The following is a 72,089-nucleotide window of genomic DNA, read 5'->3' as shown; positions in this document are numbered from 1 at the left end:
TCCTTATCCATCGCTCGTGCTCTTCTCTACGTTGCGAATATATTAAAATATCATCAATGAATGTTATGACAAATTTGTCAAAATAAAGTTACAGACTCGGTTCATGAGTTCCATGAATGCTGCCGGAGCATTTGTTAGCCCGAAAGGCATAACTAAGAATTCATAGTGGCCGTAGCGAGTCCGAAACACTGTTGTTGCAACGTCTTCCTCTTGGATCTCTCATTTGGTGATAACTATATCTAAGATCAATTTTCTAAAGATAAATCGCCCTTTGCAGTAGGTTAAACAGATCATCTACTTCGAAGAAGTGAATACCTATTCTTGATCGTCAATTTATTCAATTCACCCTAATCACACATATCCTAACACTTCCGTCCTTCATTTCCCAATTAAAACTGGTGCACCCCATGGTGACTAACTAGGTCGTATAAAACCTTATCCAATAATTTCTGCATTTCAGTTGGTGCAAGTCGATAAGATGCTTTAGCAACAGGGCCAGCTTGAGACATTAAATCGATTCTGAATTCGACCTGTCGGGTTGGCGGTAATCCAGGAAGTTCTTCTAGGAAAAACTTGTGGAAATTCGCGTACCATAGGGATATCTTCTATATGTTTTCTTTTAATTACTTTGGCAATCGCGTTTGTTAACTACACCACGTCTTCTTGTCGTAAATATTATAACATCTCAAGATGAGATTAGAGTGGTAACATAATACCGTACACTTTTCTCCGTATCAAATCGCTTCATCGTCCGAAGGAGATCTTCTAATCATCTTCTTTTCATATTTGATTTCAGCTTCATGTTGAATTAGCCAATCCATGCTAACTATTACGTCAACACTTCTTTACTTTACTGGTCGTAGGTCAATAAGGAAGGGTTAATCGTTCAGAATAATAGGACAATTCCGAACAATTTAGTTAATCATTAGGGATTTACCGTTAGCGATTCTACAGTATAGGGTTCTATAGTTTCACTAATCGTATCTTTCCAAAGGGTAGGAGGTTAGCAGGAACTAACTTCTATCGACGACCGTAAAAATTATCACTGAAGTCTATTGATTTAAAACCACCACCTACTTAACACCACCTTTGGATCATGACGTGCTTTATTCAAATTACTCACAAAAGCACGGCTCCTTGCTTGATCAGAGGTTCGTCTTCCAACTACACCTTGGTTCAACTTTGGGCAATTTCTCTTGAATCGTTCTGTACTGCCACATTCATAGCAAATACAACTGTTTGGCATAATTTGATTTCTTTGGGTGGATTGTTATTGAAGTTGTTGGGTTCGGAGTGGTCGTACAGGAATGGGTTGGGGGTTGCCGGTTCACAAGGTTTCAATTGGTTCTACAATTGGGGCATTATGCCCATCTTTACTACACCTGTGGCCCACTATCACTCGACATTCTTCTTCCTGTCGATAACCATATATTTTCCACATTCAGGGAAGGACCCTTCATGCGGTTCATGGTTTCACACCAGAACTATTCTTAGTATAATTCTGGGTTGTAGGACATACCTACTTATTCAAAGGCCTATCTCGCACTATGCCTTTATCACTTCTCTTCTGTAACACACAACGTCTCACCTAACGTCCTTCCAGTCCATTTCTCATAGAGTCAAATATATCAATGCTGGCTTGTGACACAATCCTCCCAAAGGTTGTATATTTTACAGGATTGACCATACTCCTTATCGATGGAGTTAGTCCCCAATATTGCGCTTACTTCATTTAGCTCCAGGAGTAATTAGCCATGTTACCAGACATGACAATTCCTTTAAACGTTTAGCGCGTTCTAAGTGATCAGCACACAACATTTCTATCTTTCATAGTTCAGTTTCAAATCTCTGAACTCAATTACTCGAATAAAAGTGCTCTAGCACAAGAATTTTAAATTTTGACCATATTATCTGAAAAAAAAATTTCTAACTATAATTTTGTACCATCGTGTTCCATCACGATACAACATAATCTCCCAACATATCTGTAGCATATTTCACTACACAATGTTCTAGACTTTTACCAATATCCTTAACCATTTCGATCTTTTCTATCCACTCGCTAATCTATTCCATCCTTTACCATCAGTCAACTATTAATAATCCCTTTAACACAACCAACAAACATATCCTTCATACCGGATCTAATTCATTACGACTACTATTCATGTTTAGTTTATAACTAACACTTGTAGTCATATTATTATTCGGTGGAACATTATCACTCTTAGCAATAACACTAAGAATTTAAATATTCATATTCATGTGATTGCTTGATCTATAATTCCGCGATCACATTTGCATCAACACTAGCAGTGATCTGTGATACGACATCCGGTATCATCATCTGCTATCTTTGAGCAATCATCTGAATCAAATCAATCTCCATCATTGGAGTTACTCTTTTTATGTCATTCTGCCGTACTCATCCCGTACGCAGTAATCTATACTAATCTCACCATATAACTCGTTACCAGCTCAATCATAACAACAGGTACACATACACACCAAATATTATCACATATATTACACATACCGGCATCTAGTATATATGTCCCACAAATATAATAACATATGGACTTAACCTGACATCGGTTAACGTTTAAATATGTTTCATAACCCTTGACACCAACTGACATATAGACCTTTCTCAACAAAGATCAACGTTTAATATGCTTGATTTCAATATCCTTTTGCATGTCAGCAGAACCGATACATGCTCACCGTGAGCACCAAACGATTACGTACCACGGAGTTATAATATCCGTGTCTATTCGTATATCCGGCATACACAGTATACCTCCTACGAACAAACAACCAACTATGCTATAATGATACCAACACTCCTTTGTGTATAGGTAATCATTCTATTCAAGCATACATGGGTGTAAACATCTAACGGATGTAAGGATAACATAGGGAGTTGCAAGGTTCAAAGTAATTGCGCAACATGGGTTGCCTTCAAATATTATTAATTACTATTACGGGAAACTCTACACTCGCTCAGTCAATGTCCTCAGGCGTTCTAGGTTTGCTAAAATCGGTAATTCTCGATCTGCAGCTGGTCCGTCTCATATGTTTGAGAGTGAGCAATACATATATATATATATTTCAATATATTATTTTATTTTATTTTATTTATTTACTCCTTTACTTTAATGAAATAAGAATGGGGTCAGGTACGGGTCCATCCGTACGTGAGGGTCGGCGGTGTAGGTGAACACAGGGGGTTGTTAGGATATACGGTACCGGTGTTGGTAGGGTAAGGGATCTACTAATTTTTGGCTGGGAGTGATGGTTACTCAATATTTCTGATTAATGTCAAACGGGAGATTTGACTTGGTACCATCATAACTATAACCCGATAAGTCCGACTTATCACCAACCGATGCTCTAGAAATTTCAGCATCCTCGGTACTTTTATTATCACATCCCCCGGTTCCTTATCCGGGTCTTATTTCCCAATACTTGAACCCACAAGATATGCACACGTATATATATATATACACACACTAGCACATATAAATAATATTATATACTGTACACGTATGTTGCCATTTTTACCTATTAATGTACCCCATGACATTCCCCTGAATTCCCTCGTGCGGACAAGTCTGTTATTATGTTCCGGACCATAATAACTCACTTGTCCATCCAAGTTCATCCAGACCTCGTCACTATAAATTATTAGTTGATATTCAGATCCTATAACACTTGAGCTACTGGTTATATTTTAGGTATCTTTTAAAGACATCCTAATTCTTTATAACCTGGCTCTGATACCAAGTTCTGTAACACCCCGTAACCGCAGCGGAAACGTACACGGGATGCAACAGACGCCTTTGATATCAACCACATTGTTTATAAAGAAAACCGAATGCATTAATATACTTCAAAATTACATTATCTCATCTTTCATTACCGTCTAGGTGATACACACATCATACAATACGGTTCACAATTCTATCTGCTATAATGTATCCTAACGTCCAGCACGCAAACCTTACACACATCAAGCACTTAGCACGTAATCAATCACTTTATCTTAGTTGTACCTGAAAAGCATGTGAGAAAACGGGTCAACTACGAATAGTTGGTGAGTTTCACAATTCGAGTAAACCATGATAAATCATTATCATAAAATAATATTATTATCGATGTAATTATGCTGAGCCTACAAGTGAAAACTCTGTTAACCCCAAAACATATCGATTAACCTCCGGGAACTCTGTTACCCCAGAATACTTCCAATAACCTCTGGGAACTCTGTTACCCCAGAAACACATTTAATAACCTCTGGGAACTCTGTTACCCCAGAAACACATTTAATAACCTCTGGGAACTCTGTTACCCCAGAAACACATTTAATAACCTCTGGGAACTCTGTTACCCCAAAACACTGTTTCGGGCCTTACACTGTTAGCAACTCAGACAATTACCATCTTAATTCATTACCGTACGGTTCCCGTACAATAAACATTATATAAATACGTTCATTTCCATGCGATCAGCATGTACTTAAACACTTTGATAAAAACATGCTTTCCGCCCTGGGAAAATATTTAAAACAGTTCAGTAAAAGGGGCTCGTGAAAACTCACCTTAGCACATGCAAGTAGGTAACAACAATCAATATCAGTTAACTCGTCCAATCTGTAATATGATCCCTACGATCATTATTATACAATTTATGTTTATATAATCTTTAATCTTATCAATCAGTACACCTGGGGACACTGTCAACCCAGCACTGTACCCGTTCTGGGGGCAAGGTTAACCCAGAAGCACTTCTCCGGACTCAGATTGTGATGTCGTTTAGAGTTCCAAGGTCACAACTACTATTAGTCGTTTTTCTCGTTTTGCGTGCCTAGCACTGTTATCCGTTTTTTTTTATGTTTCAAAAATGAGTTTGGTCACACACGACCCGAAAATAGTGGTTGTCTGATAATTTGATTTAAAATGTGTAATCACAGCTCGGTTTAGACGTCCCGATTGGCCGCGGGACTAGTTTCCGTCTTTGGCGTACCGGAAACCGTTAAATCGGTTAAAAATACCCAAATCATCCGACTTATTTTCGGATGATTCATTTTTACTTGTTTAGCTCAATTATATGAAATTAGTCCATTTTTAAGGTTTTTATACACCAGTCAGCTCGCTTATGCGAACTTTACCGGTTTACGCGTTTTAACTTTAAAAGTTTGATAATTAACACGATTAATTATCCGTTTAATCTCGGATCTTGAAATTTTTCCCAAATCACTTTTTAACAGTGGGTAATTTTATAAAAATATTTCCAGAATTAATTCTTATATTTAAAATTTATTTATCTATTTTTAAACACCATTTAAACACTAAATATGTCGTAAATACCAAACGATCTTAGAAAAATCCCAAATTTTTCCTGGATGTCCCCTGCCATCCACATAGTCCCCTGTAATTTTCCAGAACCAAAATCTTCTTTTACATCCCCTTTTTACCAAAACCGAGCTAGAAATCCCTAGAACTCGTTTAACCGAAATGCCTACTTAGACTTCTCTAATGGACCTCAAATTTTGTGTGTGACTTATACATGATATAAAAAGCTTATCTTAAATTTTCCAGAATTTTTCATGATGTTTAGCTATTTTTCACCATTTTTGGCCAAAACCGAGCATTAAATTCACCAAATATTCATCCTTTATCCAAAAATTACCAAAACTTCACAGAACTCTTATTTTCATGTGTAGAACATCCCTGTAAAATTTCATGACCCAACTCTAAACCATCAACAATCTGTCCCAAAAACTCATAACCGAACATAACCGAATATACCCTTCGTTTTCCGCCACTACAAACTACAAACTCATCTTTCCGCCTTGTCTACCACTAAATACAGAATCGACAAACAACATACCACAATACCAAGCAAGTTACACTCACGATCAAGCCATTTCTTTCATGGTTACGGTTATGATACTAAAAACAAAGATTTAACCGTAAAAATTCGTTGTTGACTCGTTTAACTCATTTCTTGGACCAAGATCCCTTGTATAACTTGTATACATCACTTGATCATGCAAGAATCGGTTTCATCTCGGGTTTCCACCCATTTTTCATTTGAAACCTCATTTTCTTGAAAGAAAACTCAAGAAAGAACTATGAAAATGATTATATCTCGATCTTTACCTTGGTTTCTTGATTAAAGACTTGGGTTTTTGTATGAAGGTTTGAAAGGTTGAGAGGATTTGGACTTGGTTGAATGAGAAAAAAAGAAAATGAATTGGTTTGTGAGTGTGTGTGTTCCGATCGGAACTTTTGGATGGGTGGGGTGGGACCCACTTGTTCAATCTAGTCCACTCATTTGGATTTCCATGATCTGGATAATGTTTTGGATAATCTCGTTCAGTTCGTTTCTCGGTTAAACGTTTAATTCGGCTTAAAACGAGGCCAAAACGGTTGTTTTTCGGCTAAAAAAATAAAATTTATATAAAACCGATTTAAAAACTTAAACCATGACATTTATTAACTTAAAACGTCATATTATTAGTTATTACGCATCTTTTTCGGCTTGATCGATCGTCTCTTGCTCGGTTTGGTATTAAAGGTTTCGTTTAACGTACCGACGTACTATTAAATCGAAATCCTTTTTCTGTGCTATAATCCACTTATCCCGAAGCTTTAATACTTCGTAACATCACTAAATATCATATATCTCGTCTATAATTGAACCCTCGATTCATTCGGGTTTCAATAACTATCGATCGTTTGATCGCATAATCAATACGGTGAATTATATATTCACGTACAATCAATACAATGAACCATGTATTCTCATATAATTACCATGGTAACCCGTGTACCCGACATTGTATATGACGTAACTAACGTCTACCGGTTAGGGTATACCTGGTTTCGTCGGAATCGTTACAAGCACGAACGACGTTTAAGGAAAATTGTGGAAGTGTTAAAGCAAGAGGAGTTGTACGCGAAGTTTTCGAAATGTGATCTTGAATACAGAAAGTATAATCCCTTGGTCATGTTGTAAAGCAACAAGGATTTCACATAGATCCAAACAAGATAGAAACCATTAAAATTGGCAGTCACCCAAGGCGCCAAAGGAAATGCGCCAATTTTTAGGACTAGCCGGAGACTATCAGCGGTTTATTGAAGAATTTGTAGCATTACCCAACTCATAATCCTTTGTACGTCGCAAATGTACAAATTTTATAGATGATAAGAGACCGCAGTCTCATATTCAATGAAGATGGGTCGAGTTGTTAAGCGATTATGACTGTGACATCCGTTAAGGCTAACGTTGTAGCCGATGCCTTGAGTAAGAAAGATCGGGTTAAGCCATTGCGAGTGAGAGCGCTAGGGATGATAGTCCAGTCGAACCTTTCGGACCCGATTCGAGTCGCTCAACGTGAGGCGTTGGAAGAGGAACAATTGGAAAAGGAGGGACTTTACGGCAATGAGAAGAATTTCGAACAGCGCGTGGACGAAATTCTCTATTTCAAAAATCGGGTTTGGATCCCGACCCTCCATGGCCTTCGTGAATTAATCATGGACGAAGCGCATAGATCGAAATATTCCATACATCCGGGATCGGATTAGACTATTGATGATACGAATATCTGAAAGGATTTTATTAATAGCCGAGTTTGGAGAAAGATATGGTTACGTATGTTGGTGAATATTTAAGTTATGCAAGAGATAAGGCTGCACACCGAAAACCCTAGGGAACGCCACAACGACAGAAAATTCGCCAATGATAGTGGGAATAGATTACAATGGATTTCGGGACGCAAATTCCCAAGGTATATCAAAGGCATGATGTAAATTGGGTAATCGCAGATCGATTAACCAATCCTCACATTTTATCCCAATCCATGACGATTACCACAATGAATTCTCGCCCAAATTCATGATGATGAAATGGTATCTCGTCGTGGAGTACCATTTTCAATTATCTCAGATTGAAATAGTCATCCTACTTCCATTATTGGAAGGCGGGGAAGGAAGCATCGAGAGCTTGAAGCTTTCTATGGGTGAAGTAATTATCACCAATTTGTTGAATTGAAAATGGGCGTCAATCAAGCCAAAAGATTTGAATTGATTCGAGAAACAACCAATCGGATTTATAATATTTAAGATAAGTTGAAAGCAGTGCGAGATTGGCAAAGGATTTATGCCAACATTCAAAGGAAACCATTGTCACCGGAAAGAGGTGACAAGGCATTTTTAAGGCATCACCTTCGAGAGGTGATATAAGGTTTGGCAAAACCGAAAATAGCTCCTTAATATATTGGACCTTATGAGACTATCTCTATGATTGGTCATTTAGTTTATCGATTAAAGTACTCCAGGGGCTAAGTACTATACATGACGTTTTGCCATGTATACGGATTGAAAAGTACCTAAGCGATGAGGAAACGAAAGTACCAGTAATGGAGGTACTCATAGAAGATATGCTTGATATGATAAATAATTCCGTAGAGATAGTAGACGGGAAAACTAAACAGTTTGGACATACCAAGCTTTATTGATTAAGATTAAGTGGAATTCACAGCGAGGACCAGATTATACCTGGTAACGCGAGGGTGAATTCTGAAGGAAAAAAAAACCCCACCTTTCTCTCGGAAGGGGATAGTGGGCGTGTAAAATTTCGAGGACGAAATTTCTTAACGGGGGGAGAATGTAACGATTCCGACGAAACCAGGTATACCCTAACCGGTAGACAATAGTTACGTTATACTTAATGTCGGGTACATGAATTACCATAGTAATTATACGAGAATACATGGTTCACTGTATTGATTGTACGTGAATATATAATTCATCGTATTGAATATGCGATTAATCGATCAATAGTTATTGAAACCCGAACGAATCGAGGGTTCAATTATAGACGATACATATGATATTTAGTGATGTTTACGAAGTATTAAAGCTTCGGGATAAGTGAATTAAAGCTCAGAAAAAGAATTTTCGATTTAATGGTACGTCGGTACGCTAAACGAAACCTTCAATACCAAACCGAGCAAGAGACGATCGATCAAGCCGAAAAGGATGCGCAATAATTAATAATATGATGTTTTAAGTTAATAAATGTCATGATTTAAGTTTTTAAAGTTTTTAAATCGGTTTTATATAAATTTCATTTTTAAGCCGAAAACGACCGTTTTAGCCTCGTTTTAAGCCGAATTAAACATTTAACCAAAAAACGAACTGAACCAGATTATCCAAAACATTATCCGGATTTCAGAAATCCAATTGTGTGGCTAGAATTGGAGAGGTGGGTCCCACCCCACCTCCCTATCTATTCCGATCGGCACCCCTTGCTTCTTTTTTATTTTTTTTTCTTTATTACACAAGCATCCCATCTCCATCTTCAATCCTCTCCATTTTATGATCCAAAAATCCAGAGTTTTAGCAAGAAAAGTAAGGTAAAAACCGAGTTATTTACGTGTTCATCTTCGTTTCTTGAGTTTATTTGCAAGAAAATGAGGTTTCAAGTGAAAAAGGGTGAAAAACCGAGATGAAAACCGATTCTTGCATGATCAAGTGATGTATAACCCTGATGTATACGGGTTATACAAGGGATCTTGGTCCAAGAAAGGAGTTAAACGAACCAAAAACGAATTTTTACGGTTTAAACTTTAGTTTTGAAACAATAACCGAAACTATAGTGTAAGAGGCTTGATGGTGAGTGTAACTTGCTTGGTATTGTGGTATGTTGGTTGTAGGTTCTGTATTTAGTGGTAGCTAAGGCGGAAAGACGAGTTTGTAGCTTGTAGTGGCGGAAAACGAAAGGTATATTCGGTTTATGTTCGGTTATGAGTTTTTGGACATATTGTTGACGGTTTAGAGTTAGGTCATGAAACTTTACAGAGGTGTTAAATACATGAAAATATGAGTTCTGTGAATTTTTGGTAATTTTTGGAAAAAGGATGAATATTTGGTGAATTTAATGCTCGGTTTTGGCCAAAAATGGTGAAAAATAGTTAAATATCATGACAAATTCTGGAAAATTCCAGATAAGCTTTTTATAACATTTATAAGTCACACACAAAATTTTATGTCAGTTGCAGAAGTCTAAGTAGGCTTTTCGGTTAAACGAGTTCTAGGGTTTTCTAGCTCGGTTTTAGTGAAAATGGCATGTAAAAAAACGATTTTGATTCTGGAAAAATTACAGGGGACTATGGGGATGGCAGGGGTCATCCAGGAAAAATTTGGGATTTTTCTAAGGTCGTTTGGTATTTACGACATATTTAGTGTTTAAATGGTGTTTAAAAATAGATAAATAAATTTTAAATATAAAACTTAATTCTGGAAATATTTTTATAAAATTCCCCACTGTCAAAAAGTGATTTGTGCAAAATTTCAAGATCCGGGATTAAATGGATAATTATTTGTGCAAAAACAAACTTTTAAAGTTTAAAACTGGTAAACCGGTTAAGTTCGCCTAAACGAGCTGATCGGTGTATAAAAACCCTAAAAATGAACTATTTTCATATAACTGAGTTAAATGTAAATCATCCGAAAATAATTCGGATGATTTGAGTAATTTATCCGATTTAACAGTTTCCGGTGCACTAAAGACGGAAACGGGTCCCGCAGCAAATCGGGGCGTCTATACCGAGCTCTAATTTCACAACATTAATTAAATTATCAGTCAACAACTATTTTCGGGTCGTGTGTGACCAAACTCATTGTTGAAACGTAAAAACGGATAACCGTGCTAGGCACGCAAAACGGGGAAACGAACTAATATTAATTTTGACTATTGAACTCTAAACGAAATCACAATCTGAGTCCGGAGAAGTGTTCTGGGTTAACATTGCCCCCGGAACGGGTACAGTTCCTGGGTTAACATTGCACCCGGAATGGGTACAGTACTGGGTTAACAGTGTCCCAGTTGTACTGGTTAACACGGTTAAAGATTATATAAACAATAATTGTATAATAACGATCGTAGGGATCATATTACAGATTGGACGTGTTAACTAATAATGACTGTTGTTACCTGCTAGCATGTGCTAAGGTGAGTTTCACGAGCCCCTTTTTCTGAATTGTTTTTAAATATTTTCTCGGGGCGGAAGCATGTTACTACTGAAATGTTTAAGTACATACTGAACGCATGGATTTGCGTGTATTTATATATATTTTATTGTACGGTAATCGTACGGAAATGTACTAAGATGGTAATTGTCTGAGTTGCTAACATTGTAAGGCCCCGCAACACGAGTGATTAGCTGAAAGCCGGTAGAGTGTGGATAGTACTATTGGTCTGACAAACCTAACTGGTCCGGCATGGATTTGCTGATGTTTCCCAGCCAGTTGCACATGTCTATTTTGTTGTTATATATTTTTGCTATGTAATGTTAGACATAGCGGTTTGGGGCAGGTCCGTGGGCGGAGTATGCCACGGGGGTTGTGTGTGGATAGTCAGAGGTTTCACTTGTGGGCTCAGCATAATTACATCGATAATATTATATTTTGATATTGATTTATCATGATTTACTCGAATTGTGAAACTCACCAACTATTCGTAGTTGACCCGTTTGCTCACATGCTTTTCAGGTACAATTAAGATGAAGTGATTGCTTACGTGCTAAGTGCTTGATGTGTGTAAGATTTGCGTGTGGGATGTCATGATACATGATATTACATAGAATTATGTATCGTATTGTATGATGTGTGTATCACCTAGACGGTAATGAATTATGAGATAATGTAATTTGAAGTATATTAATGTATTCAGTTTTCTTTATAAACAATGTGGTTGATATCAGAGGTGTCTGTCGCATCCCGTTTACGTTTCCGCTGCGGTTACGGAGTGTTACAGCCGCCGTGCATGATGAGTATGGTTCCTTATTGCACAACAACACTTGGGAGCTAGTCCGTGGAAAATAAGTAATGAAAGGTCAGGCCATACTCAAGCCTCAATTTTTGGTATGAATGTTATAAATATTATGAATTTTAAAATTTGAATACGTTATCATTTGATGCTTGGGTTGGTTTAACGTTAGAGTATGCCAAGTAGACAGTGATATAAATCTTAAACTGTCTAGCTTTAGTGTTTTACATTTCATTGGCGTATGGTTTTATAACCTTAAACCTTATATTGATGGGATGTCTCGGGTCCGAAGACTATGGGTCTGTATGCGGTTTATCATCTGGGTACTCACAATTTCTAAGTGGATTTGTGAATATTAAAAAGTTAAAAAGAGAAAACCTGAAGTTATCTGCCAAACATAAGTCATTAAACTTGATTATTACGTACTTAAAGTAAAAATACACTACTGACTTGATCATCCACGCTGTTAGCCACGTGGGGTCCCCTTGCTCGCGTCTCATTACCATTAAGAAACGGACCACAAGGGACACGCCACATGTAAACCCTACAGATGAATTCGTGCATACTCACCTATGGTGATGAGTTCGTGGTATTGCCTGATAACGAGGGTATGTCATGTTGTGGGGAACACTAGCTAAGTAATTAATTATACCTTAATCATATCTAAAGGTTGCTTTGGTAGACTTTGATGCTTAAGCTTAGGTGGATATACAATACCCTTGATCGTCTTAACTATTCATGAAAAAAAGAGACCAACAAAAATTTTAAATCTGATATTTTTGAGGTTTAAGTCAAGTTGGGGTGGTCTAGTCCGGTAAAATTTGAAAATAAGCGGGTCTTAATTGTGTAAACCACTGAGTAATATAAATTGTTGGGTCTTATTTGTCCCGGTAAAGATAAAGACATGGGTTTAAGTGGAAAACAATATCGGTGATTGTGGTTTTTGCGTTCTTCTAAAAACTTTAAATTAATCTATATGTTTTTAAGACTATATATCCGATTCTGATTCCATTGCATTAGACTTTTTCAGGGACGAAAAAAGAGTAGGTGTGGGGATATTTGATATAATTTTAAATATATATATTTCTCGTGTGTATTTTATATAATATTTTATTAGCTGTTGTTCGTTTTTAGTTAAGATTTGTATACTACTAACATAATTGTGTTTTGTAGGTTCCAGAAGTTGATCGTGGTCTAAAAGGGCGAAAAACTTGCCAAAATAGCCAAAACAAGAAGCCGGAATGCATCAAGAAAGGAACCGAATAGAGAACCGGTCGGACCAGAATGGTCAGACCGGCCCCATGTAAAAGCACGCAGCGCTGCGCGGTCAGGCTTCCACCCCTGGTCGCGTGGTGCTTAGAAACAAATATTCCAGAAAGTTTGCATTTTTGGTCAGGTTTTGGGCCCAGTTTCATTATATAAAGACCCCTAACCTTAACCTAAACAATAACCTACAACCACCAGACGAATTTGGAGATTATTGGAGTTATTATTAGAGATTTTTGGTGGTTTTGAAGGCAAGGAAGCATTCGGTGAAGAGCTATACGTTCAAGATCGAAGATTATGGGTTTTATCACATTTGATTCTCCGTTCTTCATTATTTTCATCATGTTTTCTTATATTATATTGTTTATAAACTATTACATGATTCTAGGCTAAACTTATTAAACTACCTAGGTCATGATGAACCTTTGCTTGGTTAAACTTTGATTGGAATTCTTTTCATTATGGATTTTATGTTTAAGTAAATTGTTGATTTTGATTTAATTGATGCATATGATTACTTGGTTTTATTTGCTTAGGTTTAATTGTTTCATAGGATAGGGTTTTGTTAGGTCATTTATTGTGTGTTGTTGACTAGTTTGTGATTGAATTCGAATAAGATCATAGAAACAATAAAACTAATCAAATATATAAAAGTGAACTGCTAACCTAGAATGTTGTATGGTGATAGTTTATTGATAGATCTTTGTTGATTAGGATTTCTAGATTTAGTTCTTCGTAAGGTGTTCATCTAGGTTTGAATTGTCAACTTAGTCTATTAAGTCAATTTAGTTTTCTTAGCTACCTTTGATTTCCGCGCTGTAAGGTAGGATTTCACTATAAAGGTACATAAACATAAATAATTAAATAACGGTAAGGGAGTTTAATATATTAAACTCGTGTGTCTTAAAACTTGTTAGAAACTCATAGGTGTCTTCTTGAGAAGGGTCAGAGGTCATGTTTGGGTTTTCTTTCAAGGATCTATCTTACGATCAAAGTTCCATAACTTAATTTTTCCAATTAATTGATAGCCATAACTTTCTAGCCTAGGTGGTTTTCCATCATCATCCGAATCAGTCAAACTTATTTGTCTTGTGTTTTATTTCTTGTATTTACTTAATTAGTTATTTTTATTAGTTATTTTTATTAGTTTAATATTAATTAATTTAAAACCCCCTTTAATAATAATATATAAATAATTGTTTCGGTTAGTTGAGTATAATTAGTTAATATACGTAATTTAAAGAGTGTCGTGGTTTCGATATCCGGACTTACTTATCTATACTAGAGTTGATCGGTTCACTTGTCGATCAGTAGTTTAGTTGAGTTTTAAGGAGTCTAGAGTATTACTTAGTGTCTAGTTTAGCGTAATTTAGTTAATAATTATCTTACTACCTTTAACACATCAAGTTTTTGGCGCCGTTGTCGGGGACTCTTGGCGATTGCGTTATTAGCTTCTATTAGACTTACTTACTACATACATGCTAATTGCTATTTGCTTTATTTTCGTTTGATTCATAGGAATCTAATTAAATTTTAGTTTATTTTTGTTTTAATTTTTAATTTTACTCTACTTACTTGGTCGTTTGCGTTTTTTCAGGTATATGTCACATTTTCGTTCGCAAGGACCACCACTAGATAATCTTGGATTTTCTCCATTGAAGTATGAGGCTAGTTCATCATCATCATATAAAGTTTATCACCGTCAAGTCCAAAAAGTTTACCAGAAGTTCAAATGGCTGATAACAGAATGGTTGCTACGCAAGCTTTCGATGGTTTCACCAGAAACCATTCATCCATCATTATTCCGGAGATCGAAAACCCGAATTCATGGCATATTCCATCATACGTCATGAATTCTCTCACCCAGGCTAACCAATTTCATGGAGGTGATGACGAAGATGCACCGGCACACATTAACCGGCTCAGCCGTGTTCTTAAGACTTTTAATTTACTAGGTGCTACTGAAGATGTTATATTCTTACATATTTTTACCTTTTCACTTGCAAGACGGGCGGCTCTTTGGCTCGACACGCAACCAGTAGGAACGTTCACTACTTGGGAGGTGCTTCGTCCATTATTCATCAAGAAATACTTCCCATCTGCTAAAGCATCTCATCTTCGTGTTCAGATCCACTCCTTTCACATGGAGCCGGATGAACCTTATTATCAAGCTTGGGAGCGTTTTCAGAATCCTTTATCTCGTTGTTCACAAAACGTGTTCACACCATGGGCTCTTGTTGAGAAGTTCTACAATGGGCTGAATTATGAAACTCAAACCCGTTTCGACACTGCTGCGGGGGGGAATCTGATGGATAGGAAGAATGTCGTGTAATGAGATGTTTGAAAGTTTTGCTCAATCAGAATACGCCAAATGGCCACGTCACGGGAATTCCATTATCGTCACTAGTACACCCTAATCTACTCAAGGCATGCACTGGGTTAATATGGACACTAGTATGGCTGCTGCTTTGGAATCATTGGCTAGAGAGGTGAAGGAACTCAAGACCAAAGTTGATAAGTGTGAGTTTTGCAGGGGGTAGACAGGGTACTTTGGAGTGCCCGTTGATGAATCAAGAGGTGGATTTTGTTGCTGGTCAGAATAGGTTTTCCAACACTTATAACAACAACAATAAGAATTGGAACACCTACAAGAACCCGAATCAGAATAATTCCAATTAGGGTCCGACTGGTGCACCACCTGGTTTTCAAAATGTTTACACTCAAGTACAAAGTCAGTATTTTCATAATAATGAAAATACTAACAAGACTCGAGTGGTGGAATGGGACGATTATAAGATATGATGAAGCAAATCTTGGAGAGAGACCAAGCTACACAGAAGAAGTTCGCCGAGCACGATATACTTTTTAAGAATTAACAATCATCATTACTTGACCTTCAGAGGTCCGTTGGTGATATTGCTCGGTGTCTGGAGAAAGGCCTCAAAGACAGTTTTCAGGTACTACTCAGCCGAATCTGGCTGCTCAATTGAAAGCAATTACTACTCGTAACGGAAGGATTTTAGGTCCCGAGGTAGTTAGAGAAATAGTTGAAGTAGAAGATGAGGAAGTGGTTGACGAAGAGATCTATATGGAGGTTCCGGCTAAGACACAGGGTAGCGCACCAATTATTGAGCCACAAGTCGAGAAGAAGCCAGTTGAAGTCCGGCCATCACACATCATTGATCATGCTCACATCCCATATCTTGTTCGTCTTAAGCATCAAAAGTATACGAGGGAGTACATGCCTTTTCTTGATATGTTCTGACATTTGAAGATCAATCTTCCATTTATTGAAGCTATCCAACACAAGCCGAAGTATGAGAAATTTTTGAAAGATTTTCTAAAAAGATCATTTGGGAGAGGTTTCATCTATTCCTCTTAACATAGATTGTTCGGAGGTGGTTTTGAATCGGGTCCCGGAAAAGTTGCCGGACCCGTGTGTGTTTACTATTCCATGTATGTTTGGTAGTGATATGATGACTTAAGTGTTAGCGAATTTGGATGCTGGTATCAATCTTATGTCGTATTCGTCGTACGATAAATTAGAGTTGGGCTAGCTTACACCAACTCGCATGTTGTTGTCATTGGCGGATCGTTCGGTTAAGCATCCGCGTGGTATTATTGAGAATTTACTAGTGAAAGTGGATAAGTTTGTGATCCCGGTGGATTTTGTGGTACTTGATATGGAGGCCGACGAAAGGGTTCTCATTATTCTTGGTCGTCCGTTTTTGCGAACTACGAAGGCTCTTATTGATGTGTAGGATGGGAGGATCACACTTTGGGTTAGTGATGAGAATGTTATTTATGATGTTGCTAGGTTGATGAAGCACCCGAGTGACTATGATGATTTCAGTGATCCATGTCATTCTGGTTATTTTCTTAAAACTTTTATTCCATGTTTTGATACATGTCTTGATTACATTTGTGGAGCCGATTTTGTTGGGATTTGTATGGATGTAGAGTTGAAGGAAGAGGTAGTGGATGACGTTTCTTGCTTGGCGGAGATAATGGAGGTTAGTGAGGTTATTTGTAAGAAGGATGTAGATAAACCCGCTCTGTTGGAATTAAAAGTTCTTCCGTCACATTTGGAGTATGCTTACCATGAAGAGGGTTCAGATTTGTCCGTTATTGTGTCTTCCAAGTTGACGGAGGAAGAAAAGATGAAGTTGATGGAGGTGTTGAAGTTGCACAAAGGGGTGAATGCATGGAAGATTTCGGATATTCAAAGTATTAGCCCCGCTTATTGTACCCAACGAATTTTGATGGAAGATGAGAATAAACCGGTGGTTCAACCCCAAAGGCGTCTTAACCCAAACATGCAAGAAGTTGCTGTCACATCCCGAAAATCTTAATCAAGGTCACAGAAGACTTTAACTATGTCCTTCGGGTCGTGACAGATGTCGATAGCCAATCAATATAAAGTAAAGTATTCAATAATAAAAGTTTAACTTTGATTTAATTAAAATATTTATTACATGATCAGATTTTTACACGTGCTACTGCACGGTTTATTAAAATTTTAGTTTCTACATTATTCAAACACACATCCAACACTCTATTTTCCTTGTCTCTTCGAAGCCATTAGTTACCTAAAAAGCATATTAAAAGCGTACGTCAACACGAATGTTGGTGAGTTCTATTTATTGAAATTAATATACACACACACACACACATATATACTTACATATATATTACAATGAAAGTAAGGCAATCGAAATTTCCATTCAAGTCATCATAATAAACAATATTATATCAATTTATCGAGAAATATAATAAACGAGTACATATAAATTCTCACCGTACAATGGTTCAACGACCATTCTTTTTATCCTCTATTACCATAAACAAGAGTAGTAAACTTTCCCTACCGTTCTTTTAACATGGTAATTAATTCTTTCAAATTCATAAAACATAGCATTTTATCTTTTAACAAATCGTACGGTTGTAGACTAGCAAGGAATACAACAAGTGTATGACTATCAAAATTGATAACTCGATACTTACCATACTCAAAATATTCTCACTTTAACCCAACGCGATTGGAAGTGGGGGGCGTTACCCTAATAGATCTACCAATATTTCTGTGCCCTTATTAGTTTGGTTAACAGTTATTTAACTAATTGTTGACTCATCCCACTTTTTTAAACAGATTGTAAAATAAAATGCTTTATGTAACATCCCGGATTTTCAAAAAAAAATAATATTTAAATATATAATTAATTTATGGCATAGTAGTTACTCGGATTAATAGAGAAAGAATAAAAGAATAAAATAATAAGATAAAAGAAAGTCAATGAAATTATAAACGAGTGTTAATAGTTAATTAATATTAAATATAGAGAGAATGTAATTAAAATGGATCAAGATGGGGGGATGGGCTTTAGGTCCATGGACTTTGAGATGTATAAATACCCTTTTAAACCATCCTAAAACCCTAACTCCCATTCCATCCTTTCTATAATCTCTACACACACTCCAAACACACACACCTTCCTTACTATACATAAACGGCCAAGAGAGAAGGAAAGAGATCCGAGACCGAATCAAGCTAACTTTTATTAGATATTTCTATATATAAGATAGATCCAAGGATTTAAGTTCATAACCAAGCCAAACGACAACAAACGAACACTAAAAGGTATGTTCTTGATCCTTAAAGATTATGTTTTCATTAATGTTTGGCCTTGAAACTTAACACGAGAGTAGATCGGGTATAAACGAGCATTAAAGTTGAAAACTTGATGTTAAAATGGGACTTAACGAACTCATACACATGTACGGTTTCTTTAAATGAACCCTAGATCTAGTCTTGGACGCTTTCATATTAAGACCCAAACTTTATAAATTCTCGGGTTAAGTCTTAGCCGAGATGGGGTCGTGAGGGCGTGTATGGGATAAAAAAAATATTATAGAAAAATGTTTGCATAATAATAATAATAATAATAATAATAATAATAATAATAATAATAATAATACACGAGCAGTGGGTTGAAACCCAACCCGTGACCCTCGTGTTGTCCAAGACCCATCTGCCCAGATCCAATTAAACCAGGATTCCAACTTCATCCCTGTCGCATTGATCCAATCGCATACACTCACACTAAAACCCAGATACTTTAGAGCTGCTGTCAATCGATTACAAGGAATACTCGATTACTTGGTCTATCGAATACATAAGACCCGGTTACATCAATTCGAATACATGAAACTCGCTTACAATATATAAACCTATAGACTCGCTTACATCTTAGTTCACATACAAGCCAGACTCGCTTACTTGCAAACTCGGTTACAATGAACTTCGCTTACAATGATACTCGCTCACAAACTGTTAATTCGATCACAAATAACCCGATTACATTGAAGATCGCTCACAATAAACTCGATCACAGATCTGATTACAACCGAGCTCGATTACAATCGAGCCTTTCATAAACCCGATTACAATATGTATATATACATAATCGCATACATAAACTCGATTACACTGCGATTCAATCACAAGCTGAGTTCGATTTCAATATGGAACTCGCTTACTAACCCGATTACCCTTAGAGCTGCTATTAGGGGTTTGCATACAAGGGAGGCTCGATTACCAGGAATCTGTCCTCATAATCAATTGATTCGTCAACATCGATTACAATGTAATCGATTCAGGGGGAGTTCGAATGGCTTGGAGCGGCAGTGGAAAGAGAAGGACGTGATCTGATGATTATATGTGGAGAGGTTGGGTTTTGCTTATTAACACCCGGCCCAGTTTGAAGACTCTTAAGCCCATATCGGCCTTTGGGTCTGGCCCAAGCTTAGCCAAGCCCGATTACAATCCAAGTCCTATTCCGTTCCTTACACCCTATCAATTATTGTTCGATTACTAGGCGCAACTACCCAAGTACATTACGAAGTTAGTTGATTTCTTTGTAACTGATCTCGTTGAGAACCCGAGGACACGTATATGTAAAAAGAACTACTCGCTTAAGTATACACCTAAGATTTCACTTGGAGATTTAAAAGTATAGGATAACCCGAGCGTCCTATACATACACATACGTCTAAACGTGAATAAACTTATAAATACATGACGGGAACTCGATAAAGAAAAGAATATCAAAATAATTGAGTCTTAAGATAATAATAAAATATTTTAGGAAATAGAAAATAATAATACAATAATTATTAACCTTACATTAGGGTTGTACGACAATATAATAAGTAAACGTAATCTAAACAAGGCCAACGGTTTACACCAGACTTCGCTATTTTGTCTGCAATACAAATAGAATAAGTATTAATACTTGTAACCAATATACAGTTAGCAGAGCTCAGCTAAAGAAGGGAATCACAATTAGCGGAGAAAGAAACAGGATCCAGGTGAGTTTCTAGCCCAATTTCCTTGTTATGTTTTCGGGGCTGTGTGCATACTCGATGTGACAGTTAATACACTTACCTTAAATGGTAAGTGTATGCCATATATGATATATGTGATAGATAAGATTGATTTCTTGCCGGTACGTGAACGATCTTCGGATATTGCACGTATTGCCAAGAGAAGAGATTAGTTCCTTACATGGATATTAAATAATAGCTTATATACAGTGTTCCTTCTATGGATTAATATTTAGAGTTCCTTTTATGGATAATGTATAATGTTCCTTCTATGGATAGCATAGTGTTCCTTTTATGGATAGTATAGTGTTCCTTTTATGGATAATATAGTGTTCCTTCTATGAACTGAATAGTGTTCCTTTTATGGATAATATAGTGTTCCTTCTATGGAAAGTATATAGGGTATTCCTTTTATGGATAATATATATATATAGAGTGTTCCTTCTATGGATAATATATGAGTAGAGTGTTCCCTCTATGGAGAATATATAGCATGGGCAATAGTAATAGTTCTTTTAATAGATATTATGTGACGTTCCTCTTATAGATATTTATACAAAGATAAAGTATTAATACGTGTCTTCGGATACGTTAATAAATATATGAGAAAAAATTATATGTTGCCTGATTAACTAGAACTCACTCAGCGTAGCTGACTTTTAGTATGCACGCAGGTGAGTAGGATGACACAGCTCGTTTGAGGGGAACACGTGGCATTGAATAGAGGCTGGCATCAGAAGACTCGAGACGTTATCAGTTTATGTTTAATTACTTAGTTTTTGAAAGACAAAGAGGTTGTTTAAGACAAGTTATGTAATGTTTTATGAAAATTTTTATATTCCGCAAAGTTTAATAAACTCTGATTTGTAGAACTGTGTTTATGAGTAAATCCAACGTCCAAATGTGAGGCACCGATAACGGGGCCTTACACTTTATAAAAGCTTCAATAAAAATAGATAAAAGAATATGCTTTTCCCCCAAAACATAATAAAAACATTTCAAAAACGAGGGGTCAATAGAGAAACTCAATGTTGAAGCTGTTCATTTCAAAAATTGTGTGTCCTATATTAGTGCACATTTTGTTAATAAAAATCGGTTTGAGTTTTAGTTTGTAAAAAGTCTTTTATTTGTTAATCCTAGTCTAATGTCCACACAAGCACATAAGCATGTAAATTCCTATCAAGTGAACGAGTACGTATAGTTCGGGTTTCGATAACTGTTGTCCTAATAACTAAATTAATTAATAAATAAAGCATAAAAAATATAATAAAATATTAAAGTTTCAGTTGCTGGAAAGTTTTAAGAAAATATTAATTTATTATTTTTAATGAATTTTGTCAGTTTAATAGGTTTCACGTCTAAAAACGAACCGTTTGACTTTTTCGTATAAAATTAAACTTTTAAGTTTTGGAAAACACTTGTTACATATATATTAGTTAAGTTTTAGGTGTTACTTTACAAAAATATGTTATTTTCCATTTTGTTAATATTTTCTTAAAATAGCAACTTATAACATTTTCGTGTCGGTTTCCGCGACACGAATCATTTAGGACTAAGTTTTGTTATCTTATCCTCTTCTAATGTGTTAAATTATGTTATATATGAGTATTTTACAATTTTAGGGGCTGCTCTAAAACAGTCCCTAACCGTTGTGTCGGTTTACGTTTAAAAGCCGATTTTTCGACCGTTCAAGTCACCAACAAGTAAAATAATCTAGTAAGTCCACACCAATTATCCTATGAACTAAGTATACACATTATTACATATAATTCACCCTTATTTCCATATTTGATCACATAATTTCATATAACACATTTAAATCAATTTAAGCTCCTAATTCATAATTTATGTTTATTAATAATGGCAATAATCAAGCTTATCATTTCATACATGAACAAAAATCATTATAAAACTAAAAATCCAGATTTCAAACCATCATCATGATTCTTACAACAAGCCAAATTAATACTTTTCAACTATATTTTGTATTCCTATTTAGAATGTTCTAACATGTGTGTTTAATCATGTATATTCCTTTTTAACAATCAATCCAACAATCATCAAATCATCAATTCACGTCATCATCTATGCACAAGTTCAAGAATCTCATTATTAACTAATCAATCTTTTGAATTTTCTAAGTGTTTAATCAACAAAGTTTCCTATTACAGTAACTTGTAATCTTTGATAATTCTATCTAATTCAATCTTTCAATCATGATTAAGTATGAATATTTGTTTATCTCATTCAACTATTTTGACATAGTTTCATGCATCCTATTGTTCTATTAGATTTTGATTCTTCCAATCTTCAAGTTTTCAAAGGTTCTATTTTTAGCAAGTAAGTGACAATTGATCCATATGCTAATCCAATGTAAACTTTAACAATGCCTTCTATCCTATTTCAAGTAAGAAATTCATTATCTATCAAATACATATATGCTAAGTATTATTATCATAATCAAATATTCAACTTTTCATTCAGCAAAGTTTCCTTATTTGGCAATCTAACAATTTCAACAATCTTCAAGTATTATCTTTCAAACTATTAGTTTCATGAATCCACTAGCATGTACCCTATTCAATATCACTTTATATTAATCCATATCACTTTCAAATTTCATTAATTCACCAAAATCATCAATTAATCCAAGAAATTAAAAAAATCCCCAAATAGCAAAAAATGAACAAGTTCTTGCTATATTCAACTTTAATACTAGTAATTCAATAATTCATGTTCATATCATTGATCCTATTGATCATTAACTAACCAAAATTCATCCTAACATCAAACTCAAACATCAAATTCATCTATGATTTCACCTATATATCAAATATTTTAACAAGACTTGTAATCAATCTTATCAATCAAATATGAACTTCAAGATGAATGTATGCATGTATAAGTGGGTTCAATACTTCCCCTTACACACACACACACCAACATTCATAATTTCCAATCTTGATGTTCAATCTCAACTCAAGAACACCAAATCTATTCTATTTAATCATAAAAGTTAACTCATAATCATAAATTACTTGTGTTCTTGAAGATCTTAGGATGAAGATGAAAATGTGATGGTTGTAAGTGTGATGTTCCTTCCTCTTGATCCTCTCCTAGATGCTAATCACCATTTGATCTTGATCTAATCTTGAATATGAGTGTGTGTTGATAATTTGAAATTTGAATATGGATGATGGTGATGTGTGTGTGTGTACCATAATATAGAGAGAAAGAGGGTGGGAGTAGGATGGGTGAGTAAGATAATAGGGATTATGTGCGTGATCTAGTTTACTTACAACTCAACTAATCTAGTTTAGGAAGGTAATGATTGAGTGGATTTGTTAGTGTGTTGGGAATAGAAGGAAAAGAGGTGGAGAAGGTGATGTGGCATGGGGTGGCCGACCAAGGGGGATGAAATGGTTGGGTTATTTCATAACCAGTTTGGTTAATAGATCTAACGTATTGCGAGTTTTAGATAATCAATCAGATCCCGTTTTTAATAATTTTTGTCAAAATTTGAAAGAAATCAAATTCCTGACAATATGGACTATAAAAACTATTTTACTGAAAATAGTTTGTGTCGTGTCCTTTCCGGATCCTGTACTGCCCTTCGTTTACTTATTTCTTTTTTTGCGATTCGAGACTTTAAAATTATGTTTATACATTATCTCTAATGTTTTAACATATATTTTTAAATCTTTGCGGCCATTTAATCATATTAATGATTTATTTATTTTCTGGCCCGCTGCCCGAGGTTATTTCACGTTATGCTCGTTACGTGTCAAAATTTGGACTTTTTGTTGACTTTGCAAGATTTTGAATCTTAATAAAGGAAGATTTTATTCATAAAATGATATTATCTTGCTAATAACGATTACATTAGCGATAAATTTTGCCGAGTGTTACATTTTCCCTTCCTTTAAGAAATTTCATCCCGAAATTTAAGAAGTGTCACTGGCTTCAGACTCTATAGGAAACAGATGAGGATATTTTCGTTTCATCTGATCTTGTCGTTCCTAGGTGAACTCAGTACCTAGCCTTGAATTCCTACGAACTTTGACTAGCTTGATTCGATTTCGTCTAAGCTTTTGTATTTTCCAGTCCATGACTCTACAGGCTCTTCAACGAATCGAAGCTTATCGTAAACTCAAAGATCCTCAACAGGAACGATCCGTGATTATCAGATAAGCATTTCTTCAAATTAGATATGTGGAACACATCGTGTATTCCATTCATATTTGAAGGCAATTCGAGTCGATATGCTACCGGACCAACTCGATCGGTGATTTTGAATGGTCCAACATATCGGGGACTCAAATTTCCTCTTTTTCTGAATTTGATCACTACTTTCCAGGGTGAGAATTTTAACAGTACGTGGTCTCCTACTTGGAATTCCAATGGTCTCCTGCGATTGTCGGCATAACTCTTCTGTCGATTTGCTGCTGCCTTTAACCTGTTTTTGCTCTGGAAGACCCTGTCGGTGGTCTCCTGAACAATTTCAGGTCCTGTAAGTTGTTTTTCTCCAATTTCGGCCCAACAAAGATGGGATAGTTATTTCCTCCCGTATAAAGCTTCAAACGGTGCAGCCTTAATATTGGAGTGGTAGTTGGTATTATAGGAAAATTCAGCTAACGGTAAATGGGTATCCCAACTTTTGCCGAAATCAAGAACACAGGCTCGCAACATATCTTCCAACTTTTGGATGGTTCTTTCGCTTTTACCATCGGTTGGGGGTGATAAGCGGTGATCATGCCCAATCGTGTGCCTAAGGATTCATGCAGGGATTGCCAAAATCGAGAAATGAAACGACCGTCTCTGTCATAGATACTTGAAAAGGGTACACCATGTTTGACTACAATCTCTTTCAAAAAAAGTCGGGTTAATTTATCTAAGCTATCCTTCTCACAGATGGGAATGAAATGAGAGGATTTTGTTAATCGATCCACAATAAGCCAAATGGAATCGTGGTTATTGGGGGTAGTTGGTAGTTTAGTCACAAAATTCATGGTAATATTTTCCCATTTCCATTGTGGAATCTCAGGCTACTGTAGCAGTCCAGATGGTTTATGGTGTTCAGCTTTCACTTTTGAACATGTCAAACACTTGCTGACATAAACCGATATATCTCCTTTCATATTTGGCCACCACTAATATTCCAGGAGATCTTTGTACATTTTGGTTGATCCTGGGTGAATCTAGTATTTGGATTTATGTGCTTCATCCAATACTAGGATTCGAAAATTCCCATATCGTGGTACCCAAACTCGGTCGATCAAGTATAGTGTACCATCAGACTTTGCTATGAATTCACACTCAAGATCTCGCAAATTCTCGACTTTTATGTTTCGAGGCTTTAAAGCTTCTCGTTGTGCATCGCAGATTCGATTGGCAAGGCTCGTCTGAATTGTCAATCCCAATGCACGGACAAGAAGTGGTTTTTTTCTTTTTTTTCTACTCAAGGCATCAGCTACAACATTTCTTTTTTTTTTCTATTTTTATGTTTTTATTTTTTAGGTTCAGTTTTTACTTTTATAATTTTTAGGTTTTTTGTTTTTAATTTTATTGAGTCGTGTTTCCGTGCCTGCATTGGGGACAATGCAAAATTTAAGTGTGGGGATGTGACACAAGTTTTTAACTAGACGTTTGAGCAGAGTTCAGAGGAAGAAAAAAAGAAGAGGAGAAAGAAGAAGACGATGATGGAGTGTGGGGACAACACATCAGCATCGGGAGGTTGTATCTTTTATTTGTTTGTTTTTCTTTTTATGATGTTTTTATTTTAATTTGGATTGTACTAATACTGTTCTAAACTAGTTGGTTGGGTAGGAGTGTTGGATCTTAGTGACTATTGAGACTTATAAGTAATTTTTATTTTCTAGATATTGTGTTTGATGTCACTTAGGTATGTCGAGAGGACTGGATGTGTTCGTTCATAAAGAGAGAATGAGTTATTAAAAACTTGGTGAGCGGTCGGTAAGGAGAGCACTCATGGAAATAGACTGGCACATTGACAGTCTCGCATATTACCAGCTACGTTTTTTCCATTGTACTTTTTTTCTATTTTTATGTTTTTAATTTTTAGGTTCTGTTTTTTACTTTTATAATTTTTAGGTTTTTTGTTTTTTAATTTTATTGAGTCGTGTTTCCGTGCCTGCATTGGGGACAATGCAAAATTTAAAATTTAAGTGTGGGGATGTGACACAAGTTTTTAACTAACTTTTGTTTGAGTTTTGCCTTAAGTAATAAAAAAAAGTTCTAAAAATGTCCCTTGATTTTAGTTTTCTGCGTGAAAGGGAGATGATGATACTTATCGGAAATTGGTTTTTCAAACTACTAATAATTTGAGTTAATATAAAAATCACGCACTTAACTTGGGATGTGTCAGTAGGCTCAGCCTTGAGAATGAAATGGCAATTTATAAATTGAAATCTCTTGTGGATAAAGCGTTTTGTCCGTGGAAAATAATTAATGAAAGGTCTGGTCATACTTAAGCCTCAATTTTTGGTATGAATGTTATAAATATTATGAATTTTAAAATTGATTACGTTATCATATGATGCTTGGGTAGGTTTAAAGTTAGAGTATGCCAAGTAGCCGGTGATATAAATCTTAGCCTGTCTAGCTTTAGTGTTTTATATTTCATTGGCGTATGAATTTATAACCTTAAATCTTGTATCGATGGGATGTCTCGGGTCCGGAGACTATGGGTCTATATGCGGTTTATCATTTGGGTATTCACAATTCCTAAGTGGATTTGTGAATAATAAAAAGCTAAAAAGAGCAAACCCGCAGTTATCTGCCAAAAATAAGTTATTAAACTTGATCATTACGTACTTAAAGTATAAATACACTACTGACTTGATCATCCACGTTGTTAGCCATGTGTGGTCCCCTTGCTCGCGTCTCATTACCATTAAGAAACGGACGACAAGGAACAAGCCCATGTAAACCTACAGATGAATTCGTGCATACTCACCTATGGTGATGGGTTTGGGGTATTGCTTGATATTGGGGGTATGTCATGTTGTGGGGAACACTACTAATTAATTAAGTATGCCTCAATCATATCTAACGGCTGCTTTGGCGCCTAGATACAAATATTCCAGAAATTTTGTGTTTTTGGTCAGGTTTTGGGCCCTGTTTCACTATATAAACACCCATAACCCTAACCTTAACCTAAACAATAACATACAGCCACCAGTAGAATTTGAAGATTATTGGAGCTATTATTCTAGATTCTTAACGGTTTTGAAGGCAAGGAAGCATTCGGTGAAGATCTATACATTCAAGATCGAAGATTACGAGCTTTATCACCTATGATAGGGTTTTGTTAGGTCATTTACTATGTGTTCTTGATTTGTTTGTGATTGAATTAGGATAAGATCATAGAAACAATAAAACTAATCAAATAAATACAAGTGAGTTGCTAACCTAGAAAGCGGTAAGGTGATAGGGTATTGATAGATCTTTGTTGATTAGGATTCTAGATTTAGTTCTTCGTAAGAAGTTCGTCTAGGTTTGAATTGTCAACTTAGTCTATTAAGTCAATTGAGTGTGCTTAGCTACCTTTGATTTTCGTGCTATAAGGTAGGATTTCACTATAAAGGTACTTAAACATAAATAATTAAATAACCGTAAGGGAGTTTAATATATAAACCTGGCGTGTCTGAATACTTGTTAAAACTCATAGTTGTCTTCTTGAGAAGGGTCAGGGGTTTTGTTCGGGTTTTCTTTCAAGGATCTATCTTACGATCCCAGTTCCATAACCTAATTTTTCCAATTAATTGATAGCCAAAACTTTGGGGATTCTAGCCTAGGTGATTTTCCATCATCATCTGAATCAGTCAAACTTATTTTTCTTGTGTTTTATTTCTTGTCTTTAATTAATTAGTTATTTTTATTAGTTTAATATTAATTAATTTAAACCCCCCTTTAATAATAATATATAAATAGTTGTTTCGGCCATTGAGTCTAATTAGTTAATATACGTAATTTAAAGAGCCTCGTGGGTTCGATATCCGGACTTACCTAGCTATACTTGAGTCGATCGGTTCACTTGTCGGTCAGTAGTTCAGTTGAGTTTTAAGGAGTCTAGAGTATTACTTAGTGTCTAGTTTAGCGTAATTTAGTTAATGATTATTTAACTACTTTTAGACATCAGGCGTCCCACCCTACTTTGCTAGTAAGTATTAGTAACTCCCTCTCCAAGGAGTTTGCCATGTCAGATCTCGGTAAACTTCATCATTTTTTGGGTATCTCTGTTAAACATGAGAAAGGTGGTTTATTTCTCTCTCAAGAGTTGTACGCGGAAGATATTTTGGCACGAGCCAATATGACCACATGTAAACGGCCACTACCCCAATTGACACGTCTTCCAAATTGAGTGGAAACATGGGACCCCTTGTTTCTGACCCGACCCTCTATCGAAGCCTTGCGTGCGCACGACAATATCTTACTTTAACCCGATCGGATATTACGTATGCGGTACAACAAATATGCTTATTCATGCATGAGCCTCGAGAACCCCACTTTCATTTTCTTAAACGGGTTTTACACTACCTTCGTGGTATTATATCACACGGGTTACACATTACTGCCTCTAGTTCCACGTCTTTCACCGCCTACTCTGATGCGGACTAGGGGGTTCCCTAGACACGAGAAGATCTACATCCGGATATTGCATTTTTTTGGGTACTAATTTGGTTTCCTGGCCGTCGAAATGCCAAACCACCATTTCGAGATTCAGTGCCTAGGCTAAATACTGTGGCATTGCTAACACGGTTGCCGAAACGAGCTGGTTATGCAACCTTCTTCTCAAGTTATTCGTTCCCACTCGTTAGGCTACTATCGTTTATTGTGACAGCCTCTCGGCCATATACCTCTCGGAGAATTGCGTCCAACATCAACGAATCAAACACGTTGAAATTGATATTCATTTTGTTAGCGATAAGGTTCGAGTTGGTGATATCCGTGTTATTCATGCTCCTGCTGATTATCAATATGCCGACATATTCACCAAGGGGTTACCGCGCCCACTTTTCTAGAGGTTCAAGTCCATCCTTTGTGTCTGTGCTTCTATCATGAAGACTGAGGGGGTGTCTTAGTCAACACAACTATATGTAAAATATTGTTGTAATTATTGTGATGGATTGTTTCCATAGTAATAGGAAGTGTCGGTTATGACTTTGTCTATATGTACTCAACTAGATTAGCATCCTGTGTGATACACGGGTTGGATAGATATATTTTGATTTTAATAAACGAACATAAAGATTTATAAAGTCGAATAAATTACAAATTACAAAATAGAAAAAGAATCATGATAAAGTTATCAAAAGTCTTTAAAAAATTTGTTTATATGATTGTGCATGCCTAGATGGTAACACCTTAATTAATTATATAAGAAAATAACATCATTAATCAAATATTTTGATTCATACATAATATAACATGCTTTCCATATAAAGTTTTTCAGGATACATCACAACCCTAAAAACTTGGTCTTATTGAAAAAGTTTGTAGAGGTGTATCTGCTTATGTTAGTAACATTAAATTATATATGTTTGATTTACAAACAAAATATGAGAAACTACCAAAAAGATGATCGATCATATGATTATGATAAATGGACAACCCAATATAACCTTAACAAAAAAGTTACTCATGCTAAACTATGAAATACATATGATTATCCATAAATGAATACATATATTTATTTACTTATATACTTTTTACAATAAATAATGTACGTTAACTTTGCAAATAAGTTAGTTACACAAATAATTAGTAATACATAGATCTGTAACACTGTTTCGTTTATGATATAAAAAAAAGACAAATTATTACACAGTTCATCAGTAAAATCAACAAAGTAGACATGTTCTACAAATGCATCAATATCGGTTCTCAAAATTAGTCATAAGTGTAACATTTTAAGTTTGTAAAGTCTCATCAACTTTTTTCAAAATTTGAAAATTACATGGGAATCTTATGAGTTCAAAGATCTATTGATATGAGCAGATATAACATAATCATCAATAAAAACACATATATAGTGATAGAAATTAGAAAATACTATTTAACAAATTCAATAGTATTGTAAAAAATTTAATACGTTAACCTAGATTATCATAAATTCAACCAAAATCAAACTTGTAAACAAATCATAAACCTTAGATGTTTATTATCGAGTTTTGGAGAAATCATGAAAGTCTTTACAAATAAATCGACATAACTGAGATTTAATAAATTGAATAGCTTGATATTATGAGACTGATTTTTGATTCTCCCGATAAGATTTCAAATTGTAATTTTTTTGTGTGTATATCATTTAGGGAGAAAGTTAATTACATAAGAATGATTTGGGAGGCACGAAAAGTCAGCATGTGTGTTATAAGTTATACGGAAATTAATATAATTTGTTTTTATAACGAAGGGTTAGTTTCGGGATACCCATATACCAATTTTGATTTTTTTTAAAGAAAAGAGTTTTAATTATTGAAAATAAAAGCTTGCAAAATGGCACAAATATAGACATATATACTCTCTTTCTCTACATCTGATTATATTTTTAATGTATATTGTATAAGTGTTTATGTGATTCTCACAATTTTTTTACTTCAAATTAATTTTGAACAGGGTACTTGTATATATAATTGATTAATTATTAAGATTATTGTAATATTGAAATGATAAAAACCGACCATTGATTTTTTAAGCTAAGTACTCTAATCTTGTTTTTTTAAATAATAATGATGATGATCCATGAAAGAATAATATGCCCTCATGTGAGTCATGTCCGATGGAGATACATTCTTGGAGGCTCAAAAATTACGATTATAATAATATTATCTTATAATGCTACACCCTTATTATTGGTTACTATTATTAATTACTAAATAATTAATTCATAATAGGAAGAACATGTTTAAAGAAAGAGTTGGTTATGAAGCCATTTACCAATTTTATTTATCCTTTTATTTAGATAAATAAAAAATGTTTTAATTATTGAACAAAAATTTGCCAAGTGGCACAAATATAGTACAATTAGATGCCAAGTGACACAAATATGTTTTTATTTATTATAATAGTAGATATTGTGAATAAGAAAGTTCAAAGAATTATTTCCTCCTTCAATATGTTGTTTGGTAAATCATGATATTATGACTTATTAATTTTTGATAAAATGTTTTTTTGTTGTTAAATAAGGAAGGAATCCCAAACGCCTCCTAAAGCAGGGCTATTTAGGCCTGTAAACGAACCGAACGCTCGGGGTGAACTGTTCTTGAACCGTTCGATGGAAAGTTCATTTATTTAATAAACGAACGAACATGAACAAAAAATTTGTATGAACACATGTTCCGTTCATTCATTTATGTTCATCAACGTTCGTTTATCTTTGTTTATTTATGTTTGTTTAATTATTATAGAAAATAATTAAATATTATCTAGATAAATAGTCTACTTAATTATTTTATATTTGTTAATTTGTGTTCATTTATGTTCTTTATCTTTGTTCATTTATATTCGTTTAGATTTTAAACTGACGAACATAAACGATGTAAATGTTCATTTTTAAAATAAATGAACAGGAACATAAATATTTGTTTGATTGAGTCTTCATTTTGTTTAAAGTTAAATGAACGAACACGAATATACACTTGTTCGTGTTCATTTTATTCATTTACAGGCTTTCATTATTCACATTGAATAATACATCGGTCTCAATCTATAGGCTCTGCCGATTTTTTTTTGTGTCTGTTTGTGTTCGTGAACCATTCGTGAACACATTTATTTCCTTAATGAACGAACACGAACATAAAATCTCAATCGATTAGCGTTCGTGAGCACATTATTTTCTTAACAATCGAACATGAACAATGAATTGTTCATGTTCGTTCGGTTCGTTTACAACCCTAAAGCTATTTATGAGAACCACTAAATAAAACCGGGGTCATGAGAGTAAAAATGAAATGGGCCCCTAAAAACGTAACAAAATTTTATCACTACTACGATGTGAAGTCAAAACCTTGTTTTTATAAAACACTCTTTCCATTACATCCAAAAGCTACTTTGTACGCTTTTGTTTTAAAATAAATTTCTATATATACATGTATATTTTTTTTTGTTTTAAAGAATTATGGCCACCCGTGGAAAGTGGCCCTAGAGTAGCCACCCATCTCACCCCTCCTCCAAGTCGGCCATGGATTTAAAAGTTAATAGTGGCGGGTATGTGAGTTAGTCGAATGAGTGAATGTGCACCTATTCTCCATCGTATTATTCATTTAAAGTGCGCACATGACATTTAGAATTGGTGGTTTCCTAGTAAACGAGTACTTTGCCTTGTTAGGTAACTGGTAAACAAGTGTTTAGTCCTTGCAAAGGACTTGTAAACACCATATGGATGTATAGTCACAAAAATCTATCGATTGTAAACGGATGTATAGTCATAAAAACCAATCGAATCAACATGGAAGTTGATTAGTAAAGATGGCATGTGTATATAGTCTTGCCCTGTTGAAATTATTTGTGTTTGTAACTAATTTAAAGAATGTTTATGATTAGGATAAAATATAAAGTTGATGAGAGGGAGAAAATGTTAAATGAAATGCATAGTCTTCTTCATCCACCTATGTACGATACTAATCTATGCTTCTTTGCCACGATATTTGTACCAAACATGTAAACTAAAGGTTAGGTGTATTTATCCCAAACATGAACACTGAATGTTTTTTTTATTTTCAAACCTCTGACTATTGACTACTAGTTATGTGAATATCTTCAAAGAAAACTAAACTTTTCAGCAGTCCGTCTCCGAAAATTTAAATACCTCGGCTGAGCCAAAATAAAAGGGCCCGTATGCCTTAATGTAAATTTTTTATTCGGTAATGTACATGGATAAAACTTTTATCGACCGATATATATAAGCAGAAATCATTCTGAGCATTTAACTATCTCATAAACCATTGCAAATAACCTTATTTTTAACACCCAAAAACATATATGTGTAATATGTATAAAAAAGTTTGTACCCCCAAAACTTATGTACCCTGGTGCAGCTCACACACCCTCTTAGCCTCCCCTGATTTTCAGATTAAAAACACACACACAAAAGAGGTTCTTTAGATTTAACACACAGCTTTTCCTTTATTATGTTACTTTAAAAATAGAGAATATAAGTATAAAGGCAGGGCCGGCTCAACCATTCTAGAGGCCTAAATCGAAATAATATTCCAAGGCCTTTTTCCAAATTTTATTTTTATAATCATGACAAAAGGAACGAGCCCATGCCATGTCACGCCTTTTATGAAAAAGGGCTAGTTTTGTTGTATTTGGGCATTCAACCATAATAATGCACAAACAATACAAGCAAAATAAAATTCCTAAACCATAAACAAGAACATCTGCATATTATAAGAATATATAACATTATATTGTTTAAAAATTTGTCCAACCAACTTCAAAAAGTTCCCACTTGAGAATGTTCATTGAACTGTTTAAAGAATTTCCCAATTTTCAAAGCTTTTTGGAATGATAACTTAATTATATAATTAGTCAGTGGCTTATGAAAATTGTCAAATAAGCTATTGTATTGTTTACATGAAAGAAGATAAATTGCAGGAATTAGCTAAACTGTCGGCAAAGTAGAGCCAGATGTATATCTATGAATAAGAGATTTTAGAAAATGGAGGCCCAAGGATTGTGGAGGCCCAAAGCAAGAGCCTGAGTTGGCTGACCCTAGAGCCGGGCCTGTATAAAGGTGTATTTGGTTCACAAAATTCAACATAATTAGAAGATGGATTCAGTTCTCTGTGCATTTGGTTAGGATAATATGTTGGAACTATAATACGAAACAATTCTTAGTGTGTTCAATTAACAAATAAATTGTAGTTGGAATTGTAGTTAATTACTCAATTTCTTTTATGAGAAATTATTCTTAATCGTGAAGCAATTCTATCAAAGGGGTTGGAATCTTGGACCACTCACAGCCGTTCATTCGTCACCCCCGTTGCTCCACCTCACCATGGTCCTTGTACACCCTCGCCATTGCCATCTATGCCATCCACTGCCTCCCCACCGCCATTACCATTACCGCTGCCACCACCATATTAGGTAGCGACGATATATTTCAAATTCTGTATGATTATTTTTTCTACAAATTCGAATCCGTTCATAGATTTCATTTCCTTTATATTCCAAATTATTTTGTAAAACTTTAATTATAAATCAAGGTCTTTAAATCAAATCATCATCATCATCGTACTCAATATATCCCACCAATAGCAAAGCTATAGTATGGTCTGAGGAGGGTAAGATGTAGACAACCTTACCTCTACCACATAGGGATAGAGAGGCTGCTTCCGATGAGACCCCCGGCTCGATAGTAGTTTTGCATCAAGCCTTGGACATAAGGCACATAGCACTCAATCATCGGGACACCGGCTGATTGGTGCATGTACCATTGTCTTTCGGCTATCAACACTACCACATGATGCCTGATTAACCTTCCGCCACTTTTAACGTTATTTTCACGAGATTAGTAAAATAACGTTAAAATAAATCAAAAAATTCTGTAAACCACTTTCACCTAACTTGTTAAATATCAGCATTGGTTACCTTATCAAACTTCAGCTATTTTTATAATTACTTTGATACCGGTATATTTTTGCTAGTTTTTCTTTGTTTGTTCTACCTATTATTCCTATTTCAAACCATTTCTACCTACTTAACATTACATCATCCATCTTATGTCAATGTACAAAGTTATCTAAAAGAAACATATCAAATTGGTTATATACTATAAAAGTTATGTAGCTTATATTCAAATGTTTACAATTTCATACATCCTTTTATTAAAAATCATACAGATTTTATTATCACACTTTACACATTAAAATACAAACTGAAAAAAAAAATCGTCAGAATTTTGGACTCGCACACGTTGCACTGTCTTGACCTAATGCCATTTTAATTCGTTACCTAACTGCCATTTCTGTCACACCTAAACGATACGTATGATGTACACTTAACATGCATAGTAAATGCAGTTTCTACCAATCACATTGGTTATACTTATACATCTACAACACCATGAAAACAAAACTAAACTTACCCATAAACATCACTTGCAATCCCGGCCTCATGTATGAGCTTTTGAGTGAAATCAGAAAGTCGCGCCACTTCGGTTTTCAGTTCATCAAAACACCCGTTTTTGGCAACCTGAACCTCGGGAACCTCGTTTTTGGGAATCTTTTCTGTTGAAACATCGAGATCATAATCAGCCTCAACAAGTAAACTGGTTGTAAGTACAAGCTCCCAGACTCATTTCAGTAATCTTCTCGAGAGCACTCGTTGCAGCTTCAACTTCAAGCTGAGCAGCTTCTAGTTCCATCTTTTCAATCGCCAGCTCAGCAACACTTTTCTCACCAATTCTCTCTTGCACCATTTCATAAAGCTTCCTCAAATCATTAGCATCTTGTGTCAATTCCCGCTTCATTTCCTTCATCTCGTGTTCACGTTCATTTAGCTTATCTAAAGCCAGTTTAAGCTCGTTTTCTTTAATCGTGAGTGCTCTTCGGGTCTGTAAAACTTCCATTTCCCGTGACCTTAATGTTTCCATTATTAAATCAAGCTCGGTTTCAAGCTCTTTCTCTTTGGATAATAATATCTCACCTTCGTGTTCAATACTATTAACCACTTTGTTTGTAAGCTCGAAGATCCGTTCCACAACGGTTTTGGCTTCAAAGTACTTCAAGTTTGACTCGTTTTGGTCCTGTTGGATCTTTTCAACTTGTTCATTTTTTTCCTTCAGCACTTTTGTTGTTTCGGTTAGCTCGGTTTCCCTATTGCTTAGAAGTGTTTTTAGATTCAAGATTTCTTGATTGACTTCGGTTAGCATTTCCCGTGCTTGCATTAGTTCGGTTTCCTTTTCGTTTAATATTAGCTCGAGAAATGCCTGCTTCGATTTCAAATGTTCAATCTCTAACTTTGCTGGCAGTTGACTCTCTTTTGACTTGAGAGCGGTTCGTGTTAACTCGTATTCAGACGTTTTCCGGTCCAGTTCGGCTCTAAGAACCGATATTTCTTCAGTCGCATGTAATAAAGCCTGTTTTTCATCATTAAGTTGATTTTGTAATTGTTCTATCACATCTTTTTCAATCGCTAAATCCCGTTTAAGTTCTTGATTCCGAGCCTCTGCGAGTCTAAGCTTAACTCTCTCGCTTTCAACTTCCACCTCAGCATCTCGTAAACTTTTCGCGTATGAATTCAAGGTTTCCCGATATTGTTCAACTTCTAGAAGCTTCTCTTCCAAAACCGCTTGTTGATCTTCCATTTTTTTTCTAGATGAAATTAAAGACTCCCGTGATAATACCAGTTCTACCCTCAAATCACCAAGTAACGTTTTAACTCGCGTAAATTCTTCAGCATTTTTATTAATTTCGACCGCGCGTTTAGATTCTTCATCTGCTAAACTCTTCCATTCTTCATGAGCTAAAAGCCAATCCATTGTTTGTTTCTCCAAATTACCCTCCACGACTTTTAACTTCTCTTCTTCAAATTCAAAAAGTGTCATAGCAATTTTTAGTTCATCTTTATCCTCAACAGCTTTTTTCAATTCTTCAATCTCGAGTGTTTGTTTATTCACTATATCTTTCGTCTCAACCAAAAGCCGAGATTTTAACCGAAGCTCGGATTCGATAATGGCGTCTTCTTCGGTTTTCAATCTTAGCTCCTTGACCATGATATTGACCTCGTCTTGTTTCAATACGAGTGCCGATTGGGCTTCGATTATCTCCTTATTTTGCTTTTCAATGTGAAGTTTTAGGTTTTCAATTTCGGTTGCTTGAAAAGCCAAATCAAGATTAGCTTGTTTTAGCTCGTTTTCGAGCTTCTCGTGTTTCAAAAATTTGGATTTTATAGCTTCTTCCCGTTTAGCCAATTCTTCTTTTGCTTCATTTAGTTCACGATATTCTGACAATAATTTGTTTTCAGCGTCTTCTAAATCTTCTACTTTTTTTCTTAAAATAGTTAGGGCTGCTTCAAGATCTGATTCTAGGGTTCCTAGGTTCAGTTCTAACTCGCTATCATGAGGTAGATTTAAATCTTTAACGATTTTCTCTTCGAGCTTCTGTGTTTGGGTGAACACTCTTTCAAGAAGAATCCTTGTGGGTTCTATTGCCTCGTCATCATTTATACTTAATTCTTTGTTGTTCATTACTGATCTGATGATCCATGCAGAATGACCCCTTATTTTGCATTTGAAGGATCTTCGGTTACACCAATCTAACCTTGTGAAGGAAACCTGCAAAATTGTGATTCACAAATATTACAGATGCTAATAAAACAAACTTGAAACAATAAGACTATCAACTTTTAGACATGTTAGTTTTCAAATTCAGCCTTAGAAAATACTACTACAACGTACTTGATTCAGGTTTCGTGTTGACAATAATAATCAATAATCAATACCCACATCAAGATTAAATGTTATATTTTTATACCTTAAAAATGTTATATTCTTCAAGATATATATGGAGTTTCATCTTTTATTAAATGTTATATCAGATGTACTTTTAAGATGACATACGCATTAGTGCCAACGATCCAACAGGTTTAACTTAAAAGAGTTTCTGTAAAGAGCAAGAGCCAACAGCATGTTCAAATACAGAGATATATCAATCCATATCAGTATATCATACTTGAGACATACTGACATAGAGAGTCGTAAAAACACAAGGTTTAAGGAGGTGTGTGGGATTGCTAATTAAAACTACTCGTCTGCTTTGCCTTTTCAAATAAGCAGCTTAAGATAATGAACATCAAACTACTAAATCAAAACAACTTATTTCACTTAGAAATAATCAGATAAGCAGTAAACAGCTCCTTTACTCCCTAATCATCTATTTTTTCTCTTTTCTGCATAATTCAGTAAGTGGACCAAGTCATGCTCATAAAAAACCGTTAATGGAACTGATATCTCCATGTTCCTTAACTTGCCCGTCAATTTTGTTCTTAATTACAAGAAGGGATTCTCAAATAAGTCATGGTACTCTTTTACTTTTCACATTCAGGAATGCATTCTCAAATAAGCTATCAGGAAAAGATTCTTAATTACACTTTTTGTTGTTAGCTTCTCACACAATGGAGCTTGTGACATAAGTATAGCAAAAGGACATAACCATAACACCAAAACTCCAAATCCCTTATCGCATAAAAGACAAGTGCCAAAAATAGGAATGTTAAAGCTTAAAAAGCATGCTTGATAGGACTAACTCCATAAATTTACAAATAATGCCAATTAATCACAACATAATATGTAGGCCAATGATAACATAATAGTACCTCAGATAAGGAAGATAACCATTTTAACTGATTGAACACCTATCATATTTTAAAAGTAGCTTGCAAAGTAAGTTTGCGAAACCAGTGAAATCAAAATGTTAACCAAGATTTCATGTGTAACTATCAAATGTCAAGACTTATAGCATTTGTACACCCGTTGAATCATTTAAGATTCTAGTCCCTAACAACTGATTCACTATTGAGGACTAGGCGTCCCAATCAATTTGTACTAGTTAAATTTATAAGACATGTGACTGAAGTGAATAACAACATATTTGGTTAGAGTTTATAGCAAGAATCACACCCAAGCCTCAGCGCGAGGTTCAGGAAGAAACTTGTGGAATGCAAAAAGGGTAAAACGGTGATTTCACATCAACCTAAGCAGAATCTTTAGAAGAAAGAAGCAAATTTCAAGTAACTTTGCTTGTACTGAAAGCATCAAACAGCAGGCAGAGGCATTCCAAATGATGAGAAATAATTTCCATGAATGAATGAAACAGGAAACTAGTGTTTGTTTAACCTCCCAAAACCTAAAAGAACCCTAGAAATAACAAACTATCTACACTGCATTCAATTAAACACATAAATGAAAATAAAAACCCTAGCCTAACCTAGACAATACAAATGAAATGAAATCGTACTTCATTGATTGGTCCACAATGAACAACACTCCCAATTGAAACAATTTCAATCAATTAACACAACACAGCGTCTACTATTCGTCGCATAACTAACTGCAACATAATGAGATAATAATAATAATAATAATAATAATAATAATAATAATAATAATAATTTACCTTAGAAGAAGAAGAAGAAGAAGCAGCGGCGGCATAGAAATTGATCTGCAGAGAAGGTGACAACACCGCCATTCTTCAACTTCACTTCACTGCATATTATACATTTTCTATTCTCTTCAATAATAATAATAATCTCGATCAAATATCTGCGTGTGTTTGTGTTAAGAGAGAGAAGTGGCGTATTTTAGCAAGGAAGGTTTGGTTTGGTTTGTTTTGTCTTGCCTCCTGTAGTTGTGGGGAGTTGTGATGTCAACTGCAACTGCTTTCTTTCTGAGTTTATCTATTTGCTGCTGACTCACGAGTATTAAAATGAAAACTCTTATTTTACACCTTCTACTTATAGATTATTCACTTTTACGCCTTTAACTATTCAATTTCAGAAACTTCTTGCCGATTATTCAAACTTTGACTTTAAAAAAGGCTTATGCTCATTTAAATTGACAATTTTTGTACTCTATGATGGACAACATAGAATTCAATTTCAATGTACTTATGGGGTGGTCTCCTCGGTCCGGTCGTCCATTTTGATAAACGGGTCATCTACGTTTGTTTGAGTTTAAATATTCAAGAGGCATCCGACATGAGGATCTGATCTCTCCACTTCTCTTTTTATTATGGAAATGTAAGCTGAAGAAACACGAAATCCCACTTTGGTCTAATCACTTAGTCCAAGGGTGATGATTAGGTCTTTCCCACAATGGGTTATACTTCTCGGCGCAAGTGAGTGATACACCTACAAAACAGAACACATTGAACTCGTTACGAGGGAAATGGGGGGGGGATCCTCTCGTAACCACCCTCCGGCATGAGAATCAGTATGATGTTTGTAAAGAGAATGAGAGTGAGTTGAGAATACTGAATCTTTTACCATTTGGAGATGGAATAGTATTTATAGCCGTTGGAGGGGAGAAAGCATATGGCCAACTGCCCTATCAGGCTTCCCACCAATCATATCCCTTGCACGTGTGTCACAGGGAGTTAGTGGGCGTCGTGGCCATTTGATGTTGACATGTCGTACTATGTAGTACTATTGACTATGTGTTGTTCGTCCCTTATTGGTTGGGCGTCATTTACGATGAATATCCTTATTTTCTGCACCATGCTCATGGAGATTTTTTGGCGCTCTCATTCCCGAGGGTTCAGAGAATCTTTGTTACATAAGGAGGTATTATTCATCGCTCTGGCGCCATGGTTTCTGCATGCCGTTTGACCCTTATAACTGGCGGGAGAATTTATCAAGTGTTTATTAGTGGGTTTAGTACCCTGCCTTTATAAGCCCCCCCCCCCCCCCCCCGGTCCATTGTTGCCCTTTTAAATAAGGAGGACTGTGAACTGAGTGTTTTTTCGGACGTTTTTGGGGGGTTGTCTCGAACCCTTAGCCTTCTATTGGCGGGAGGTTGTTGTAAACCATCCACTAGCGGAGCCTACTTTGGCTGGAGGTCATTGTAAACAGTCCCTTGGCGAAGCCTATTTTGGCGAGAGGTTATTGTAAATCGTCCTTTGGCGGAGCCTATTTTGGCGGGAGGTCATCGTAAACCGTCCCTTGGCAGAGCCTATTTCGGCAAGAGGTTATTGTAAACTGTCCCTTAGCAGAGCCTATTTTGGCGGGAGGTTATTATAAACCGTCCCTTGGCGGAGCCTATTTTGGCCGTTATCTGCACTTGGAGTTTATCATCAAGTTTTGTGATAATATTCGAAGTGACACGTGTTTTGGCAGGAAAAGATGAATTAAATGACTGTCAGGATAAAGGAGTGGTTGATTTGACAAGTTTGACGACGATTACGTCCTGCATGCAGTTTTCTCATCTGTGTCAGGCGCGTGGGCGAGAATCTCGGTGGCGCGCCTAGCTGTAACACATTTCACTGCCATGTCCTTTGCGTGTCGCATTCTGATTGGTTTGTCTGTCTCATCCGTCTCGATTTTACTCCCCCAACGTTAATCGCGATGGGTATAAAAGGAGGTGTTGTGCCTTCCATTTTCTTTATTCATCATTCTTTGAAAATATTTGTCTTCCATCTTGTACTCTATTTCCTTCTGGCGATCTTTCTAGTTTTTCCTTATTTTCTCTTGTATGGCTGGTGCTTCTCAGCCCGATAAAGAGAAAAGTTCAAAAAAGAGTAATACTATGGATTTCGTGGGGTGTCAGATGTCATGTTGTGACTTCGATGATGTGGTCAGGACTTACTGTATTAACCCCACGTTTAAGTCGGAGTTGCCTACTCCTGCTAAAACGGTGAAGCAGGCTCCCGTCGGCAAGATTACCATATACAGGAAGTATTTCTTCCTTGGCAACTTCCGTTCGCCTATCACCCATTTCCTATTGGAGGTTCTGGATGTATTTGGATTGCACTTGACCCAAATACATCCTCTTGGTATGGCGCGTCATCGCCATTTTGAGTATACTTGTCACTGAATGGTTATTACCCCGTCGTCTGACAAGTTGATGGCTTTTTACCACTAGCGCCACTCCCAGGGCTGGTATAATTTGTTTACCTGTTCTGGCGCCAAAGCCATCGCTTTTGACACACTCAAGAGCTTGCATGAGTGGAAGAGTATATTCTTCTACGTCACTGCGCGCGTGGTTACTCATGTGATGCATTTTGCGAAGGGCAAAGAGCTTTCGGAACCTAAACCAGTCCTATCCTCTGGGTCGGATTGGTTTAACACTTAACAGGCCAGCCTTTCCTCTCTTCGACCGTATCTGGAGCGTGCGTTGGTGCTGTTTGGGATGAGTCGCATCTGGAGTGATGCGATGATAGTCCCTTACATTCAGAACGGTGGTCAAGGTAATGAGCCACTGTTTAGGTGTTAATACATGTTTTTTATTTTTCTAACAACCGTCATTGTTTTTTGCAAATGTGGATGACCCACTGTTGCTGTTGCACCCCTCTTATGAGGGTAAGAAGATCCTCTCCGGTGAGAGCTGGGTCCTCAAGAGGAGCCTATCCTTACAAGGACTGCTCCAAACTTTGTGTTTCCCCTTCCAATGGATCAACCACTGCTGCCTCGGTCGCTACCACCTCCCAGCTTCGTTAAATAAAAAGAGGGTAAGTTGTTGTCCATGCTGTTTTCTACTTGATACTATGTAACATATTAACTAGTATGTTTACTTGTTTTGCAGGTAAACAGTCTCATATTGTGCGTCTTCCTAAATGCGGCGGGAAGCCATCACAAAGTGGTGGTTGGAAGCCGGTTGCATCTCCAAAGTGTTCTTCCAAGAGGCCCTTCAATCATGATGATGATGATGATGATGTCGTCATTATGTCAGACGTGCCATTTGGTCCGCCTATCGTGTCTTCGGTAAAATTACTGGATTCGTCCGGGACTATTGCCGACAAACGTTTACTCCCAACCACTACAGGCTTTGCCTCGATCCACTTGGTGAAGTAGTCTATGGAAACTATTAAAACTTTTACCCTTCCCGACGATTCGGGAAATGGACCAGTTATATCGATCGCCCATTTTTTGGAATGGCCATGCAGACGTCACTGGTATCATCATGTTTTTTGGCCGGATGTTGTTTGGTGCATGTCGTTGGCATGCGCTGCATTTGCCATGTCAGGCTAATAGTATCTGTTTTGGTCAAAAATCTACTACGGATAATGTAACCATATTCGTTTGGTGAGGATTAGTGCTAATTTGATAAGAACAATGATAAATCAGTTGCAAACACAAACACAGGGATTTGTTGCGAGGAAAAGCCCTTGATCTTGTTCGGATCGCCGGCACAAAAACCCCGGGTGATGACAAATCGTCTATCACCTCTTTATTAATCAAAAAATCGGGTTACAAAGGTGGAGATTATGATCAGTATTACAATGTTTCTAAGTGTGAGTGATGTGCTAGAGAGAGTTTTCAGAGATGCTAAAGTGTGCGAGAGTACAAGTGTGTTCCTAGCTGATCAATAGTCTCATTATCAATGTAAATAACAACTAACAACTAGCCCTAAAAATCCGCCACTCTTCCACCAACTCCTTCAACGTTCTTTGGCCACGTGCTAGGAGTCTCCAGTAGCGAAATATGAGGTGGACTCAGTCATAGAGTCGTTATACCTATCAAACACATCACCATTCAATCACAATTATTAGTAAACATATATTGCTGAGGATCCTTGATCCTTCACAACCTGGAACATATCTTAAGAATAATTGATCCACAAGTCACTTAAGAATAACGGATCCTCAGCATAAATTCTATGCCCTAACAGTTTCCTACATTCATAATCTTAGCCACACCATCCTTGGGCCCGCATGAATCCAACAAATGCATTAGTGTCTGTGCATCGGAGGAATGGTCCCAGGTAAGCTCGCCTATACAAAATTCCATCTTTCAACTTATAATTCAGTGATTTATGGCGTATTGTAACACCACGTCTCAAACCCTATAGGTTTTAGCTTAAAATACTAACTTTTATAAGAATAGGGGCTAAACTGTAATTCTGAAAATATTCTCCCGTCGCGGTACACGACGGGGGTAACAAATAACCCATCGCGTAGCGCGATGGGGTTGCTGAGTCATTGGACACGTGTTGAACACCGTGTCGACACGTGGCGCATTATGACAGGCCACGTGTCACAACCGCATAAGGCGGCGTAAAAGTGCGGCGCCGTGGTACGCGACGGGTCACAAGAACCCCATCGCGTACCGCGACGGGGTCAAATTTCAGCTATAAAAGGGGGGGTGATGGGTATGAGCTCCATTCATCCCAAACACACTTCTCTTTACACACACATAGCATTGGAAAGCGTGCCTCGTTGCCATAGCAAGCTGACGTGCTGTTTTCTCGAAGTTCGTGCAAGAAACGAAGTTATAATCAAGCTAGCAATCACATAAGCGAGTAGATCAAGTCCTGCCTTATCTTGTTACCAATCTAAGCATCCAAACTAAGGTAGGAGTTATGTTTAAGTTATTTGAATCATAGCTTAGACTATCAATCTAGGCTATGGCCTTTAACCTTGATCGTATTTTACAAACATTCATTCACAATCATGTTTTCATAAACGTTACTTCATGATGAAGTAATGTTAAACGAAAGATAAATATTGACGGGCATGTAGTAACTGGAAGGGGGATATCACTAGTAGTAAGTTTCTTGCCTAAGGAAAAGTAATTCCTACAAAACCCAATCAACCGAGGGACCCGTTTACTTACCTGGAGAAACTTACCAACGTGTTAGAACCTATTAGGCCAAAGCATGCTATATCAAACGTCACATAAAACCAAGAATTTTCAATTACAATCAAAGATAAACGATTTCAAGGTTAAGCTTAGCAATCATAGCTTAACCAAGAAACACCATTCAAAAGCATTCATACAAACCTATTTATGTATAGGTTAATATCATTCACAGTCAATCAATCAAACAGTCAAGGTTTTCCAACACCGACGGTACAGGTGAATACGTTAACCTTTTATCAGTCAAAACATATTTATACTCAATGAGACAAACGGGTGTTTGTCTTAACGAGTCAATCAATTGTCTACATGAGATCGAGTAATCTCTAAAACTTTATAATACAAAGTAGAAAATAAAGTCGACTCAGACCGAATACACATGTGTCTGGATCCAAACATAACAGTTCAGCCTAAATCATTCTAAGGCTACGTGGCCGTGGGCTAGTGGTCATAACTAGTCTCCCGGTAAGGGCTACGTGGCTCGGGAACAATTGTGTGCGTAGGGCAGTGGTACATAGACCAGAAGTAGAAATGCTTCTGCTGAGCTTGTAGAGTAAACTACATTTGTATTGTAATGTCATTCAAAATGTTTTATTGAGTCATACGTGTTCACCAGCATATAGCTAACATATTTTTCCAGCCCATTGCAGGTAATTAAGCATAAGTAGCATTAGCAAGGATTGGAGTCTTATAAAGATAGAAGCGCGTACCGGATGGCTCCGTTTTTGATAAAATAATAATCCTTGTAATATTAACATATATTTTGTAAACTAATACTCGAGTGTTTAATTCCCGTGTATATTTTCAATGTAAATTAATATTGTATTCAAACCTAAAGTCTTCCGCTAAAATTAACCCATAAACTCTTATATATTTACAAAACAGGTACCAACTTGTGGTCACACGCCTAGGCCCTAAGTCAGGGTGTGACAGGTTGGTATCAGAGCCTTCGGTTTCAGCGAATTAGGTATTTAAATATTAGTACCTAAGCTTTAACCATTATTATTATCACTATTATTCGTAGGGATAAGATAGGATTGGTAAACCTCCTATCCCTAATCTAACTAAAATGCAGATGTCTTATACTAACTACTTTGGTCGTAGACACCGAGTAGCCATTCGATCTAAACCGACAATCAATTACGATCCATACGATATGGAGAGTAGCAATAGTTATTATACTAGCTTTTTCAATCACAATCAACCAATCAATCCGGTGATACCCTATGGGAGTCAACCCGTGTATCTCCCAGGCAGTCAACAATATCCAATCGAAATCTCTGATAATACTGAGGAAAATATTCCCCAGTATTACCCCTCCGACATTCCAACATACCATCCTTCCGAGGAACAGGAGGTGCAGAGTAAGATCAAGCAGGAAACTGAATCGGAATCATCAAGCTGGATGAATTGTCACTCTGATCAAAGGAGATGGCAATTTGGATCACCACCATTAAACTATCAATATGAGACCCCACCAGCATCTGCAGAACCCAGTCACAAACCAAAAATGAGGGTTAGCATACCCTATAAAAAGAGGTTTAACTCACCAATAAAGAACCCTTATGGATCAAAGGAAGATCCTGAAGAAGAGGAGGATCTCGAGGAAGAAGAGAACGAGAATCCTTACTTTCCTTCATACTTAGGATCAAGGCCTTCGATCTCGCAACAAGCTAAGGAGATTCGCGAGGAGGCAAATCTTATCGAGGGATTTTATACCACTAATATCCCCAATGAAGAAATGCATGCATACGTGGCTAATCCGAATCTTTATCCAAAGGAAAATGTTTATCTCTTTCTAGCTACATCTGCACCAACGGGATATCCGAACCCACAAAACTCGGTGATGGACGAGCTGAGAAATGAGGTTGTGGATAAGAAGAAAATGGGAAGGAAAATAGCCAAGAAATGTGACAAGATGAAGAATCTTGTTACTAAATGGATTAAGGATTAGAAATCATAGTTGTGTGTTGTTGTAGTAATTGTAATCCTTTTTCTTGTAAAATAAATAATGTAATATAAAGTGTGCCCTTCCTAAATCTTGTTTTATTCATGTAACAGCATGTCTAAAGCAAACACCAATCCAGAAATGCAAGTAAATAATAAAGAAAAGACAATCGAAGAAATTTTACAAGAAAAAGCTATCAAGGAAAACATTCAAGCGATACCGAAGGACTATGTACTCGGTATTCGTGATCTAATCAAAGAAGCAGTAAACCCAATCTATGAAATATTGAAAAATGATCCAAGCCGTACTGCTTCACATTCTAATAAAAGAACAAGTCAAAGTAGAAGTGAAACTGCTACTTCAAAAAGAGAATCTATGAAAGAATCAAAGAAAGAATCAGAAAAGAAAGAAAGTAAGAAAGATAAAGAACCGAAAAAGAAAGAAACGAGTGATGCAAGCTCCACTGCTGAAAATTACCTTCGTGAGAAAACTAAGAAACTCAAAATAAACGAAGGCTGTGATTTCAAGGTGTTTAAAGTCTACAACCCCAAAGAGTTTCACGGGGATAAAGGAGTGATACATACCCTCCGATGGTTGGAGGAAATGGAATCAATTATATTGATAAGCAAGTGTACTGAAAGAGAGAAAGTTCAGTATACCTCCCAGATGTTCAAAGGGGAGGCATTAGAGTGGTGGAATACCCTAATTGGAGTTAAATGTAGAGATAACCTACACAACTTAGACTGGGCAACGTTCAAGGCTATGGTATTGAAGAAATTCTGTCCGATCAACGAAATGGATCAAATTCAAACCAAGCTGTGGAACCACAAGGTTGTGGGAACCAATCTCAAGGAATATAACACCAAATTCCTTGAATATTGAAGAATTTTCCCACATTTGGTTACTCCTGAAATTAATAAAGTGAAGCGCTATATCTACGGGTTACCAATAGAAATCCGTGATTTAGTACGTTCACACATGCCGTCTTCGACGGAATCAGCCATGGAGTTGGTCGGGTATTTAATGGATGGGATGTTGAGGAACCGAGATGAAAGAAAGAAGGACGATGGACAGGTGAGTGTGGGTGGAAAGGTGAAAAAGACAGAGAAGAAAAGGGAAGGGGCGTTTGTGTATAATCGTCCCATTTGCAAGTCATGTGGAAGGAGACACTTCGGGAGATGTCTTCGACCAAACAACCCGATCACATGTAATTTTTGTAAGAGACCTGGTCATGTTGAAGCCGACTACACAAGAAAAACAATAGAATGTTTTATATGTGGTGAAAAGGGGCATTATAGCAACGAATGTTCAAAGAAGAAACCAACGACGGTGACAGTTGGTGCAAGTGGTAGTGGTGCGAAGACCGATGCCAAGAAAGGAAATGCTCGTGTCTTTATGCTAGACACACAAAAGGCAGCAGACATACCGGATGTGATCACCGGTACGTTTCCTATAAATAATGTTTATGCTAGAACATTATTTGACTCGGGTGCAAACCAAAGTTTTATAGATTATAAATTTTGTAGTCTATTAAATGAGCCCTTAGTTAAACTAGATAAACATTATGAAGTAGAAACTGCTGATGGAAATGTAAGTAGAATAACTGAGGCTTTAGAGAACGCCACAATATCTTTAGCAAATCACGTCATACATGTACGATTGTTACCCATGACATTAGCGGGTTTTGATGTAGTATTAGGTATGGACTGGTTATCGTTTAATCAGGCCCGTATCTTATGTAACGATAGAGCCATTGATATCCGAACGTCTAACAATAAAACCATTCGTATAACTGGAGACAAAGAAGGAGGAAAGGTAGAAATCATTTCGAAGATCAAAGCAAGTCATTGCATAGGTAAAGGATGCCTTGCATTCATGGCCTATGTAACCAAGGAACCCGAACCCAAGAAGATGGAGGAAGTACCAATCGTATCTGAATTCAAGGACGTATTTCCAGATGAACTACCAGGAGCCCGCCTGATAGAGAAGTAGAATTTAAGATCGACCTCATGCCAGGAACATCACCAATTGCCAAATCACCTTATCGTCTAGCACCTACGGAAATGAAGGAATTAAAGAAACAGTTGGACGAATTATTAGAGAAAGGATTCATAAGACCAAGTTCGTCACCGTGGGGAGCTCCAGTTCTGTTTGTAAAGAAGAAGGACGGATCAATGAGAATGTGTATAGATTACCGAGAGCTAAACAAGGTCACAATTAAGAATAAGTACCCACTGCCAAGAATCGACGACTTGTTTGATCAAATCCAAGGAGCAAGTTGTTTTTCAAAGATTGACCTAAGATCGGGTTACCATCAGTTGAAGGTACAAGAAGAAGATATACCTAAAACAACATTTAGAACCTGATATGGACATTATGAGTTCACCGTTATGCCTTTCGGACTCACTAATGCTCCAACATCTTTTATGGACATGATGAATCGAATTTGCAAGCCATACTTGGACAAGTTTGTTATCGTTTTCATTGATGACATTCTTGTTTACTCAAAATCCAAAGACGATCATCAAGTTCATCTTAGGATCATACTTGAAACCCTAAGGAACGAGAAATTATACGCCAAATTCTCGAAATGTGAATTTTGGTTATCCGAAGTACAATTTCTTGGTCATGTTATAAATGAGAAGGGTATTCAAGTAGACCCAGCAAAGATTGAGGCTATAACTAAATGGGAGAAACCCAAGACACCGACTCAAGTTCGAAGTTTTCTAGGCTTAGCCGGTTATTACCGAAGATTCATTCAAGACTTCTCTTGAATAGTTGTGCCACTAACTTCACTCACAAGGAAAGCAATTAAGTTCGAATGGGGATCGAAGCAAGAGGAAGCATTCGAAACACTCAAACAAAAGTTAACCAACGCACCTATTCTGGCCTTGCCAGATGGATTGGAAAACTTTACCATTTACTGTGATGCTTCGCACACGGGAATGGGATGTGTTTTGATGCAAGGAAAGAAAGTTATTGCATATGCTTCGAGATAACTGAAAGTTCATGAAAAGAATTACACCACGCACGACCTTGAATTAGGCGCTATAATTTTCGCTTTGAAGTTATGGCGACATTACTTGTATGGTGTAAAGTTCACGGTATATACTGATCACAAAAGCTTGAAGCATATATTCGATCAAAAGGAGTTGAATATGAGACAAAGGCGTTGGATGGAAACACTTAATGATTACGACTGTGAGATCGTATATCATGAAGGAAAAGCCAACGTAGTGGCTGACGCCTTAAGTAGAAAAGAACATGAGAAGCCAAAGAGAGTACGAGCTCTTAGATTGGAACTTAAAGTTGATTTAGCTAGTCAAATCAAAGAAGCTCAGAAATTGGCACTGGAAGAAGGAAACATTAAGGCCGAAAAAGAAAACAACACAATTGATCAATTGATTGAAGGAAGTGACGAAATTCTTAGACTTGGTACAAGGATTTGGGTACCAATGGTTAGAAATCTAAGAGATAAGATTCTCGAAGAAGCACACAAGTCAAAATACACGATGCATCCAGGTAGTGATAAGATGTATCACAATTTAAAGGATGATTGTTGGTGGATCGGTATGAAGAAAGATGTTGCATTATATGTAGCCAAATGCCTGACGTGTTCCAAAGTGAAAGCCGAGCACCAAAAGCCGTTAGGATTACTTCAACAACCGGAAATACCGATCTGGAAATGGGATATGATAACTATGGACTTCATTATGAAGTTACTGAAAACTTCACGCCAAAATGATGCAATCTGGGTTATTGTAGATAGACTTACGAAGTCTGCTCATTTCATTCCAATACAAGGAACGTTTAGTATGGATAAGTTAGCACACTTATATGTCGAAAACATTGTATCTTTACATGGTGTGCCACTATCCATCATATCCGATAGAGATAGTCGTTTTACTTCAAACTTTTGGTCAAGTTTTCAAAAGGCTATGGGGACTCGATTAAATCTAAGTACTGCTTACCATCCCCAAACTGATGGCCAAAGTGAACGCACAATTCAAACATTAGAAGATATGATTCGTGCTTGTGTCATCGACTTAGGAGGAAGTTGGGACACTCATCTCGCACTGATGGAATTCTCGTACAACAAAAGTTATCATATGAGTATCCAAGCAGCACCGTTTGAAGCATTGTATGGTCGTAAGTGTAGGACGCCTGTATGTTGGTCAGAAACAAGTGAGAGTCAGTTGTCAGGACCCGAGATAGTTCATAGAACTACTAACCAAATAATACAAATCCGTTAACGATTAAAGACGGCAAGAGATAGACAAAAGAGCTATGAGGACATTCGCCGCAAGCCTTTGGAATTCAAAGAAGGCGACAAAGTGTTATTAAAGTATCGCCTTGGAAAGGTGTAGTAAGATTTGGAAAGAAAGGAAAATTAAGTCCAAGATTCGTCGGACCATTCAAATACTCGATCGAATAGAACCGGTTGCTTGTCGCCTAGAATTACCCGATGAGATGAAAGGTATTCACGACGTGTTTCACGTATCCAATCTCCGCAAGTGTTTAGCCGATGAAACTCTTGCCATGCCATTGAAAGATGTTAAAATCAATGAGAAGCTTAAGTTTATAGAACAGCCAATTCAAATAGAAGATAGCATGATCAAGTTTCCCAAGCATAAACGACTCAAACTCGTAAAAGTCAAATTGGATTCAAGACGTGGACCCGAGTATAAATGGGAGCTCAAGTCAGAAATGAAGAAGAAATATCCTTATCTATTCCAATAAATCTCGAGGACGAGGTTATTCAAAAGGTGGGGAGGATGTAACACCACGTCTCAAACCCTATAGGTTTTAGCTTAAAATACTAACTTTTATAAGTATAGGGGCTAAACTGTAAATTCTGAAAATATTCTCCCGTCGCGGTACGCGACGGGGTAACAAATAACCCATCGCGTAGCGCGATGGGGTTGTTGACCCAGTGGACACGTGTTGAACACCGTGTCGACACGTGGCGCATTATGACAGGCCACGTGTCACAACCGCATAAAGCGGCGTAAAAGTGCGGCGCCGCGGTACGCGACGGGTCACAAGAACCCCTTCGCGTACCGCGACGGGGTCAAATTTCAGCTATAAAAGGGGGGTGACGGGTATGAGCTCCATTCATCCCAAACACACTTCTCTTTACACACACATAGCATTGGAAAGCGTGCCCCGTTGCCATAGCAAGCCGACGTGCTGTTTTCTCGAAGTTCGTGCAAGAAACGAAGTTATAATCAAGCTAGCAATCACATAAGCGAGTAGATCAAGTCCTGCCTTATCTTGTTACCAATCTAAGCATCCAAACTAAGGTAGGAGTTATGTTTAAGTTATTTGAATCATAGCTTAGACTATCAATCGAGGCTATGGCCTTTAACCTTGATCGTATTTTACAAACATTCATTCACAATCATGTTTTCATAAACGTTACTTCATGATGAAGTAATGTTAAACGAAAGATATATTTTGACGGGCATGTAGTAACTGGAAGGGGGATATCACTAGTAGTAAGTTTCTTGCCTAAGGAAAAGTAATACGTACAAATCCCAATCAACCGAGGGACCCGTTTACTTACCTGGAGAAACTTACCAACGTGTTAGAACCTATTAGGCCAAAGCATGCTATATCAAACGTCACATAAAACCAAGAATTTTCAATTACAATCAAAGATAAACGATTTCAAGGTTAAGCTTAGCAATCATAGCTTAACCAAGAAACACCATTCAAAAGCATTCATACAAACCTATTTATGTATAGGTTAATATCATTCACAGTCAATCAATCAAACGGTCAAAGTTTTCCAACACCGACGGTACAGGTGAATACGTTAACCTTTTTTCAGTCAAAACATATTTATACTCAATGAGACAAACGGGTGTTTGTCTTAACGAGTCAATCAATTGTCTACATGAGATCGAGTAATCTCTAAAAACTTTATAATACAAAGTAGAAAATAAAGTCAACTCAGACCGAATACACATGTGTCTGGATCCAAACATAACCGTTCAGCCTAAATCATTCTAAGGCTACGTGGCCGTGGGCTAATGGTCATAACTAGTCTCCCGGTAAGGGCTACGTGGCTCGGGAACAATTGTGTGTGTAGGGCAGTGGTACATAAACCAGAAGTAGAAATGCTTCTGCTGAGCTTGTAGAGAAAACTACATTTGTATTGTAATGTCATTCAAAATGTTTTATTGAGTCATACGTGTTCACCAGCATATAGCTGACGTATTTTTCCAACCCATTACAGGTAATTAAGCATAAGTAGCATTAGCAAGGATTGGAGTCTTATAAAGATAGAAGCGCGTACCGGATGGCTCCGTTTTTGATAAAAGAATAATCCTTGTAATATAAACATATATTTTGTAAACTAATACTCGGGTGTTTAATTCCCGAGTAGATTTTCAATGTAAATTAATATTATATTCAAACCTAAAGTCTTCCGCTAAATTAACCCATAAACTCTTATATATTTACAAAACAGGTACCAACTTGTGGTCACACGCCTAGGCCCTAAGTCGGGGTGTGACACGTATCTTCCTGACCTCTTCCTTACTATCTGGTAAAATGCCTGATGACAAAAAGTTGATGATCGGTGTCATCCAATTGGTTGTGCTTGTTGAAATTACACAAACTTCTATGGCGGCAATGGAGGGATTTTCCAGGACCTCTATTCGGATATCTTTTGCCAAATGGTCAAAGCTACATGACGCCAATTTGCTAAACGTGTTTGCTTGTTTGTTTCCGCTTCTCTTTATATGTTTCACTTTGCAAGTTATGAAGTTTAACACCAGCGCCTTAGCTTGCGCCAAGTAAGAAGCCATCTTGTCATCATTTTCCTCGTACGCGCCTTCAATTTGATTCGCCACTAGTATTGAGTCTATGCGGGCTTCCAGATGTTTGGCCCCTAATTTCTATTCTTAGACCCGCCAGGAACGCTTCATATACCGCCTCATTATTCGTGCTTTTAAAGTCCAGGCGGATAGCATATGTGAACTCGTGGCCTTCTGGGTCTTTTAGCTTCAACCATATGCCTGAGCCTTCATCATTTGATGCTCCGTCTGTGTATAATTTCCAGACTTGTTCTAATGATTGATCTACGGGAGGTTCCAAGTCTCTCTGGCATTCGGCTTCTCTCATTGCGGGTACTTCGGCTATAAAATCTGCCAAAACTTAGCCTTTAATCGCGGGCCTGGGTTTATACTCGATTGCATACTCTCCCAATTCAATGGCCCATTTGGCTAGCCTGCCTGAAAGTTCTGGCTTGCTTAATACATTTGTAGCCGCCGATAATTGGTGAGAACATTGATTGGGTGTCCTTGGAAATATCTCCGTAGACGACGCGCCCCAATGACAAGACCAGTTTCTCCAGCGTGGAGTACTGGTTTTTGCATCTGTTAACGTGTGATTGATATAGTAGATAGGTGTCTTAACGTTATCTATATCTACCAGTAGTACTGCGCTGACTACTCTGTCAGAGGCGGCCAGATACATTGTTAATGATACTTTTGCTCTAGAGCTGTAAGCGTTAGGAGTTCTGCTAGACGCGTTTTGATCTCGTGGAACACGCTTTTTGCTTCCGCCGTCCATCGAAACTGTGTTTTCTTGAGACAGTTTCTTAGCGTTGAAATGAACGGGAAGGATCTGTCGGCATGGTTTGACAGGAATCTGTTCAGCGCGACTAGCCGGACGTTCAACGTCTGCACCTGCTTGATTGTGGCTGGGGAAGGCATTTTGACAATAGGTCCAATATTTTCTGGGTTTGCTTTGAAACCACCAGCGGTGACAATTACTCCCAAAAACTTCCCTTCTTCCATTCCAAAAGAGCATTTTCCCTGGATAAGTTTCATGTTGATCTTGCGGATGGTTTTGAAGGTTTCTTCGATATCTTTTAGCATCGTTAATTCAGCATCACTCTTGATTACCAAGTCATCCATGTAAACTTCCAAGTTTCTTCCAATTTGCTCTTTGAATTCTCGATCCATCAGGCGCTGGTATGTGGCCGCATTTTTCAACCCAAATTGCATCATTTTGTAACAATATGTTCCATTATCCGTGCGAAATGTTGTTTTGGCCTGGTCCCCTGCCGCCATGTGGATATGATGATATCCCTTGTAAACATCTAGGAAGCACTTGTACCGGAAGGGTACTAGCACATCTACTTTCAAGTATATCTCCGGCAAGGGATAACAATCTTTGGGGCATGCTTTGTTAATATCTTTGAAATCAATGCACATCCTACATTGGCCATTTGCCTTTGGTACCATAACCGGGTTAGCTACCCATGTTTGGTATTGGATTGTGCGGATGATTCCTGCATCTATGAGCTGTTTCACCTGCTCGTTACAAGCTTTCGCTTGTTCCGGTCCCATTTTCCTCCGCTTTTGTACGATTGGGACAAAAGCTGGGTTTACTTTTAACTGATGTTCCGTTTTGGACCTTGGTACTCCCGTCATGTTCGCGGGTGTCCATGCGAATACATCAAGTTTGCTGATGAGGAGCCTCTTCAGCACCGAACGTGTGGGATTTGTGAGTGTAGGTCCTATGGTAACATTTTGTTATGGGAATTTTCCATTGAGCACCCACTTTTCTGGCTCTCTTTGCCCTTCTGATTTCATCAATTTCTTCGGTGGGACGCTTTCATCTGTCCCATGACATTCTCTGTTAGCATGGATCGTTGCCACTCCCGTGGGAGTTGGTACTCCCAATATCCCATGTGTTGTGGATGGGTTGGCGTTAAAGTCCCATATCGCTTCTTTTCCCAAAATGATATCATAATATGGATGTGGAGTTTCCATGATAAGGAAGTCCACGACCTCCATTCTCAAATGTTTTCCGTCGCTGAGAGTAACCATAAATGATAGCTGCCCCAACGGGTATTCAACGCTTTGGTTGAAACCGGTTATTGGCGCATTGACGGGGACTAAGCGGCGATTGTCTTCCTATTCCAAGAGGTCAAAACATTGCCGATACATTATATCGGACATGGCTATCGTGTTAACGAAGAAGCGGGGTGTCCTATAATGTCCAAAGATGGCACTGATCATAAATGGTGCTTTTTTTGTTTGCGCCGCCTTTCACTTTTGGAAAAATGACTTATCCTTCCTTCCATGCGGCCTGTTCTATCTGTTGGCGCTTCTTGTTCTTAGCGCCACCCAAAATCATGTTAGTGTGGAGGTCTTTGATTTTCTTTCCTGACCTCCCGCCTTCAGGACCTGAAGTCCGCTTTTCGCCTCCCTGAATGTTCTTTACTAGGTATTCCAACTTTCCACTCTTGACATACTCTTCTATGGCATCTTTTAGGTTAGAACACTGATTTGTCGTCTGACCATGTTATTCATGATAGTCACAATACCGTGTTGTGTCTGCGTTCGGCCCCGGTTTGTATGGTAGGGGCTTTTTAAACTCAATGCCCTACGTATACATGATCTGTGCGGGGCTCTTGGTCAAAGACGTCCACCTATTAGAGGGGTATGGATGTGTCTGTTGCTTGTTTTTATGTGCCTCGTAAGAAGTGTTGTCTTTAGATTAAGGTTCTTGATTTATTCGTGACCAAACAGACGTGATCTTCTTGCCTTGGTGGGCCCTATTAATATCATTTCTCGCATCAGTGCGTGCCAGCTCTTTCCCCAGACTTTTCTTTTTTCTGTCCGCGCGTAGCGTTTAGCCGCTGTCATGATGGCATCCCAACTCTGAGGCATGTCATCTCTGTCAGTAAGGGTACGGATGTGGTCATCGCACCTTACGTTTTGGCGGAAGGCCGTGTGCATAAGTTCTTCGCCTACTCCACCAATATTCAACCCTTCTTTGTTGAATCTGGTAATGAAGTCCTTCACTGTTTCATTATCCTTTCGTGTAACGCTAAGGATGTCCGCTGGATTGCTAATGTGGCATCGTTGCTGGCTAAAATGTTGGGTAAATTTATTCGCCAAATCATCCCAACTTGCGATTAGGCCTTCAGATAGGCGTTCAAACCATGCTCTGGTCGCTCCTACGAGCGTTAAAGTGAATATGTTGCACCAAAGTGGCGTCGTCCACCATGAAACTAGGCCTGCGACGATGTAGGTCTGTAAGTGGTCATCTGGGTCTAATAGACCATCATACTGACCCACTGTTGGCGGAATCTTTGGATAATCTGGTAATTTCGCCTTCGCAATTATTTTTATGAACTTAGATTTTCCAGTTGAGGCGATCGCGTCTGGATGGTGTTTGATGAGTTTTTTGGCGGATGCGTCTGGATCTTTCCAGCTTTGTTCATAGTCTGGATTGTCCAAGCGCGAGTTAGCTGTTTGACACGAGTGCTGCGATTTACTACGCTCATCTGCTTAGCTATTCACCCGTCTACCTGGTGTTTTCCCGGATGGTAATCATGTTCGTTGTACAACAGAAGTTGACTCTTCTTCCCCGTCTTAATAATCTTCATCTTCCTTATTACTACTCGCTTCTCCGCCGAACAGGGTTCTAAGCTGGACAAAAGATGATATTTTTTCTTGCATTCTCGCCATAATTTTTCTTGTTCTCCTTCCCACAAAGCCATGATGCTTGGTGTCAGGGGTATTTGAATTTGTGGCCTTGGCCTCGTTTTGTTTGCTGCTGTAATGGTTAGTCAAAGGGTGGACGCGTTAGCGATGCCTTCAACGCTCCCTATTACGGTGACATTTTCCATGTTTTCATCTTGATTGGCGTTTGATGACTGGCCAACCGCCTTTGTGGGTGTTTTTTCGCTCATTTGAACCAAAAAATGTTACATATAACTGTTCTAGCAAATATGCACGGATGACACTAATGAAGAAACACGAAATCCCCTTTTGGTCTAATCACTCAGTCCAAGGGTGATGATTAAGTCTTTCCCACAATGGGTTATACTTCTCTTCGGCGTAAATGAGTGACACACCAACAAAACAGAACACTGTGAGCTTGTTACGAGGGAAATGGGGGGGGGGATTCTCTCGTAGCCACCCTCCAGCGTGAGAATCAGTATGATGTTTGTAAAGAGAACGAGAGTAAGTTGAGAATACTAGATCCTTTACCATATGGAGATGGGTTAGTATTTATAGCCATTGGAGGGGAGAGAGGATATGGCTAACTGCCTTGTCAGACTTCCCACTAATCATATCCCTTGCACGTGTGTCACAGGAAGTTGGTGGGCGTCGTGGGCATTTTATGTTGACATGTTGGACTACGTAGTACTATTGCCTATGTGTTGTTCGTCTCTTATTGGTTGGGTGTCATTTACGATGAATATCCTTCCTTTCTGCACCATGCTTGTGGAGATCTTTGACGCTCTCATTACGTCTATGATCAAGAAGCTATATAGATCTGTGCTCGTATATTCGACAAGTATTCTAGAATGGAGCAATTGGATTTCGTTGAATGAGAACGTGGTAGTGTGACAATCCATTCAGAATAATCTTCCCACTAGTGATTAAAAAAAAGTAATATTCTTTTAGGCCCGAAAATATGCAATAACTGTTTCGTGGCGGGAGAGTTGGTGAATCATTTGTTAATGTCATTTTATGTTGTGATTGTGGTGTGAAACTATATAATAAGTTGGTATAATATGTAACCATTTGATGGTAACAAGTTGCACGATATTTTAGAGGCAATTAAACAGGCCCCGAAGGTCGGCCACAAAAGAAAATTGGTGTACTCCACCACTATTATGATGGCCATTTGGTGTCTATGGTATGGAAGACCCGAAATAATGTTATTTTTGAAGATAAACCGCTCAAGATTGATAAAGTGCCTTGTGACAAAAATGTATTAAGCTTCTAATGGATTAGAAATAGGGCTACTAGTTTGAATATAGAGTGAGATAGTTGGAAACATTTGGCTATGTAACTAGATTTTGTTGTTTGTTGTGTTTCTGTCCCTTGTTATCCTCCCGGTAAGAAGGTTTCCGACTTTGTTTCACTAGAAAGTTGTTAAAAGAAAACAAAAACTATTGTAAACACCTTCTATTTGGGTGATGGGATCTGGTTGAACGGAAAAAAAAAAGAGAAGAGAGAAGAGTTTTGTGTTTATTAATTGAGTTGAAAATATAATTAAAATAAATAATTATGTAAAAAAAGAAAGGCAAAATGTTTCTGAGTTAAATTTGAATAAACAGAGTTAGGTTTAAACGTAATTGACAAGAAATTTAAAACCTTAATGGTTCAATTGCACAAAAATCATTGTGGACAAAAGTCGTATAATTAACCAAAATTTAGGGACGAAACACTTTACTCTTTTTTCAAGTAGCGCAAAGTTTTGTTTAAAAAGCATTAATGTTTAGAATTAAGGAGAAAAAAATCCATACTAGGTTATAACGGTGGAGAGAGTGGAGGACGGGTATCCCCAACGGATATCATTCCCTGAGGGGAACACCGTCGCCACCCCCTTTATATTTGCTAGCGGGTGTTTTGCTGGGGTAGTATACCCTTAACACTTTTTTTTTTTCATTTGACCGCTATCTAGGCGTTCAGCGGCTAGATTTTTTTTCCTTTTTCTACTTTATAAATAATCAAACACATCTACACACTATTCTATAACAATTTTTCATTCTCTTCAAATTCAAACAATTTTTACATGAGCAACCAAATCCCCAACGAACTTCGTTACGAAGATGGAGCCATGAAGTAGCGCTAGCTAAGTCTTGCGTCTATGTTTCCAAATTGATTGTAAGCGTTAGATTTAGTATATTCATTTGATAATTTTTTTCTATCATCTCATCCTCAACTTCATTTTAGCGTATAGGTTTTTAGGGCACGTTTAAAGAGTAGGGAGGAGGGGCGCATGCCCCCAACCAATCACTGGCCACCGACTCGGCCACTGTCCTCCTTCCTGCTACCACCAGCGGTACATCACTCACAAACATGCTCTCTTCACACTCTTTTCTCCATGTTGTATCACCCAGAAATTCAACCCGCCAGGTAAAATTTGTGAGGTGGCGACGGTGTTCCCACTCAACCGCCAGGGTGCCCGACGCTCTCCACATCAATGTGCCTAAACATATGTAAACAGACACATTTTCGCAATTTCATCACAAACAGTAAGGTGCCTAAACATACACATTATTCAATTAATTTCAATTCAAACCTGTAAACAGACACAGTTTCTCAATTTCATCACAAACATCTGACTCCTAACATACAAACACCGATCATCTTTGACTACAATCAGCCATCATCATCATCATCATCATCATCATCATCATAATAATAACCATCACCATCGGCTTTCGACAAACATGATCACCTTAAACTTCAAACTCCTACACTATCCTTGATCCCCCACACCAAGTTATTCATAGTATAAATCGAGTCCCATAAAATTCGGGTGTGGAGGGGACGGACCCACCAACTCGGTAGAAAATAAGTCATCAAATTACCCACAAAGGTAATGTAATGTTAGTAGTGAACTGAAACATACGCTATAATTATGTTATTCATGGTATATACAATTCTCACACATACTTCTCAACGTGTATCTAAATATCTTTTGCCGTCACAATCCCTGTTCGCAGAGCACGATGAATAAGCTGACTCACCTGTCGTCTTAGATTAATGTTGTCTACAAGAATCTCTGACAGCATCTTCCTGAGTTTATGACTTGACGAGCTGGCGCCATCCTCACCGTTAATCTCCCCACCAGCAGTTGAACCATCATCTTGTGCTATAATTTGTACCTGCATATAGTTCCATATGTATAAAGAACTTACATAATTTATAATATGCATGTTAAATGTACCTGTGCAAGGAGGGCTTCTATGTGATCATCAGATATTTTAATAAGTTCCAAAGCATCTTGCATTGATGGAGAATTAATTATTATATTATCTTCACTTTCATTTAATAAGTTTATGCTGCACTCACGAAGCCGATGTTGAAGAACATCAAATTCATGAAGCAAATTCACTCTACCAGCTTCCTCTTTCTCAAACTTTTGTTTTTCTTCTTCAAGTAGTTTCTTTAAACACAATTTAAAAACATAAAATATTATTATCTAAATCACACTTTAATCAAACATTTGTATTTAAAAAATATATATATGAAATACCTCTGCATCTGACTTTTCAGCAAGTGATTGATTTAGCTGCTGTTTTAAATCTGCTTGCGAATTTCTTAAAGATTTAACCTCTTTAACAAGAACTTTGATGTCTGCTTTAGATTTAACTTCTAGTTCTTGATGTTTTTTCAATAGTTGGTCAAACTTGTTTTTAGTATCATCCAACTCCTGCAGTAACTTATCTTTTTCATCAATCACAGATGTTTTTGGCGATTCTGCTTCTCTCGTGTTATCCTGCAAACGTTTCACTCATCAATTATTATTCATCATAGGAACGGTTCAGATTGTGTTCTATTCCAAACAACTAAAAAGTAGGTTAAAAGAAATAGGTCATAAAACCTGTTGAGACTTCAATTTGAACTCCATTTCTATGGATTTGCGTCTAAGTTCTTCCATATCCCACTGCATTTGAGTAACTCTTTCTCTTTCCATTAATATAGCTTGATGAAGGTTTTCTTTACTTCTCAGTTTGGTAGTTTCTAGTTCTTCTTCCAAATCTTTGACCTATAAATATACATAAAGTTGCAGGCAAAGTTAATAGAATCATGCTTAATGCAGTTAACTTTTGATTTCTGCAAGAAAAAGCGGTCAACTCCAAAACGCAAAAGCCGAGGATAATTACCATGGTCGACCTTTAGCATACATCGAATGACAAGGGCAAAAATGTCTTTAAAATGTCTCAAAAAATAGGGCTTCTCAAAAAGCTCACAGATTTCTCAAAATGCCTCGTTTGTAAGCAAGATGGGCCGGATCGATCTGTAAACAAGCCAAGCCCAAGCCAAATCAACTCGGCTTGTGGCTTGCTCGTCAGCTGACTCGTTTAGATTATAGCCCAAATTATATATACAGCATTTTAATGAACAAAAAAGTTACTAAAAATTCACTTGATATTGAAATTTCTCATTTGGTTCGCTTAACGGTAAAGCCCAAACTTTAATTTAGATAAATTATAATGCTAAACTATAGCCCAAAATTACATATGTATTTGTAACTTTAGCCGTATGGCATTTTTTAATGACAAAAACAACAAAAAATATTCATATTCTCATTATATTAAAAATTCTTGTTTAGTTCGTTTAAAACTAAAACCCAAAATTTTTATATACGTAAATTATGAATTTTGAAGTTTATAAATTTTGTGTTATGTGTATGTTACAGATTAATTTTTAGTTTTTGTAAGCATTAATACATGTAAAATATATAAGATTTAATATTTTTTTTAAATAAGCAATCCACAAGTAGGCTTGAGCTTGAGTTCAACATTTAAGCTCATTAAGCTTCGGCTCGGCACGTTTCCAGCCCTACTAGACTCAAGAGTACTGGTTATAACTATTTTAGGGAAAAAAAAAACCATCAGCCCACTTAATTAAAAAACACTTAAAATTTAACATCAATTTCAGCAATACCTTGGAAATAAGGTAATCTTTAACTGCTATTTCTTGGTTCAATCTTGAAATCACATCCTCCATATCTGTTTTTGCAGTCCCCAATCTCCTCTGCATATTAATAAGAACCCTATTCAGCTTTTGTTGCTGCCCTAACGGAAGCACCAAGCTTACATCACTTGAAGTAGCTAAACCATCATCCGCCAACAAACTAGAAAACTCCATATTTGGTAATGAATTCGTCCCGTTGAAAACCGTCTTGTTACTCCCAGTTAACTTATCATGTCGTTTCTCAGACACGTGATCACCATTTCTATCACTGACCCTGTTAACGTTAATCTCTCGGCAATGAATTGTATGGTGTCGAGGGTACCCTTCAACCTGCTCTAAAATAGCGTTTCCCATCAATAATCCCTCATCGATGTTTGACATACCGTGCTTGACTAGTTTTTCTAGTGGGCCCGTTAAATCTTCATCTAGAGATAAGTCTTCTGTTCCCGCTTCGGATACGTTGTCTCTTCCTAAACTTGAAGTTCCAATTTCAGATGTCTCGTAAGCCGTGTCGCTAGCGTAATCGGGTGTGCTGCCAGAAGGTATGGACTCGATGCTGTTAGTTGCAGAACGGTTTGCTTGCACAATTTGTGGGTTTTCATCTTGGAATGCTGCAAACATACAAAAAATGAACGAAGGCATTTTAAATGTGTTTAAAGTGGGGGTCGCAATTTTGATCCGTGTCTTATACAAACGGGTCAAATAACACATTTAACTAAACTGGAAACAGGTTGGAAGACTGCTAAAGTCTGTTTTTGATGCGTACAACTTCCTAAATCGTATGATTCAAAGACTTAGATTATTGTTATTGTGATAACATACAAGATCGAGCAGCAGATTCCAGTTCAAGAAAGGATGCGACTACAATGCTTCTTGAAACATCAATGTCAGATAGCAACTTTGTCATCCATTCCTCCAAAGAGCAACGTCTCTGCATAATAGGAAACATATGAATCTTAAATACCCATATGCGTTAGAGGGTTAATTATGACTTCAAAATAGAATAATCACTTTAAAGGGTTTTACAAATTGTGTTTGCACTTGAATTCACAATAATCGGTTCTTAATGTTTGAAAAAACAGATCTAAATGCTTAGAAGTCAAATAATCAGTTTTGTGTAATAAGGTACATACAGTTGTACTAAACCTAATCGTTAGCGGGTCAACCAAAATGTGCTATCTATGGATTCTTTTGAGACAATTTTCACATGAGGTCACTCTTTTTTTCCACAATAATCAGCATTTGTCAAACAAGTATGATTAATACAACTTTAAGCAACAGAAGAGGTTAAAAATGTATCAGCAGTATCTTTTGTACCCCTTCTTCCCGATTACTAAATTCTTATTTAATATCTTAATAATATCTCCTAATTTTGATAATGTTTTACTGTCCATTTACTTTAATAATAACCGCTATTAACCAAAGAACTAAGATAACCATCAATATTGACAATAGAAAAACCTTGTGAACCAAAATCAATTTCATTACTTTGGCATTTATAGGTAACAAAAATTCAAATACGATAAATACCTCTTCCAATAATGTTCGGCTTTTTAACCGCAAGAGTCCCTTTGGTGGTGCTGGTGGGAGATTCTTTTGGGGAAATGCTTTTCTAAGCTGGAAAAACCAAGATAAAAGGTAAATTAAATCATACAAAAAACATTAAAATTACTAGTTAAGTACAATATAATGAGCCATATGAGAAAATGAATGTACTTACAGCGGCAAGTAACCTTAAGAAATCATTAAATCTTCTTAATACAGCTCGTGTTGTTGTGACCCCTTGAGGTGATTGTAAACCAACCACAACTCTGTAGAACTGTTATAAAAATATATAAATTTTAAATTTGGAGAGTAATAGTATTGGATTGTTGAAAAGAGTAATCACAAGAGGCATATAAAATTATAATGCAAGTGAAGAAACCACAACAGGGTCTGAATCTATAGACTTTGGAAGGACAACCCAAGTCGGGATTGTGATGCAATAACTCCATCCTGTGCGAGGATCATGTGGCCAGACTGTATCCCGGCCATTCTGCAGAGAGAAGTTTGATATGACAAGAAGATTAATGATGAAGAGTTGAAGATAGCAGAGATACAAGTATCATTTGCATAATAATGTTTATAGTGAGGTTTCCTTATAGAATACACAAGCAAAAGCAATAGTAGATGAAAAAATAGTTACCCATTTCTTAGGGGGAGGACTCCAATCCATGCCTAAAGGCAAAGGTGAAGTCCCATCGTGTCTATGCTGAGGAGGGCTCATCATCCGATCAAACCCTAATTGATTGCATCCAAGAACAACACTTATGATCAGACCTAGGTAAATAAAACAAGACAAGACATACTCACTTAGTAGACACCACTGTAATTGTTGTCTGTCGCTTGCTTTTTCACGATTTCAATTCAACTCCCAGATCTTATTATTTTATTTTATTTTATTTTATTTTATTAAATAACCACTTAGGCATAAGATAATAGTAGTAGTTAAATACATTAACTTATAGATCTTTATTATTTTATGTTTTTCTAGTCACCAACTAGATTCACATAATGCTTGGGCGATGTAAGGGTGTAGGATGTCGGATTGACAAACAATCGATATGGGTGATATGACAATTGAGAGGGAGAGAATTGGCATGGAAAGAGTGAGACTTAATATGATGGTATCGAAGTGGAGAAGAAACAAAGAAAAGGCATGATAGAGAGCAAGAGGACAAAAATGCCGAAAGGTGATGTGACACAACGATAGATACAAGAACATCGTTGTCTCTCACGTTCGGTACATTCAGAAACCTTTGTTACCTTACCTTGTCAAGCTTTAAGATGACACTTCTTCCCTCATGATATTCAACTTTTAAATTTATCGTTAGAATTTTACCTTCATTTAATATATTTTATTTGTTAGTGTAATAATGGTTGGTTATGCTATGGGTTGTTAATCATTTTCAAATCTATCTATTCTAATAAAAGTTTACAATTTTTGCCACTTGTCAATACTATAGCCATTTTTACCTTTTTTCAACCAATTTTCATCATCGTCTATGCTATGAGCATGGTGATGCTAAGTTTTAGTGCTTTCTACAAGCCTTTTATGGGAAGTTGGGAACATATGAAGTATAAGAGCTTTTTCTTTTTCCTTGGATTCGACTTAGGAGGTGTTTGGGATTGCTTATTTTCACCAATTTATAACTTATAAACTTTTTGAAAAGTAATAAGATGTTTGGAATTGCTTATTTTCACCAATTAATAACTTATAAACTTTTTGAAAAATAATAAGGTGTTTGTGATTGCTTATAGTGTGAGAGGAAAAGTTACATAAGTTACACTTTTTTAACTTATTAACTTAATGAAAAGTTATAAGGAGGCAAAATAAGGAATCCCAAACACCCCCTTACTCTCTTCTTATCTACTTAAGTGTACTATTCTTCTAGAGTAAAAACGTACGCCACAATATTGTGTCTTCCATTATTGTTTTACTTCTAGTTCTTCATTTATGCAAAACCTACCAACACCTGCAATCATTGTTGTAAAAATGGGGTATGGCCAGGGATTAATCGCTAGGTGCCCTAGGCCAGTGAATTTTTAGCTAATTGGTCCCATTAATTGGTTGTTGGACCTAGTCGGCCCAAATCAAATCAGACAAAATCGGGCCAAATCAAACATTTTTAAAAAAGTATTTATTATTTAAAAAAAATTTGGATGGTAATCGGACTATTTTTAACTTGTTAACCCAGTTTTTGGTTTTTCTTATTGATTTGTTATACTTTGATTGTATAATGCACATACGTTGAATTTGAAGCTTAGAGTGGTAAAAAAAGATATAGCGCACATAAATCAATTAACCAAAACGCGCATACTTGTATTCCATTGGTAAGTATCAACAACTATGATTTGATATGTTTAAGACTACTTTGATTATATAATATAATGCACACACATTGAATTTGAAACTTATGAGTGGTAAAAAAACATGATATTATCGATTGGCGCACATATGACTAAACTCACATACTTGTATCTCATGGGTAGTATCAACAGATATGTCTCATAAAGGCAGATAGTCGCCTGACCCATTTTTTAAGTGATTGAACTTTTAAAGTTTGTTACAAAAGGGATTTTGGCTTTAGTCTTCGAGATTGATACATTATATACTCATTTCTAACAAGTGTATAAGGTACAAGGGAAAACGCCCCAAGATACATATAAAGCATCGTGGCCTCTTGGGGGCTCTAGGGAATGGATAAAACCAATTTTGTATAAGTCCATTTTGTGTATGCTAACTTATTTGAGCTTTGTAAATTATGTTTTGGTTTCTATTTTCACTTAATAGTTTTGAATTATGCATGACGTTTTAAAACTTCACTTTTGGTTGCCATCATTAATTTTATAGTCTCCTTGACTTATACTAACACATTAATGTTTGAACCATATACACTTTGTTATACCCACTATACCCCCCCTAATTTACATACACATTGCATTACTTATACCACACTAACCTTAACACTTATTCAAAAGGAAATCATTACACATTACAATATATGTGATACTTTCAATGTGTCTTATAAAAAATGATACCATTCAAGGATTATTACATCTCATAAGTATATTAATATCCCTCATTTCTTGCCACACATATAACACATGGTTATTGCACCACACATGTCACATTGACACACCTATACTCAAAATACCTTGCCAAAATTTCTCTCATTTTACGCATACAAACAACAAATTATCCAAATATAACACACTACACATGATATCATATTAAGACACCACAATCCAGTTAGACATGACTACAACCTTATATCATACAAAACACACCTATCCATTACTTACAATACACACTTATTATTCATTTACGTCACAAAACACACCCATATACCAAACTATTCACCATTCTTTACCAATAAACATACATAAAAACAATATGATACCTCATTTTACTACAATCTTATTTCATATCATTGCGTCTTTACACAAACAATACATATTAACCTTGACCAGTGTCACTTAACACATTGCTATACAACCTCTTACCATTCTGCGACCATAACAACATCTCCAACACTAAGTTCTTAAAAGCCTCTACCTCATCATGTCACATTAGATTTCAATCATCTCTAAGAAACTATCATATTTTTACAACACCAAACCTCCATGAATCCCGTTAAAAATTTTTAAAACTTTATATTTGCAATGTATATATACGTGCATCTAAAGTGGTGTGAGAGTGGTGGCCACCCCTTATGTCAGCTCAACACCACACCGTCCGCCACTTTCCACCTCATCCGGACCTTGATACGAGGTCTTTGTTGGAGATGCTCTAACGCGTCAAAACCGATACCGAACCGGTCCAAGTTTGACCCTCTCCGAGACTCCCAACCCAACCCAACCCAACCCAACCCAGCCTACCCTACCCCTACACCACACTCTCCTTCCTCCTCCATCTCCCTATGCAATATGTATTTCATTTCGTTCATCAAAAACCAAACTGCATAAAAATAAAAATCTATAAATAGAAGACAGAAAATTCGTTAAATCAAACACAATGAAGCATCACCACCAGCATCATACCTCCTCATCTGAGGCTGTATCTTCTTCGTCAGCAGAAGTAGCAGTTTCATCATCATCCTCTCAACAGCCGCCGGTACAACTCATGAATGCGACAACTCCGGCGAGTAACGACCAGCCGACGGCGTCGTATTGCTCGACCTCATCTTCGTCATTGGAGTCCGTGACCATCGAACGGCGCGGTGAATTCGCCGCCGTGTGCCGGTGGACGATCTTCAATTTCCCAAGGGTTAAGACGAGGATATTATGGAGTAAGTATTTCGAAGTCGGCGGTTACGATTTCCGTTTGCTAGTTTACCCTAAGGGTGACTCGCAGGCATTGCCTGGCTATATTTCCATTTACTTACAGATTATGGACCCCAGAGGCACCTCCTCCTCCAAATGGGACTGTTTCGCCAGCTATCGCCTCACCGTCGTAAACCCTCTCGACGATTCCAAGTCCATTCACCGCGATTCCTGGCACCGCTTCTCCACCAAGAAGAAGTCCCACGGATGGTGCGACTTCACCCCCTCCGGGTCCATCCTCGACGCCAAGTCCGGTTTTATGTTTAATGAGGATCACTGCGTCTTGATTACCGCGGATATTCTCATACTCAACGAGTCCGTTCACTTTGTCAGGGACAACGGCGAGCTGCCTCTCTCCGGTTCCGTCCCCGTCGGGGATGTGTTGAGCGGGAAGTTTACGTGGAAGGTGCACAATTTTAGTTTGTTTAGGGAGATGATCAAGACGCAGAAGATAATGAGCCCGGTGTTTCCTGCCGGAGAGTGTAATTTGAGGATTAGCATTTATCAGAGTTCGGTTAATGGAGTTGAGTATTTGTCCATGTGTTTGGAGAGTAAGGACACGGAGAAGGCGTCTGTTTCGGATAGGAGCTGCTGGTGTTTGTTTAGGATGTCCGTTTTGAATCAGAAGCCGGGGATGAACCATATACATAGGGATTCGTATGGGCGGTTTGCTGCGGATAATAAGAGTGGGGATAACACGAGTTTAGGGTGGAATGATTATATGAAAATGGTGGATTTTTCAGGGGCGGATTCAGGGTTTTTGGTGGATGATACGGCGGTGTTTAGCACGTCTTTTCATGTTATTAAGGAGCATTGCGGCTTCTCGAAGAATGGTGGGTCAATTGGAGGTAGAATTGTGAGTGGTGCTCGGAAGTCAGATGGGCATATGGGGAAATTCACATGGAAGATTGAAAATTTCACACGGTTGAAGGATATTCTTAAGAAAAGGAAGATTACAGGCCTCTGTATCAAGAGCAGAAGGTTTCAAATTGGAAACCGTGATTGTCGCCTTATAGTTTACCCTCGAGGTATGCAGTGTTATAGCCCTCTTTCTGAACAATTGTGTTTCTGACAGTTTAATAACAAGAAAGAATTATGTGCACCTTCATATCAGCTGAATGCTCAACTGCTTTTGTGACGGTATAATAACTTGTGTACAGTTGTAAATTGAAGTCTATAACATTGTGATGAGCTAATAAATGTGCCCTGCCTTGGTTTTTCACTAAATTATAGTGTTATGAGGGGGGTTGTTTGAATATAATGATTTCATTAGTGTGACCTCAGATTGTGATAATTACTTTCTACTGTGTAGGTAAACAACACTAATCCACCTAAGAATCTTTTGCTTTCTTGAGTAATAGTTATAAATTATCGAGTTCATACTAGCTGCAATAAAACTGATTATCAAATGATAGGATAACCATAAGTAGAATCTATCAAATACTCGCCCCCATCAAATGATTTAAAAGTCATTATTGCAACTATAAGATTTCAAAGACTCTATGTGAGAAGGGTTTGTGTTTTTCACACTTTTGCTTCATTGTATCAGGGCAGTCACAGCCTCCATGTCATCTTTCAATTTTCCTTGAAGTTACTGATTCACAAAACACTACAAGTGACTGGAGTTGTTTTGTGAACCACCGTTTGTCGGTTGTCAACCAAAAGATGGAGGACAAGTCTGTTACCAAAGAATCTCAGAACCGCTACTCAAAATCCGCAAAGGACTGGGGCTGGCGTGAATTTGTTACTCTCACGAGTCTATTTGATCAAGACTCTGGCTTCCTTGTTCATGATGTTGTATTTTCTGCAGAAGTTTTAATCATGAAGGAGACATCTATAATGCATGAATTCACTGATAAAGAAAGTGAATTTAGTACCACTGGTGTTCTTACAGATAAGATAAACAAAATGAGTTCTTTTACATGGAAGGTGGAGAATTTCTTGTCTTTTAATGACATAATGGAAACTCGTAAGATATTTAGCAGGTTTTTTCAAGCTGGTGGGTGTGAGCTTCGTCTTGGTGAGTCATTTAGTGAAATTTCTTCTGTTTACCAAATTTTAAAATAATAATCTTTGTACTGGCTATAAGTCTATGACAATCTTGTTTTTGTTATTGCAGGCGTTTACGAGTCGTTTGACACAATATGCATATACTTAGAGAGTGATCAGTCTGTTGGAACTGACCCAGATAAGAACTTTTGGGTCAAATATAGGATGGCTGTTTTGAATCAAAAGAATCCTTCTAAAACCGTGTGGAAAGAGTCATCTATTTGTACTAAAACCTGGAATAACTCAGTTCTTCAATTTATGAAGGTTTCAGATATGCTTGAAGCAGATGCAGGTTTTCTTGTACGAGACACCATTGTTTTTGTTTGTGAAATCTTGGATTGCTGTCCATGGTTTGAGTTTGCAGATCTAGAGGTCAGTGTGCTGGTTCATTTGCTCATATTACTTGTATCTAGTACCAACATCTAATTGTCACATAAAGCATTTTTTTATTTTAAAAATTATTATTATTATTATTTATTTATTTTTATCTAGGTTTATGCTTCAGAGGATGATCAGGATGCTTTGACAACTGATCCTGATGAACTGATTGATTCTGAGGACAGTGAAGGAATAAGTGGAGATGAAGAAGATTTGTTCCGGAATCTTCTTTCTAGAGCCGGTTTTCATCTCTCGTATGGTGATAATCCTTCGCAGCCTCAAGTCACCTTAAGGGAAAAGCTTCTTATGGATGATGGTGCGATAGTCGGTTTTTTAACCGGACTTCGCGTTTATCTTGACGACCCCGTTAAAGTTAAACGTTTGCTTCTACCTACCAACCTCTCTGGTTCCAGTGACGGGAAGAAAGCTGCTAAAACGAATGAATCTTCACCGAGTTTAATGAATCTTTTAATGGGAGTCAAGGTTTTACAGCAGGCGATTATTGATTTGCTTCTTGATATTATGGTCGAGTGTTGTCAACCGTCAACATCTGAAGATGATTCCTCAGGTAGACCTTCTCCAGATGACACCTGTCCTTCAGAATCTTCACATCTTCATGTAAACGACAGGCTGGATTCTGGTACAGATGATATTTCTACTGCTTCAGCTGTACAAAGCTCAGACATGAATGGGAATCACACCTTTTCTCCACCTGAAACGAGTGCTGCTGCTTCTTCATCAGAAAGTTCATCTCTTCGCTCTAAAGTATGCATCGTTTCATCTTTCAGTCTCTTCTGATCATTATTAGTAAATATTTGTTTAGTGGATTATTGTGTATTTGTAACAGACTAAATGGCCCGAGCAATCTGAGGAACTATTAGGGTTGATTGTGAACTCATTAAGATCACTAGATGGAGCTGTTCCACAGGGCTGTCCAGAGCCGAAACGCAGACCACACTCTGCACAAAAGATTGCTCTTGTTTTGGATAAGGCTCCAAAACATCTGCAACCTGACCTAATTTCACTTGTTCCTAAATTAGTTGATCATTCTGAACATCCACTTGCTGCGTGTGCACTATTGGAAAGACTTGAAAAGACAGACGCAGAGCCCGACTTGCTAATACCGGTAAGATGTTTGCTTTTAACAACCAAACAAACACGAATGAAGCATGTTCGTGTTCCTTTGTTTAAACTTTAACGCATAAATGATTGAACATGAACAGTTAAAGGAACGAGATTTTCTCGTTCGTATATGTTCGTTAAGAAAATGAACGTGCTCGTGTTTGTTTATGTTCGTTTGTTTACAGTATAAACAAATGGTTTATGAACGTAAATGATCATAGATGAACAGAAATAACTGAGCTAAAACCAATTAAAAGTAAATGTAAACAATGTGTCGGGCTTAAAAAGTTACTATAACTAGATGGTATTGTAATGGGCCTAAAAATTTAAATGAATATATTAACGAGCCTAAAGAAACGTAAACTAACAATGTAAAAGAACAAACATAAACTAACATAAATGAACGCTTGCGAACAGAAGTGAACGAACGAGACATGTGTTCATGTTCG

The 72,089-nt window shown here is 37.0% G+C and overlaps 3 protein-coding genes across 3 annotated transcripts in view; 1 reads left to right on the top strand and 2 right to left on the bottom strand.

Annotated features, from left to right (window-relative positions):
- Window positions 1–35,025: 35,025 nt before the first annotated feature.
- Window positions 35,026–39,796, bottom strand: LOC143564273 (protein involved in starch initiation 1-like). Its single transcript, XM_077051602.1, has 2 exons — window positions 39,630–39,796; window positions 35,026–37,789 (listed from the first exon to the last, which is right to left on the bottom strand). The coding sequence occupies exons 1-2, from the start codon at window positions 39,699–39,701 to the stop codon at window positions 35,771–35,773; spliced, it is 2,091 nt and encodes a 696-aa protein (XP_076907717.1). The 5' UTR covers window positions 39,702–39,796; the 3' UTR covers window positions 35,026–35,770.
- Window positions 39,797–60,010: 20,214 nt separating this feature from the next.
- LOC143564272 (PX domain-containing protein EREL1-like) lies at window positions 60,011–64,511 on the bottom strand. The gene is made up of 10 exons (XM_077051601.1): window positions 64,412–64,511; window positions 64,151–64,261; window positions 63,947–64,045; window positions 63,757–63,843; window positions 63,049–63,157; window positions 62,197–62,837; window positions 61,130–61,294; window positions 60,782–61,024; window positions 60,473–60,691; window positions 60,011–60,410 (listed from the first exon to the last, which is right to left on the bottom strand). Exons 1-10 carry the CDS (start codon window positions 64,493–64,495, stop codon window positions 60,213–60,215), a joined length of 1,956 nt encoding a protein of 651 aa, XP_076907716.1. The 5' UTR covers window positions 64,496–64,511; the 3' UTR covers window positions 60,011–60,212.
- Window positions 64,512–67,743: 3,232 nt separating this feature from the next.
- The window catches only part of LOC143564271 (uncharacterized), a 7,052-nt gene continuing 2,706 nt past the window's right edge, over window positions 67,744–72,089 (top strand). The window contains exons 1-5 of the mRNA XM_077051600.1: window positions 67,744–69,119; window positions 69,641–70,111; window positions 70,211–70,512; window positions 70,633–71,283; window positions 71,366–71,644. Of these exons, the coding sequence (XP_076907715.1) occupies window positions 67,784–69,119; window positions 69,641–70,111; window positions 70,211–70,512; window positions 70,633–71,283; window positions 71,366–71,644 (3,039 nt within the window). The 5' untranslated portion in view covers window positions 67,744–67,783. The remainder of the gene's footprint in view (window positions 69,120–69,640; window positions 70,112–70,210; window positions 70,513–70,632; window positions 71,284–71,365; window positions 71,645–72,089) is intronic.

Source organism: Bidens hawaiensis, unplaced genomic scaffold (genome assembly GCF_021521415.1).
Source record: "Bidens hawaiensis isolate Kalapana, Puna unplaced genomic scaffold, B.hawaiensis_p1.1 tig00021861_1, whole genome shotgun sequence".
NCBI lineage: Eukaryota > Viridiplantae > Streptophyta > Magnoliopsida > Asterales > Asteraceae > Bidens > Bidens hawaiensis.
This window is presented reverse-complemented; position numbering and strand designations above follow the sequence as displayed.

Excerpts from the sequence above, each read along its gene's own strand:
- LOC143564272 (XM_077051601.1), bottom strand. The coding sequence starts at position 64,495 with ATGATGAGCCCTCCTCAGCATAGACACGATGGGACTTCACCTTTGCCT. Across the intron at positions 64,262-64,411 it reads GTCCTCCCCCTAAGAAATGG|AATGGCCGGGATACAGTCTG; the intron begins GTAACTATTTTT and ends TTCTCTCTGCAG. Across the intron at positions 63,158-63,756 it reads GCCGAACATTATTGGAAGAG|AGACGTTGCTCTTTGGAGGA; the intron begins GTATTTATCGTA and ends CCTATTATGCAG.
- LOC143564273 (XM_077051602.1), bottom strand. The coding sequence starts at position 39,701 with ATGGCGGTGTTGTCACCTTCTCTGCAGATCAATTTCTATGCCGCCGCT. Across the intron at positions 37,790-39,629 it reads CTTCTTCTTCTTCTTCTAAG|GTTTCCTTCACAAGGTTAGA; the intron begins GTAAATTATTAT and ends ACAATTTTGCAG.